Source organism: Motacilla alba, chromosome Z (assembly GCF_015832195.1).
Source record: "Motacilla alba alba isolate MOTALB_02 chromosome Z, Motacilla_alba_V1.0_pri, whole genome shotgun sequence".
NCBI classification, from domain to species: Eukaryota; Metazoa; Chordata; class Aves; order Passeriformes; family Motacillidae; genus Motacilla; species Motacilla alba.
In genome coordinates this window covers 33,060,082-33,121,029 of record NC_052046.1, presented here as the reverse complement: position 1 = coordinate 33,121,029, position 60,948 = coordinate 33,060,082, and the positions used below count along the sequence as shown (strand labels likewise).

General features: G+C 37.1%; 1 protein-coding gene across 3 annotated transcripts; it reads right to left on the bottom strand.

The window, feature by feature from the left end:
• Positions 1–2,601: 2,601 nt before the first annotated feature.
• On the bottom strand, positions 2,602–31,349 carry SNX2 (sorting nexin 2). 3 transcript variants are annotated; one of them, XM_038124316.1, is made up of 16 exons: positions 31,192–31,349; positions 24,189–24,306; positions 17,786–17,949; positions 16,516–16,582; positions 16,263–16,306; positions 16,039–16,180; positions 12,754–12,832; positions 11,466–11,541; positions 10,142–10,255; positions 9,821–9,914; positions 7,874–8,079; positions 6,729–6,872; positions 6,220–6,231; positions 4,056–4,136; positions 3,877–3,948; positions 2,602–3,091 (listed from the first exon to the last, which is right to left on the bottom strand). In XM_038124316.1, the coding sequence occupies exons 1-16, from the start codon at positions 31,300–31,302 to the stop codon at positions 3,041–3,043; spliced, it is 1,575 nt and encodes a 524-aa protein (XP_037980244.1). In that variant the 5' UTR covers positions 31,303–31,349; the 3' UTR covers positions 2,602–3,040. The 3 variants fall into 3 exon arrangements, with proteins under 3 accessions (XP_037980244.1, XP_037980246.1, XP_037980245.1); XM_038124318.1 differs by lacking the exon at positions 31,192–31,349 and adding an exon at positions 30,904–31,091; XM_038124317.1 differs by lacking the exon at positions 6,220–6,231 and having other exon boundaries at positions 2,610–3,091; positions 31,192–31,328.
• Positions 31,350–60,948: the final 29,599 nt, after the last annotated feature.

The window sequence follows — 60,948 nt, the reverse complement described above, 5'->3', positions numbered from 1 at the left end:
TCCTTGAGACAATCATTTCACTGTACACATAATTTTAGTGGATAGTGCCTGTTCTCTTAAATGTACAGGACCTACTAGCCAGCAGCTCATCTCCACAATTTGAAAGAAACTGACATATTTGGGGCATGAACTCCACAGATGCTGAAACAAACTCCCATATGAGGCTTTGAGAGGGAAATAACTTAGGAGAGGTAGAAGAAGGAATAATTGATAGGGAAGCGGAATATTCTGTTTTAAAAGAGACAGTGATGAAAGAATTACAGACTTACTGTACACTGAACATCAGCTTAAGAAAAAAATAACAATGTCTTCTATTTGAGCCACTTTATGTCATTTATATTTAATTTTAAAAGGACCATGGCCATGATGAATAGAAGAATTTGTTGCAAATATCTGCATTCTATTTTAACCTAAAAGGTAAACTAGAATTCAGTAGCACCTTGTCTTTCATACAGTATTCCAAATGCAGTTTATAATTTTGCAAACATTTACATTTTCCTTATGCTAGTGATTCTTCAGCAGTACACTGGCATGTAGTTTTAATGAAATACACACTTAAGTACAATACTGAGTAGTGAGGTCCACAAAGGAAAGAGTTCAGTAATACCTCCATTCCCTTGGGTTGAGAAATTTTTCTACTAATATGGATGTTAATCACACGAGGAAAGACAGTAACCAAATCTCCAATCTTCACAATGCAGGGGAAGAAAAACAAAATAAATTTCCAGATCACAGGACATTCTGAGTTGAAAGGGACCCACAAAGATCTTGAAGTCCAACTCTTAAATGAATCACCCATCTGGGACTTGAACCCAGAGCCTTGACACTCTCAGCCAATTGAGCCAATCTTGGGATCACTTAACGGCTTCTTGAAACACCAAGAGTTTTATGCTAGCCAAATGTAACAGATGATCTGGATATTCTGCTCAAGCTAACCTTGTGATGCAAAAAAACCCCCTAGAATCTTTTGTATTAGCAGCCAACCCTGTGTGACAGTGAACTCCAGAAATGCCATTATCCTTTTGTTCCCCAAAAGGCTTCTGGTTTTGAGAAAATACTTGCACAACTCACTCTTGTTTTCACTTGAGTGGTATGGATGGCCACACTAATCCTTGCTAGCAGACTTTCTCGTTCTTTTGTCACAAGAGAAGAAAAGTGATCCATCATTCAAATGAATTCTAACCCTGATAGAAGCAAAAAGAAATCAAGAGCTAAGAAAGCTGGGCACTTATAGAAAAAAAGCAAAACTAAATAAAGAAAATAGAAAAAAGATTGTGAAAGGATATGTTAACCCATTTTGACCTCGGGATGTCCAAACTGAGTCTTTTAGCTCTGGAAATATCAATTTCAGTGTGAGCAGTATATATCTGAAGTTTAATACTGAGCTGTTGGTCAATTTTAATTAGCAGCAAGTTAGCCAACATTAAGTACCTTGTAACACTTTACAGAGGATTATGCCTAGATCAGTTACTTCATCATAAATCTCCTGCATATTTGAGCTTTTCAAAAGGCAATTTTAACATCAATGACTGAACAAACACTGATGCATACGGTATTATTCACTTAAGGCTTTGGCATTTAACAATTTAAAAAAGAAGCTTGATTTAGGCTTGATAAATTTTGGTGAGGGTTTTTGTGTTCTAGTTTACTTGAAAACTCCTCAAAACACTTAGTTAAGAGAGGTATGTAAAGAAACAATAGCAAACACTAACAAGTTTACACTAACTGTGTAAACCTGTCAAGTTTACACTAACTTTGTCATAGAGTATGACCTTCCAGTTGAATGGAGGTTTCCATTCTGTTCAGAAATGGTATTATGTGCTTTCATATTTGACCCCAAACTATACAAATTCATGGGTTTATCCCTCAGTCTTATGATTAGCTGAAAGCAACAGCTTCTCTTGCTTTTTTATGTCATTAATATTTGCCTAAAATTTGTTAACATTAATACTAATATATGAACAAGCTCAGTATGTCATTAAAATGACAGGACAACACATCTTAGGTGAATATTGTGTATTTCAGAAAAATGTTTACATGCTCTGTTTCTTGCAAAAGGCATAACCAGTCCCTTCAAATATATTTTCTACTGAAGAAAATCCAAACAGAATACGAGCTCTTACAACTATCAAGCACTCAGCTGAATTACTCCCTTTTCTTCCTTAGGTATTACCAGAATTACTGCAAGATTTTTTTTTTTAATTTTTGTATCCTGAGACCACTGAATACAACTGATGCAGTGTGTCAGTCCAGTAACACATCAGTATTTGACCATGCAGGTGATTTTAATTCTGCAGAAGCTTTGTAAAAATTTGAAGAAGATTTCAGTTTACATCTGTCTGTTGCCCAAGCATGTCTTTGACCCTATGAGTACTAACACAGTAGACTTTGCCAAGGCAGCGATAACTTCAAGTGAAAAGTAATGTAGAGATTCAGAATTAAAAAACAGAACAGTTTACCATGGATAACTGTTTGTGCATCTTTAATACCTTCTCCAGCACTCTTTGTGAAATGTTGGGTTTGCCCTGGATACATCTAAATTTTTTCTAGACAGTACTCCTAAGAACACCAGAAAGTATCGAGAGACACCAGCACAGAGTGTTTCATGTTTCACAAGGTAAATCCCTTTATTATTGTAATCACAAAAACATGATTTTGTACAGGAATGTTTAAGTGAACATCAATCAATGCAATTAAATTTGTTTCATAAAGATCAGGTAAACATACTACAGAACATTGTGTTGTAGAGAACAAAAATATCAGCTTTCTGGCCTTGCAGTGCACATTTTAGTGCAAGTATTAAGACACAATAGTGTTCAATTCAGCAATGTATTGCAGAACATCATGCCACAGTCCACTTCAAAGAGGGTCAGGACATGCAGCTTGTTAATAAAATGCTGTGGTATATAAAAAAAAGCCACATGTTAATTCATAAAATATATAGTGGTTTATTTGGATGATTTAAAGTGATTTCACTGTGGAATTTAGTTTTATCCAGGACAAACATCCAGAGTGTCTTGTCATTTGGAATATTCTTCTTTTAGGCAATGGCTTTGGCTTCAGGTAGGAATGCCTCCCAGTATTTTATTAGCTTGAAGAGAAGGGAAAATCACTCATTAGGGACCAAATGTTGAAAACCACAATGCACACCTCTCTCCTCTTGCAGTAAACTTGCCTCCATGAGACAAAGTAAGAATGTAGGTAAAATATTCATTAATATTTTTACATAGTGCAAGAAAAAACACAAGTAATAAATAAACAAATCTGCTCATAACTATAGATATGTTGCCACATGTTGAACACAATGCTATAGAATAAAATGATACAGATTTTTTTTAAAGATCAGTCACTTATTCCTACCACTAAAGATACTGTTTTTTTCAGGTTTTTTAAATTAAACAAAGCTGGAGGGTTCTATTCCTGCCACGAGCAGAAGAAAAAGCCTGGACTTTTTCTAGTAACAAGAACTACTTCTCAGACACTGAAAACTGTTTTAATGCTTTCCAATATTCAATAATATTATTTACTTTTTAAAAAGAGCAATAAACATTTAAGAATCCAAGTCTCTTCAGTAAGTGTAAGTACATACCAATTACAATTCACTCCAATCTCTAAGTAAAAGTACTAATTCAGTTTGAGAAGATAACAAGACCCTCTGCTTGCCCATATCCCTAAGGGAACTTATCCATTGCTTCCTTGAATTACAGTTCTGCATGGACTAGGAAACTGCAATCATCATGTTATTCATCAATACAGTACAGACTAGTAGCTCTTAATGTTTTAGAAACAGCTGTGCTTAAAGCCCATATTTTTCTAACTAACCTAATACAGAATGTATTGTTTATTAACTTGTACAAACCTTAAAATTTATCTTACCTGCTGTTGTGTTTGCACTAATGACTCTAAGTACTCGACAATAACAGTTTTAAAGTCTTTCACTCGTTCCTTCTGTTAATAAACAAATTATGGCATATTAACTTCTTAACAAATTTTATTTGTAATGTCAATATTCTGTACAGTAGAACTGTCATTTACTTGGAAAATATTATACATGCCTCAAATCTTCCCACTTCCTTGCGAATGGTTTTGGAGATCTGTTCAAAATCTTTCTCCCCTTGCTGAACTTTTGTCTCCCACTGGCAAAGGAAAGACATACAGAGGTAAGATTTTGTGTTGTCTATTCAGTCTACCTGTAATTTTTTTAGCACAGTGATAGTCACTTAAGAGCTAAAAGGACCTATTTCATTGTTTTGGCCTATTTAAAAGAAAATCTTAAAATAACAATTTCAGATTTGCATTATAGGATGTCATCAGATCAGTTACAACAAAGGTATCTTTAAGACAATGCTATCTGTAGATAAAATGTAAAAATATCTTAGTACTGCTATTAAGAACATTTAACAACATTTTAAAAAATATTCTTTAGAAAACAAAATTGATCTCAAAGGCTTTACTTACTATTCCCTTTACAAACTTCATACAAAGGAACCTAAACCTGTCCAGTCAAGCTTGGAAGAGTCTCAAGTTAGTTCCCCATACTTCCCTAATTCCAGAAGAGATGAGTAAACCCTCATCTCTGCCTCTGGTCAAGTATTTGATTATCGCTATCATATTTCTGTTGCAAATGACAAGCCTCTGAGGATGTGTTTATCTGCTTTCCAAAGCATAAGCCTTCTTTTTCAGTGGCAACTGTTTTCACAGAAAGCTGGACTAGAAACGTTACCACAAGTAAGGTGATCACTAGAGGAAAATTCAGAGGAAGAGATGTTTCTTATGGGGTTACACAATATTTGGAACATTGCAGTTGTGTAACAGTATATGACACCATATATAATACATGACACCATGTAATATAGGTTTCTCATAGTTTCTGTGAAAAGAATCCAGCTAGACAAGAAGGGATCATCAGCATCTACACGGCCCTGTAACTGCTTTTACACACCTATTACATTGTTAAAATTAAGTTAGTTGTGTAGATAAACGGAGAGCCCCACAGCAGCGAGCAGGTCTTTGAACTGTAACTGTATCTGTTCATCTCAACATATTAACTGAGAACAAATACATTCAGTAACATTTATCTTCATCAGAAAAAAGCAGCAGGGAAGCAACATGCTTCAATGTACCATCTTGTTGTAAGCAATCTCCTGGTGCTACTTATTTCACAAAAGAATTTTGTGATGCAGAGTCAAGTTTCTACTGTGGTATGAGATAAACATCATCTATGTTCCAATAAACACCTCCATATTTATATTTTTAGTATATATCTATTCACAGTTCCCTGACTGCCCTTTTAGATATATATTATGAAGCTTTTTAGCAAGTCATAATAGTATCTTCTTCATGGAAGATACGCCTGAACAGTTATTTTAGTAACTGAAATAGTATAAAACACAGCTACCGAAAAGTAGATTAGGACTGCCCATACCTTCCTATCACATCAAACAGAGGTGCCTGAGATTTCTGTGAAAGCTTCTACAGGCTTAATGAATTCAACATTTCAGTTTCATCATGCCCAGGTCCTATGTGAATTATCATTGGGTAACAGTTTGCAATTTTATAGTGTCTGACAAGGAGAATTTTCTCATTCAATAAGATATCTCTAGGACCGTCCATTGTCCCTTTATCCACAAAAAACAACCAAGTCATGGATGATGCTAAAGCTGCTCAGGCTTCCACTTTGCAATTCCTCTGCCAGGGGTTCCACTATAACAGAATTCAGCAACTCTGAACACGTGGCAGTGAGAATTTTCAACAGGCACACTTAAACTGTGGGTTTACTAAAAATGTTCTCTAGTTATCCAATAATGCAGGAAAAATAATTCCTTGAGAAGAAAGCAATTGCTTTAATATTGGGATTGGGAAAGGACCACTATTTCCCACTACTACCAGTAATCAGGAAATTCATTGTGCATGGCAACATCAGTAGAGGCAATCAACAAGAATGTGGTCACACAAGAGTAATTTTAAGTTTTCTCAGTAAACAAAGGACTCCTTTAAGGAAAAGAAAATCAAGTTAATGTGTACTTTAAATACTGTAGTGAAATATTATCAAAGGGCAAAAAGAACAAAGGAGCATGTGGTTAGTGACCAATGAGGAAGCCAAACAAAGCAACTGTGTAAAAGAGCTTGAAATCTGCGATAACATTCTTCCATTATTTAATGGGAGAGCACTAGAGCATACTCAGAATGCATTAGTGTTAAATAATTAAGTTGTCCTACCTCTTCAATTTCCTTAGTGAAGCATGATAGAAAAAGTGTATAAATTATGACACTTCAACATGTTAGATTTATTTTTACTGAAATCACACCATATATACATGCACATATATATGGGTAGAAAAGCTGCATATTTAAGCAAAACATGGGAATAGCTCTCTATTAGTTGTCTTTGCTGGATTTACCCAAGTCGTCTTAGCTTTAGAAACCAAGAAATGCTCCTCTGCCTATCCAAGTGAGCTGTTAGCAGTTAAAAGCATTAACTTGTCCATGTTCCCTCCCACCCATCTCCCAGACTCTGTAGAGACAGTACTAACTATCTTACAGATCTTACAATTAGTAAAATTGCACACATTTAGTGTTTTAAGTAAACTCCTTTTAAAATTTTCAGTAAATATGGGAAACAGCAAGTAAGTGATTTGTAAACAAAAATGATATAAAGCAGGATTAATGCAGAATGAATGAGCCAATGCAGAAAGTCTGACCTCCAAAATAATGTTTGACAACATTACCTCTTTTATCTCATCTTTAGCTTGCTGTAATTTATCAGGTTTGTTGGCTAGTTGGAGCTTTGCTTCAGCTTCACGTTTTTTTTGTAAAGTGACCTGAGCATCTTGCCACTTCTGCCAGCATTTCATTCGATGGTCAAACACACCCTGTAAGAATAGACAAACTTATTGAACAACTGGAATTGTTAGGCCTATCTAAATTCCCAGTAGGAAAAAAATAATTCTAGGATAAAGCTGAAACAAGTAGTATACTCAAAAAAACCTTAGTGTGTCTGCCATGTATTGCATTTCACTTGACATCATGCTTGCACAGTTCAATACCTTCCACAAATGACAGGTTGTTCAAGAACCCTTTTCAAAGCAGACACTTCAGTGCTCCAAATCATTTTATGCCTCTCATTTTATCAAAGCACTACCAAAACAACCACTATGAAGTGCTCTATCATGCAGACAATTGTCTAACTGCAGATACTAGCAAACTGTTCATGCATATGTATTACATGCATTTTCAGCAACACATTTATGTTAGCAATGGACTAAGGCACCAGAAGTGAAGTACACATACCAGAAAAAAAAAGTCAAAAGAAAAATATGTACTTCCAACAACTTAGTAAGTTCAAAGGTAATTCTGGAAAAAAATCACAGATATCTGTTCTCATGTCTAAACCTAATCATGCTGTACAGCATAGCTTACACTTAAATTGAGTATTTTCTTTAATGAGATATAGATCCACAAATTGAATTTTTTTCTTATTTAAAGACACTACTGGCTATCTACTAAATATAGAATACCAAATTATATTCTTCCATATTTATGTATGCTTTCTGTAACAGTGAGTAATCTGAAATAAACAGGTGCTGTATGCTTAGACACAGAGTACAGTATCCCCAAATACTGTACACAATCAGTACTGCTCAAAGTAGATTTGCATTTTTTTCTGGATCTAACCACTTCATTCATATCTTTGATCACAGCCATTTTTATCATTGGAATAACTCATGAATGCTTTCACTTTACCCTGTGAGAACATCAGGCAAAAACTTAATTGTGTTACAGGAGCAAATGCACACATTCATTTGCCCTAAACCTATAGGCTGAGGAATGGGACTTTAAATGCTAATTCAGTATTTTTCCTAGTAGTACTCACTTTTACTGCAGCAATCAGACGAATGTAATCACCAAGCAGTTCTGAGAACACATAGAAATCAGCAAAAGCTTGTTCTTGATGCAACTGATCTATCTTCTCTTCAACCTCTGCAAGCTGAGACAAAGCTCTAGACAGAGCAGTGTGGTCCTCCGAGTTACCTAACATGGCAGCACTTTTAGCAAAGGCAGCGGTGTTGGCTGAAAGCTCTGAAACACAGGAGTAATGTTCAGCATGATTTAGTTAATTTATTACATTACTCTGCAGCATAAATCAGTGGAGCAGAGGTTTAACTTCACCAACTGAAATGAAGGTAAAGATCTCGTTAAGATTAAGACATTACAATGAAACCACATTTAGGAGAAAGACTCCTGTGTAAAAAAACTCTCAGTAAATGCTTTGCCAAGTCTGTTAATGTCATGCTTAATGTCTGTTCAGCAAAAGATATGAAAAGAAAAAGTCACTCCAGTATTATCCAATTGCCTACTTCAGAGAAAACGCAAACCGACAAAACAAAAGCAAATTCACCTACAGAGCAAATTTTCAGAACAATTTTAACAGGTTTACAGTACTTATTTTCCATTCAGTTCAGCATAGAAACAAAAGGCTTTCACAAAATCACTACTCCCATGAGTGGAATTTATTTCTGTTGGGCTGTTTACTGACTTTAAATAACTTTTATGTGTGCATACTGTAATGTATTGTCACATTCTGATATACCTTAAAATAAAAAACAACCAAAGCTCACATATCATCAGTATCTGTAGAGTGAAGTTTTGAGCTTATTTATTAACAAATACTGGTGCAATTGTCTCAAATCCCATGTAAGTAATCCTGTACAAAGTTTAGTTCCATGAAGGACCTTTGAACAAACGTTTGGTCCAAATTACTTGAGATCAGTTTACAATTTTGCTGCCCCTGCAGAACCATCAGAACACCAGAAGTGATTGCAGAAGGACGCTGTCTTCAGATATTTAAAACCTTTACAATTTGAACACAACTCTTAGAAAAAACCCAATGATCCAACATTTCTTCAAATCTATAAGGTGTCAAATCAACCGTAAATAAAGATTTCCATTTTCCATTACTTCTTAAATACTCCATAGCCTTGAGGATAGGTGGCTAAAGATATTCTTACTGCAGAGAGTAACTCTTGATTGGAATTATGAGAAAGCAACTTACAACATTTTCATTTACTTTTGGAAACACTCCAAGGTGACACCATATTTTAACATATTGTAATATCGTCAGAAAGCACACTTATGGTCTTCTTGAGCTACAAATTCATAATTGTGGTTTGATTAGGGTTTTGTCTGGTTTGGTTTTTATTATGTTTGGTTTTTTTAAATAATCGATAGAAATCCATCTCTGACAAAGAGCAGCACATGTTATTAAAATATAAGCTTACAGGTTTTGCTTCTATCTAAAATCAGCAAACAAAACGCTGATATTCTGTGACTATTTATCTTCCCAGAAAAGTTTACCTTAACAGTAGTTCGAGGGTATATGATTATGCAGACTAAATTAAGAATAAGAAATTCCTGTGTAAGCATTTAAACTCAGTTAACAGACCAATACTGAACTAAAAGATGTTTAAATGGATTTATGTAGCCACTTTTGTTCAGAAAGAAATTACTCTTGCCATGAGACCTAAAGATAAATTTACGGATGTCTACTGTAGGAGAATCAGTTGCTAGGTGTGATACTGAAACTGTGCAAGGAAAAAAAAATATGCTAGATCATTACAGTGACACTAGGAATGACAGATACCCTGGTTAAATTTAAAATTAAAGGCAGGTGTACCAAAATACAAGAGCAGTTTAAAGTAGAAGATACAAGTAGAAAATTTTTGCAGTAAATATGTTGTGTAACTATTTTAGTTAAGAGTTCTGACATGCTGAGCTCTTGTCTCATCTCCATTTCCTAAGGTTCATGTAAAAGTAAAGTTACCTTTTCTGTGGCAGACTAATGCTTCAACACTGGCATGAAGCTTCCTAAGCTGCTGATCCAGATTCTCAAATTGCTGCTGTTTTTCTTCAAACCACTAACAAAAGATGAAAGAGTCAAGCATTACAAATTAGATTACAAAAAACATTTCTGGTTCTAAAGAAGCAAATTATCCAGGTACTTCCAGGGTGGTCAACTGATACAGCTAAGAATTCAAGCCGATAAGGAAATTAATAACCCATTTTCTACTTCTACAGCTTTAAAATGCAATTGTTGAGGCTCATTAATTCATCTCATTATTCAAGCCGAAAAATCAGCTCTTACTGCATCCGATTCATTCATCTTGATTGTCATTTTGTTGACAGCGTCGGCAGCCTTGTTCACCATTCTCAATATTCCTGCTCCACTCAGAGCCTGGGTGTTAACTGCTCTCGGCAGCTGGAATTGAATGACAAATAAGGGCAAAGAGACTGGTTAAAAGGATGGAGGTTTAACTGGGCACAAGGGGGAAAGAAAAGGATATAGTGTTTTCTTTAGTCCTGTGTGTTTCAATATAGTGGAATCTAATTTCTCAAATTTACTACTTCTACATTCTCAAGAGGAAAACTTAAAAATATAGACTATTTACTTTTCTTCTACATCTTTACATTTAAATGGAACAAACAAACCACTTGTCCAAAGCTGTTATGAACTGTTATGAAATGTCCTAAATGGCCACCTATATGCTACAATGAACAAACTGCCACTACAGGAACAGAAAAGCTTAGATTTCTAACAAATTGGACAAATGAAATTGTGTTACAATGCAACACATGCACTGCATGCTGATAATAAAAGGTTAATTATTTTTGCTTTTCAATATATAAGGCTATAAACGTATGTAAGTATCTGCTTAGGTACTAAGAAACACTCAGAGTTAAATTAACAAACTTTAAATTTAATTGATATTATATTCAGGCTAGATTGTGTATGCTATACAAGGTGGCCCCTATGTCAGACCACTTACCCTTCATGTGATGTTTTGTCTGTCAGCAGCATTGACAAACCCAATGTAAGTTATCTATTGATGCTTTTGTCAGTATGGAGGCCTCTGTGACTTATTAGTATAACTAAGATACTGACATTAGGCAAAACACAGTTCAGTATTAGAGTGAAACCACTATGCACATTTATAAAGAGATATGTTGTATCTTTAACAATTTAATCTTGTGAAAGGTACCAGATTAATAGTGCAGGCAACTGAAATCCTAATTCACAAAAGTACCGAGCCTGGTCAGCAGCACAGAAATGCCAGCATTTTCACATTATCCTACCAATATACCTCAAGCTGAATTCCTAGAGGCAAGAGAGCTGACTCCAAGCCAGTTTAATTTTAGATCTTACTTAACAAGCATTAGAACTGAAAAGACTGACTCACTTGAGAAGTCACTATACAGCAACTAGCTTTTTCTCACTAGCACTGTAAGTTTTACCAGAGCCTGAGGCACATCATTACCTAAGTAGCCTCTGCCATTCTAGCCCATGAAGGGCATGGTCCAATTTGATTTCATATTATTTTAGGGGATTAGTCTCAATGCAAAGTGAATATATTGCTTGGTAGGTTACCATATCTAGAAATAAATAAGATAAGTTAAAGGAACATAAATACCTCAGAACTTTCCAAGAATTGTCTCAAATCTGGATCCTGTAGCAGGGTTGGGTGTTTTACTGTTCGTTGTAGATACCTATGATTTTAAAAATTAAAATATCAGGTAACAGAACAGATTTAATGTGCCTGACTGAACATAATACAGTGCCATGCACTCCATACCACAATGTAACATACTAAAGGTTGGGTAGTGTTTCACAACAGAGTTTGTTTACACCAGAAATTTCTTAAGGTGGGGCCTGCCATATCTATGTTGGATAGTGGTAAAATAATATGCTTCTTATTTTAAACAGCTGAGTGAAGACTCCTTTATTAACTTGTTTATGCCAGAAAAAAAAAAAAAAACCAAGAACTTATTTAAACATTTTTGTACACTTCAGTGGACAGGCTTTTTGTTACAGGTAATTCTAGCTGATTTATTTTAGAATTTTAGGAAATCTTGGACAAGTTAGTTGATTCTAGACTGGGTATAAACTATTTATGGGCTGGATAGACAAGAGTCTTCAATCCATTTAGTTCTCATACACGCACAAGTACAATTCAATGTAACTCATTCCTTCTTTATTCTGCACTACTCCTTAGACCTCAAGAGTAATTTTTTTATCCACCCTCCATTAGGTATGTTTACCAGATCCTTATCTGTTTTTTCCTGAAGAAGGTAAGGATCCAGTTAAACTATTTTACACATTAGATTGCTCCACTTTTTTTCCTTGTTCCATACTTAGTATGAAGTACAAGTTAAGGTTAAGGTGGTAGTATACCAGAGACAGGACCCTTCCCTGACAAAGATACTTTGACAGTATCAACTGTGCTATCAGTGGTGGGTGACAGAGATCCAGTATCTCTTATGCCAAAATTCAGCAAGTCACATCAATGTCATCAATGCACATCATCAGTAGCCCATTTTACTTTCAAGCAATTGAAGGCCTCTTCGCCTGCCTTCCTGCCCAACAGCTGATTTGCTATGGAATAAATACATTGCTGTAACTGTCTTAATTCTTTCAACCCAAAATGTCTACAGAATATGGTAATGGTAGTTTTACTTACTGAACCTCTGCAATCTTAATTTTAAGCCTGAAACAAGTTAGCTATCATCATTTTTATGAATAGGACTATTCTTCCTGTTAATGATGGGAATTAATCCATTTCTACTCAAAAATTTGACAGCTGTATACAGTCTCCAGAATTCACTTAAGTACAGATCACCAATGTTGCAATTACAGAACCCATATAGTATACTGCAAGTAATTCTGAGCCTAAATAAATTTTAGTTAGATACACACACTACCTTTCTAGAGCTGCTCTTCTTTTCTCCACAAATTCAGTAGATGAAGAATCTTCTTTGCCTACTTTAACCTTGGTCATGCCTTGAAGGAAACAGCATCATATTGATTTTATCACAGATAAATCACTAGCATAACTGATGTGATTAGAATATAAGGCTCACCTAAGTTTACATATTTAAAGCAAATTACAGTGAAAAACACTACACAGGAACGTAAAAAAAAAAAATCAACTGCATGGTGCATGGTTTTGTGAAAGTAGCTCTGTGAAATACTCAATTTCCTGGGACATATTAATTGTGACTAATGGTTAAGTAAAACTAGGTGAACTTGTGTTTATGAAAATAATGTAAATGTTGATCAGAGTCTTACTGGCAACTCACACCAGAAGAAGAAAACAGTTAGCCATATAAAGCAGAATACAAAAATGTTCTCACATTATAAGCCTATTCACTGGTAAGCTTATTACCATTATTTTACTTGTACTATTTTTTCTTTTAAGTTCTTAAACAAATAGATTTTAATTAACTAATGCAAACTAACAAGTTCTGAAAATTCTGAACGGAACTGCATGGAGAACAGAATCAGCAGAATAAAATGTATGTAGCCTTATAGTGCTTTCTCTGATCAAGACAAGAGTGCCAACTAGTTATTGATGTGTCATGGCACAGGAAATAAATTCAACCTCAGCAACAGAAGAACTCTAAAATAGTCAGACTGAACTCACTATTTGTCATGCTAAGGATATAAACTCAAGAGTTTAGCAATGAGTCCCATCAAAAACACCATGAAACACTGGACATCAATAATTATTCTTATTTCCTGAAAAACAGGAAAGGCATTTTATTATACAATCCAGATGTCTGATTTCTAGCTGTAGTATATTTCTTATCTGTTACTTTTGTGTCTCTTTAGAGACAATCTAAATCAGAATCTTTGAGATTCTGATGATGTACTCACTGATCTGACAGGTCAACAGCTCCCTAAGTTCCTCACCCAATCTCCCTTCTGGAGAGAGAAGTTTCACACAGTAACCCCTGGAGGAGACAAGCAGCAAAGCCTTAAAGGAACAAGACTGAACCCTTAACCTCTCAGCCTTGATTTTTCCCTCCTCTGCAACATGATGAAAATAAATCTGATAAAGATTTTTCCCAAAAGTATTCTACACAGTGTAATGTAAATACATCCATAAAATTGTCAGTAAAATTGAGTATGTCTTCAAACATAAATGATTCAAGTATTCAAGGGAAGTTGAGGTAATTCACATGCCTCACCTTTTTACATTACAGTATTACTATACACTAATATTTTACTGCAGAAAAGAAGGAAATCCTGTGGCTTAATAAAAAAGAGCCTTCATAGATGAACTTTGAACAGAAGTTCATAGGAGAAACTGAATACACAAACAAATGACCCATATGAGGAATTCCTACCCTGTAAAAATGACAGTTATTTCTAAGTATCTTGCCACTTTTCTTTCTCTGCTAATATAAGCCTATTTAAATGCCAGTGCAAAGACTTCTTCTGTAGACCAAACACTCTTCCTTCACAGGAAAAGATCCATGACATAACAGATTATTTTCTTTAAAAATGAAAACATGATTTTCATACACACTTATGTAAATAGTGAGGTACCTTAATGAATGTCCAATTCCAGTTCACAACTGACTGATTTTTATCCTTTTGTTCCACAGTCAGTAATTGATGGACTTGAATTTGTAGCTAAGATCTAAAATTCCAGCCCCTACCGCTCATCAACACAATAAAACTGGAGCTTTAAACTCCAGGTGTTACCAACAGTGTAATAAAATGAACAGACTTCTTTACAGCACACACACTGCATAACATTGAACATATGACATTATGTATTGGGACTTTAAATATAAACATGCATAATGTAAAGACTATAATCTTACTTTCAGCTGCTTTCTCAACTCTCTGCTTTAATATGCATTATTTCAAAACAGACCAGAATCAATTCCTTCTTTTCTCCAGAACTGGAAATGTACTGACTACATGCTCTTGAACAGAACTATGTAACACCTGTGAAGTTCACCTTTAAAGATGGAGTTTCATGTTTTTTAGAAAATATTCTACAGAGTCTGAGTCTTCCCAACCTACCTGTACCTTAAAGTATCTACACAAGGCTTTGAAGCGCCATCCAGTGCTTGCTTGCATCGCAGTATGTCCCACCATTTTACCGTCTTCCATGTATATCAATTTTTATGCTGGTTTTGTTCAAGTGGTAGCTGAAATCCAGTCTAAGCTGAATTTGACTGTGATGCAAGCACTACATTTTCATGTAAATGCACACTGTCATAAATGCCTTAAATGTTGTATTATCAAAAGGACATGATCAGAAACCTCATTCCATTTCCATAAGTCCTGTTGGCATTTGGAATTAAACTTATTTTTATTACAGGAAAAACTGATTACAGAATTACCCATAAATTTTAGGAACTACCAAAAATTCAGGTCAAATTTTCAGTCTCACAGGCTTAATAACACAGTGCTTTTCCACAGAAGTAAAATCATGAATTTTGCAAGCCTCTTGCTGCCTACACCTACTCAATCTGCCTACTCCTACTCACACAAAAAACTGCTGTTCTGATTGTCTTTACGGACTAAACTACTGAAAAGAAGTTCTGCCATTGCCTACATATCAAACAACATTCTAGATTCGAATCACTTACTTATATGAGTAACACAAAAGTCTTTAACAGGCTTTACTGTTTTAAATATTTACCTATTTTGAAAGAACCTCTCCTACTTAGAGATCACAAAACTGAAAATTGTTTTAATGCACCAGGCAGGCTTTTTAGCTCAGGAAGAAAGGATCTGATCCTTTAAGGTATTCAACCCAAAAGTCATTTTTTGCATTAAAACCTTGCAAAATTTATGAGAGGTTTTGCATTCACCATGATCAAAAGAAACAAAAAGAAGTATCAGGGATCTGAAGTTATGTATGAAGCTGTATATACTGCAAGCAATTGATAACAGCTCAACTTAAAAATAAACTTTCTTTTAACATTCTTGTTTTGGTAGACTAATCAGCTCTTGAAGGCCAACAGCAAAGAAAGATTCATAGATAACCACAAGGCCATGCATTAAGAGATTATCTTTCTCATTATCAACACTTGTCTGAGTTTGGAAGAGGCCATTACATATCTTTCCAATTTAACATGAACTTTTAGAAAATACAGGACACTAATAACATTTGGACCACCTGAGAAGAAAGCAGTATTTATGCAGAAGACTTTGTATTCAGTACTTATTGGAACTGCACTTACCTACAATACTTTTTTCTGGAGCTGGAGGCACAATATAACCAATATGCATGTATTTTGTTGCTAATTTGCTGTGCAGACCAAGAAAATCACTGAATCTTCTTTTAACAGAGAATTCATTTTTGTGGAATATTGAAAGTGATGTCTTAAAAAAAATAAAATCGTGAATTACTGATCCATCTCAGCTAAAACACAAAGTATTGACAAATTTCTGTTGTACTACCTACCTTTGTTGTTACTCTGTATGCCATATAAGCATTCATGCCATCTCCTGTAAGAAAATTAAAATACTTATCCCAGGGCAAGGTAGTGTAATCCTGCCATACACTTTTTAGTCAAAGAAATACATTAAATAGATTTCCATTTAGATACTAAAAATTGCCAAAGGAAAACGAAAGAGGAAATCATGCTAAAATCTAGGAATAGTCTTCAAGGAATAAGACAGTCTACAACCTGAATTTTTAGGCTCAAGGAACTTACCAACTTTCTCTGGGTCTGATACATTGATTTCTATATCAAACAAATCTCCATTTGCTTCCTCTTCAATCTAGGAAAAAGATTTACCACATTTAACAAGGTAATGGACATACATATTATTTATGGCTACAAGGATAAGCATATAGAGGAAGGAGGATAAAAAGTCAGTATGTTTGTGTAATTATGAAACATTTCCAGTCTCCAATGTTAATATACTTTCCAACACTGACTGTGACTGCAACCAAAGTTCTTGGGGTAAATTTGGTAATGCTAAGTTTACAGTTGGACTCAAATGATCCTAAGGGTATTTTCCAAACTAAATGGTCCTATGATTTCAGTTTCAAGACCTACTGCAAAAGCTTCCAGTACAGTATGGGAGATTTATGGGTCTGTTCATTGTATCACCTACAATGCTAGCAGACACCGTGGTTCACAACCACTCTCATCTGCAATGCTTCCATGTGCCTGTAATCAAAGAACAGACATTCTTTTTCATTAACAGTAACTGTAGCAGAAGAGCTTGGGAAGGGAAAAGAAACAGATAAGAAATTTTCTGATACTTGTCTGATATCTATTCTTCCAGAATTTTATAATCCTTCATGTATTATACCTAAGTTTGATAAAAAGAGAGATCTTAAATGCCATGGCAGAAGAGACAATACCAGGGCTGAAGCGGGCAAAATCAGAATAAAATGCCACCCTGTGGTGGCATTTTGTGGTAGGCATCATTGTGTCACAGGTAGGTCTTGTATGCAAAGTCACTGTCTGGTAAGAGAACTTTCTAGAATGAATGGCATTCAGCAATGTCCATACTTTGACTGGAACACCAAATGTAAATAGAAATGTTAAGACTACAATTACCCTCAGTTGTTTGTTAGCATGCAGGATAATTCTAAAAACTGCTTGTTCAATTTCCCCATTAGGAACAGCTTCAGAAATACATGTTGAAACTGTAATATGCTAGTTAGAGTAATTTGAATTAATAACATTTCTTATGTATCAAGTTCACAGCTTCCTCCTACACACACTTTTAAAGTATATCTTCTGAAGGAATAGAACTTCTTACTCCTAATACTACATATCTCAAATATGATCCCCTCAGCAGTGAATTCTTACCGTATTTCAATGAGTCAAATTCACACTAAACTTTTTTTGCAAAACAAACAGCGAGGTATAATGCCATGTGCCAATGTTTAGGAACTGGCATTTTAAAACAAGGTAAACCTTAAAAATCCAAATGAAACATTTCCGTAGTTTAGAGTCCACAGCATACCTCTTCTCTGGATCGATCAAAAATCACTGGGGCTGTTACATTTTTCGATTCCATTCTGGGAGCTATTAATGTGGTAGGTGTTACAGGAGTGACTGCCGGAGTAGGTTCTGGTGAAAGTATTGGATCCCTCTCCGGACTGTCCAATGAAACTTCTTCTGTTGCTTCTAGATAAACATATTGAGTTAGCAATAAATTTCCTGTGCAACACAGATGGATATGCATCACAAAGACAAAAAACATGCATGATGACAAAATAAATGGCTCTCACCCCCACCAAAGACAAACAAACAAAACCTTAAGATCTGTCTTATATATTATCTGGTTTTCAGTGTGTAGCCATTGCCTCCTGTTCTGTCAGCGGGCACTACTGAGAAGTCAGGCTCCCTTTTCTCCATTCTCCACCATACAGTATTTAAACCCACTATATGATCCTCCCCACCCCAAGCCCCTACTCCATGATGAACAGCATTAGCTTTCTCAATCTCATCTCTTATGCCATACATTCTATGTCCTCAACCCTGCACTGGACTCACTCCCATCTGTCCATGTCCCCCTCATATTGGATAGCTCAGACCTGGACTCAGCACCCTAGGTGTGGCTTCAGCAGTGCTAAGCCAAGAGGAACGACCAATTCTCCCTGCCTGCTGGCATTACTTTTCCTAATTTCAAATTACGTAGTATTTTCAAACTAAAGTTAAAACCAAGCACCTCATTACATTCTCCATTTTTAATATGAATCAAGAATCTACAGCCTTTCTTTGAAAATAATTACTTTCATAGCATGGCTTTATTCTTACTGCTAAATCTTCACAAATATAAATATCTGCTAATGTTGCCTTTCCTCAAATGCCACAGGAAGGACACAGAGTCTTAAATCAGTAAGGAATTTTAATTCAGAATCTAAGATCAGGTGGGAAGTCATGCTGAGGCAGCTGCAAAAGAGCTTTTAGATTGGCAGAATAACAACATTTCAACAAGAGGCGGCTCTCTCCTTTGCTGGCTAACAGCATTCAACATATATGTTATACAAATGAGTATTTCACAGAAACATTTCTCAGGAAAATATGCACATACATATGTAGCACAGAATACTATATACATGATGAAATGTAAAATACAAAATATTTCTGAAATAAAGCGATTGCACTTCAGTTCTTCCTTTTTTCTATCACTAGCTGTATTCCAGCACATTCAGGAAACAAATCATTAACCACAACTGTCTACTTCTCTATATCTTCAAATTTTAGACAGGTTTATCAAACCAGTCACTAAACGATTCCATCATCAGCTGAGAACACAATGCACTTACTGTGAAGTATAACTTCATGAAAAAACTGAATTTAATGTAAGAAAGCAGCACCGCTTTCAGATGAAACAGAAGCACACTTCTTCTCCAGCACTCCTCTTTTTCATACTTGTGTCCACATACCCATTAGCATCACAAAGAGATCTAGGTTGGGCATCAAATGAATTCCAAGCAGGATTAGCAAATTTTTAAAGCTGCTGCCTGGTGTTTCTTTTTTATTTACCTGAAGGAATTTACCCACAGAAAATAGCACCTGTTTGTTTGATAGCAGTAAGTCAGTTATTTTAGGAAAAATTGGGAATTTAGGCCTTTCTCCCTCTTGTTACCTCTCGCCCCAGCTTTGGCACTCCACCAGACACTATGCAAATCTAAAAGCATGACATGGAAAAGAGATGGAAGCGGATTATAGGACTGAGTTAGACAGGGAGAAAGTTATCACACTTCTGAAAGGAAAAAGAAGCATTAGCTTTATATAAAACAGCAGGCTCTTACTTCTAGCTATTTTTCTCCCTCAGAAAAGCAGTCTTCAAGTAGTACATGAGCTGAAGATCTATTTCTCATGAAATAGAGATGAACTCTGGCACTTATGCTTCTTACATATATCCTTTTACTTTGAGTAATCAGATGACATAGTCTGATTAAAAGGTTTTACTGATAATTCTTCTGCTTTTGTGTGCTTTTTTTCTCCATGGAAACATTAATATAGTAGGCTTCACAGTAGAAACTATAGCAGTTCCAGAAACACTTGCTTAATCTATTAATTTTGGATCTTCACCCGAAAACTTAGTATGAAGTTGTGGTATTGTGGTGTAACTTATTGTTGGTTTTGGGTTTGAGAGGTTTTGTGCACTTGTGTGGGTTTTGTTTGGTTTTTAAAATATTCAGTATCTTTATTAGCATGAAAAATGAAATCTAGATGTCTTCTTTTCCAGGATAGTTCTCAAGAGCTTAAGTTCTCACTTAGAGAGGCAAGCAACTACTCTGTCCAGCTTTTGGGAGGAAAATACTGAGATCCAACACTTCATATCGGTTATGGTAGTTACCGAACATACTAAGAACTCCCACCTAATAGTGTAGACTGCTAGACATAAATACATAGTTTCCAACCTATAAACAGTCTTTGTTAGGGATCACTGTCAAGTTGCTTAGCTATAAAAGAACATGAAGACATGTCATTCTGCTGTAGGAGACAACTATATATGCTTAATTAACGTTCTACAGCCAACCACAACAAGTCTCTATCAACACTCAAGCACAGGCTTAATCTCAGCATTACACAGAGCTTGTTTCTTTATTTTTCACCAGCAGTTTTTGTGAAATATCATCTTAGAAAATGCAAGGTTGCAATTCTTCACTAGCAGCTCACTTTGGCCACACGTTATTTTTACTAGTCACACTTTCAAATGTCAGCCCTTTAACATTCTGATATAGCTTGAATGATTAAATTGGCTTATTATCTTTGAAAGTTTGTCCATGTAAATGTATAAATTTGGAAGTAAACTTAAGCAAAGCTGTTATGTAGAACAGAGGACAAGCTGTTAAAAAGGCTTCTCTGAGCACTGTAATATTTCAGAGACTTTATTAAACTGAACTGACTGTAAGAACTACTACACCTAACTCATTATGTATGTAAGCTTACAGTCAAAACTGTATGTAAACTTACAGTCAAAACTGTAAGTTTACATACTTTTGTGCATTTACTTCTTGCAAAATAACTGAACAAGCAGATTCTAAAAAGCAGAAAGGCATTTGCACAAACTCTTCATATCATACACATCACATGACAACTGTCTGACAGACACCATCATCTAGAAGCTCTTATGTTCAGATGCACTTGAAGAACGTATCTCGTCTGGATCAGAGAATTATCCCCTACTTTTCTGTCTCAAATCCCAAGAAAAAAGCTGAAAGGGAAAAAAAACCACAAAACCAAACAACACAAAACCCCACTAAACAAAAAAACAACCCCATGAAAACAAACATCACCCCAGCCCCCAACACAGTGACTTTTCCTCAGGACACAACAGCTAGACACTTCCATAACATGATCCATTCCCAAAGACATTTCAGAGCTGAAAAAACAAAATAGCAGTAATCTTTTACCCTACACAGGAGAGGAAAAATTATAGTTTGCCACTTTTTTGAAGGTGACAGAACACTGATAAAACTTCACAGATGAGTTCACCATTTAGTGTTCTTCTATGAGCACCAGAGGTAGAAGGCGCAGACAACTGCGCCCTTCATGGGCAGTCCACGGCACATTTGTGCAGCTATACATTGAATTTTGGGTCAACATTTTGGAAGACTAGTTCAATATGCAGCTCTTCACTGTACAATAGCAGGTTATTGACAACCAAGCTTTAAGACATATCTCCAAATTCCTTAAAATACACCTAATACTGCCTCATTTGAAGCACTGACCATTAAGATCTTTGCATGTAAGAGCTCTACAAGGCAAGATAAAGTAATTCTTCTGGCCAAACAATCAACATAGTGAGTTTTATTCTAAGGCTGAAAGTTTTTAAGTCAGATTAGCAAGACAGTTTCTTTGTTACAGAATGAAGAACCACAACAAAGCAGAAAATTTACTCATCTCCAATGACAGCAGGAAAACTTATTTCTTCAATTTTTGAGACTCTGTTTTAATAGTTCAGTTATAAGTACCCAGAGAAAAGGTAATGAATATCTATATTGCACGTATTATTTTGTAGCTGCCACAGAAACATAATAGCAAAGAGGTTTTAAGCCTAATAAAAAAAGCCTAAACCATTTCCCACGTTCTGTCCTGCATTAAAGCCATAGAGAAAATTTGTACTGCTTCACCTTCTTTTCCATTAGGCTGCAATATGAGGTGGAACAATGGAAAAGTTTTATTAAGTCTACAATAGCTACAGCAGCATACCATCACAATTTTGACAAGTCTGAAAAACTACAATTATTTCTGACCCTGAAGAATGGCAATCACTCCTCTCAGGAGCCACAAACATGATTTCGTTTACCTGGATTTTAAAGTGTCTAGTAATTCAATATGAAGGAACAACAGAAGTTACAAAGCTGTGGAGCTTCATTTTTTCCTCCTCTCCACTTAAGTGCTCCTATAAGATGTGCCAAGTTAAGATTCTTTGGAATTTCAATTTGTCAAAGAAAAACCCAGTCACAATCACTTTTAAATTAAATTCTGCTTTTCTAGAAAGCCAGCCTTTTGCAATCATGCTGGAAGCAAGAAATTAGGTATCTCATCATGCCTTTCTCATGCTGTTTCTATACCGTCTAGCAAAACAGTCCTAAGAAAGAAAAAAATAGTTATACTTGTGAGTGCACAGCACTGAAACACAAACTCAACACAGTTTTTCACAATGTCATTTCAGAATGGCAGTGACACAAACACTGAAGCTCATGACTTGGGTTCAACAGCTTCATACAAACTTTTTGCTTAGAACAGGAAACTGTGAAAAACATCGTACTTTATCTCACGCTCCATAAATCACATTTGTTTTTTCCTCTATTTGAGAGTATTAGTCTTACTCTGTACTATAAATTGAACTTCAAAAGACCAGTCTCAGCTGAGGTAGATGGGCAGTGTTAGATGCCTTCAGTTCAGTGCTGCAAGTGCTTATGAGAATGTCCTATATGGCAAAACCCAAACCCATTAAATCAATTCCTTATGTCATTCTCTCAGCATTCATTTCAGTTGAAACAATCTGGCTGCAAACATTTGTTCCTTCTGTCTGACTCCCCTCAATATTTACTCCAGTCTCCTTTTTCTTTTCTTAATATTATCCAAAGGAGAATTGGCTTTCTTAAAATACCCACTCCAGATGGCTCTATGGTTATAAAAAGCTGGCTTTATATACTGAAGCTAAATAACCAAATTGCTGACTAGTACTAGAAAGCTACATTGCTGAAGTGCTTACAGTCTTTGTAAGTTATAAGGCAAAACAAATGCAGAAAAAGAGTGAGATTACCCCACTATCCTTTATTCCTTTTTTCTCTTAAAACACTTTCAGAGAGGTACTAAACTTGTCAATACATTCTAACAGTGTCATGAACAAACAAGTTCAAATACATGGAAATACAAATTATGGAAGTTGAGAACAAATGTAATGGGCATGTGTATATATGCATTTATACAAGATAACCCAGAACTAAAGGTTATAAAGCTTCTTTTGGAATGATTACATCAGGTAATCAATGAGGATGAGATGACTGCATTCAAAGCAGACTGTCAGCTGACTAACTCAATATGAAGCAATAGGGAAAATTATAGTATTGACATGTAACATTCAGAACCATCTTATGCACATAATATATTCCAAATATTCCAGCTCCTTTCTTGAATAGTTAATGTTCCTACAACTGTAATTGACAGCAACATTAACCCATGTTAGGATAGTTGAAAACTGACACTGAAGTAGCAACTGATTTATGAACCTTTAGAAACATTCTGTCTATTAACAGATCACTTATCACAACTTTCACATCTTTTTCTAAAGCATGCAATACTGTCAACTGTCAGGGACACAACCATGCACTAGTAAAGTGAAAGGACTGGTCCCATGTGCCAGTTTGTTATCTTTCCATTGAAACAAGAGTATTAAGAAGGAAATACTTGCAACACAATCTGAATTATCTCTCTCTTTGTAACTGGAAAAAAAGACTGGGACAGCTTATGCATGACTATTGAGTAGAAAACAAAGTAACTTAACTCCTGCATTTCCCCACAAACAGATTTGAACATTTTGAATCACAAAATTATAAAGACTATTCTTACTGTCAGCAGAACATGTTAATGACCAGCTTAATGCTCCCACACTACACACTGACAGTACACATCACAGAGAAACTTATAAACAAACTCAACTAACAACATTTTTCACAAGACCTGTACAACACTTTATTTATAACATTTATAAGGTTTTAATTTTCCCTCTCAGAAAATTTTATAATTTTAATATAATTATAAAATATAATTTTATAATTATAATTTTAATTTATAACATTTATAAGGTTTTAATTTTCCCTCTCAGAAAAACAGATTTCTTTCAGTCCAAGGGTGAAAGGGTTTGTGCAGACATGCTAGAAGAAGACAGTCATTACCAGCAAAGAGGTCTTCTCTGTCACAATCCAGCATGATTTCTGCTGGCTTTGGACCATTGGAGTTTGTGCTGAGGTCTTCTGCAGGAAGACTTGCTGGCTCTGGAGAGGAAGGACTTGACTATGTTTAAAAAAAAAAAAAAAGTGAAATGATTATAAGAGAACAAGTTGCCATGTATCAGTACATAAGAATTATTGCAACATTGTTTCATTGCAAAGAAACAAAAGAATATTTACAGAAAGGGAACTCTGTCAGCTATTTCCATTTCCCATTCCTAACACAGCAACAATGAGTAAAAGATATGAGCTAGTCAACAGCTCTTAATTTCTTTGTTTGAGAGAAAAAACAGTTAACAGTTTCTTCAGGTTTAATTAATGTGAAACAAAAGCCACTACAGAATCATCTAGAATAAGTTTTTAGTAATGCCAAATGTAACTTGATTATTAGGTTCCTCCTGGAAAGACTTGGATTTAAATCTGGATTTGTACATAGCAAAAAAATCAATAAAGAAATCTCCAAGTGCTCTGAGATTGAAAAGAACATATTAATGCCATCCAAATAATTAAAGGCTGCTAGGAACTGTAAGAAATTTTGTTAGCTTTGCAATAGGATTACTGCCACAGAGGATCAGAGGATAACACTGTATTGTACATGGAAACTGGGCTTGCCATAGATACAATTTTCCAATTCACCGAAGACGAGAACTTGCCCTGTTAAAGACACTAAGGAAAACTAAAGCAATATTGAAACTGGGTCACAAATGAGTATGTATTACACCTAATAACTGAAGGTTTTAAGCAATTTCACAACTCAGAAGCAGCATATTTCAGAAGAAATGGTCTGTCTCTCCAGCCAGTGCTGTGTAGAAGTGCAAGTTCAAAACCTTGTATTCCAACTAGAACAGAAAATCATGGAAATGCTTGATTTCTCAATGCTTGATGTTCAAAAAGGTTAAATTTTTATCAGCAAAAGCAGTTCTTTACTGAAACATCATAGGTACTCATTCCAAACCAGTTTTGCTGGTATTTAGCTTTGAACAGCAATCCATTTACATTTTGACAGACCAGAGTTTTAGGACACAGTGGGAGTCCCACACTGCCACAGATGCAGAAGGTTTGTGCTTGTCAAGTCACTGCCACGAAAAACAGCCATAGGGAAGAAAAGCCTTCCTGAACCTTTACAGCACATCAGCAGAGAGCTTTCTGCTTTACCACTTAATTATACTCTTGCTTAATGAATGGTGGAAGAGCGCCCTTGGAGAATGCTTATACCTTCAAGCAATTCCCTCAGTTTTATTGGAAATAGCTATTTCAGTTACTAATTGTTATTTTTGACTATACCTGGCTTCTAGTCACAAAATCAGACAAAATTCATGTTGAACACTTAAATCTGATCAACCCAAGGAAAATATCTGCATGCCTAGAGTTACAAATTAACCAAAGGTCAATACAGTGGTATTCCCACTTTAAAGAAAGATATACATTCCTCTAAGAATAGCTATAAATACATGCCACCAAGTCTCTTTCTGTTACTCAGCCAGGAAAGATCCTGTCCAATGGCACAGTTAAAGCAAATATTTCTGCACTGGATACCAGGCTTTATAGCTGCAGTTAGCAGAGCAGTTACAGGCAGCTCTCTCCAAACTCCATATGAGACTATTTGCAAACCCAAACAGACCTTATGGGCACTTCAGAAATCTGAAGAGCAAAGCTGACCAAATGGATATCCTACACTTTGTAAAACCATGCTCAGCAAAGCTATGGTGAAGAAGGAGAACAGAGAGGATATCTGGAGTTAGAACACTTGTCTAAGTCACCATTACACTTCTCTCTTCCTGGAGACGGCTAAGCACAGGCCCACCCATGGAAGAGGTGAATAAATGCAACTTTTATTCTACCCATCAAATTCTCTTCATCTATGTCCACTGGTCTTCTCATTTTTATCCTTCCAATTCTTCTCTTCCATGCCAGGGGGAGTCATGAATGCCAGACAGAAATAAACTTCAACAAGCTGACAGATGAATAAGGTCCCCACTGTTTTATTAATCTTTCTGTGACTCTTTGGTATTTTTAAACAGTTGTATTCTCAGACAAGATGAATTAAGAATGGGATTAAATATATTCACTGAAAGTTGTAACTATATATGAAAAAAATGTGTAGAAGCATGTTAAAAATTATTCATGGTCTGAGCACTGCATCAGCTTGTTTAAGAGTTTTGCAATGAAGCATAGTTTTTTCTCTTCAAAATGGGCAGAGTTCTCAGGGAACTACAAAAACACAGCAAGTTTTTTTATGTATCAAAAACTGAGTCAATAATCTCTAATAACCTGATTATTATGCACAGCCAGTAGGTCAGAAAGTGCTTCTTGAAAACCAAAGAAGCACCCATGCTGCGAACAATATATTAAGCTGTTTCAGTTACAGTCTTCTTCGGATGAGAGCTAGAAGACAGGACCCCAGCTTTGTTTTATCTCTACAAAATACAGCTAAAATGGCCAATGAAAAATGCCTGTCAAAGGAGTCAGTAGTCAGTGCAGTGAAAATCTCTTTATCAGACAAGACATGCAGATGAGACTAACAAAAACCTCATGGCTCAGACAAATAGATTAGCTGTTTAGAAACTCTAAATTTACTTGATGCCAAGGATTCACAAAATGTCACAAACACATCCATTTCCTGAAATGTAGACAGCTGTGAAATTTCTGAACAAGTCCTGAGCTGAAGGTTTGGCAAAGCTTCCAATACCCAAGACGCTCAATGGCCAGGACATCCAGGTATGCAGGACAGTTAGGATCCTGCCACGTTTTTCTTAAAAACAAGTTTCTGGTAAGATGCCCATGGGCCCATTCCAATTTACAATGTCAGTAACAAGCTCTATCTGTTCATTACATCTGGAGGCAATAACCAAGTATTTTACAGCTCTGACTTATGAAGAAACAAGAACAAGATCTTGCATTTTCTGCTGGTTGAAATTATAGCTCTAGACATTTGGACATCATCCTTTCTCTTAATAGCAGGGTACCCCTCAAACTGATTCTGCTTGCATGAGCCCCTCCTAGCTTCCCTCAGACAAAACACAGAAGGCTGACAGAAGGTGGCCATCGTAATATTCTAGTTGTTCAGGTTAACCCAGCTCACTGTCTGAAACAGGGTTTCAGGAGCTCACAAATCACAGCATGGCCAGAGACAACACACTCAATGGCAGGACAGCATCATTTGCAGCAGAAAGGAAGATGACACAAGCAGTCACATTGGAATGAACTTCCACATACTTCCATTACAGCCTGGATTTAACTCAAGCAACAAGACACACATTTCCAGTAGAATTACACCAATTAATCCTGGATATAGACTTAGCTTTCTACAAAGGTATAGTACAGTATTGAAGGACTTAGTGCTTTTCTCTCTGATATTCCAATGGAAGCTTTACTGCTTCCTCAGTAATGGCCACTGTTAAACTGAATGGATATTATTAAAGCCATCTTGACCTCTGTGGCTATTTAGCATTTTGCCTCATGTAGACAAACCAAACAGATACTGCAGATCTTTGACATAAACTGATCAATTGGCAATGAGATTATTACACACCCTGCCTACATTACAGTCCTTGATAAATTACCATATCTACTGCTTACTGATTATTTTCAAGTTTCTCCATGTATTTTTCCATTAAAAAAATCAAACCAACAAACAGGCGTATGGGAATGTAAATGTATGTTTGAATGAGTAGATGGCAGCCTAGGTTCCTGTGTTCACATAGCACCTTCAAGAAAGACAGACTGCCAATACAGAGATAAGCGAGAAGTTTAGGGGAAACGAAATAAGAAATGGTGTAACATATAAACAAGATAACAAAGACACAGATTGGGGCATGAAGGAGGAAGAAGGTAGAAATGGTGAAAAGAGAGTAACAGTGACCATTTTTTTCAGAAATTCTAACATATATCTTACATATATGTCACCAAATTTGACTTTCATGCAGTTGTTTGTGGACCCTTCTAATGGGAGCAGAGTACACAGACAGCAAATTAGCAGTCTGTTGATTAAACTTGTAATATTCTTCTCATAATGCACAACTAACTTCCAGAACTTCTGGCTGTGCAAGTCACGAACACCCTTCAAAAAAAAAATCGAAACCCAACAACAGCCAAAAAACTAAACAGAACCAAAAACAAAACCAAAAGCAAACCTCAAAAAAAAAAAAAAAAACAAACCACCCACATCACAAAATACCCAAAAACACCCAAACAAAAACAAAACAAACCCCCACCAAAACCCATGCACTTGAAATTTTATCAAGTAGATAAGTCTACCTAGACCTCAGGAAGACATTGAGCTACAAAAACCTGATACCTAGGAGAGCACTGCAGATGCTAACCAGCACATATAAAATAACCAGCAAAATTATTCACGTGGAACTTACCATTGATCACCACTGTAAATGCAGTTTTGGCTTAGGCCATTTACATGATTCATCCTGGCAGTTTTCACCAATGAAAGCTACTCTGGCAGCTAAAGGGAAACCTCTAAGTAACCTTGAATGTAAGAGAGGCAGTTGTCCAGACTCACAATACAGCTGGCACAATAAAAACAAAATAATCATTCTCATTCTACTACTCATAGGCACTGTGGATAGTTGACAGTAAAATGAGCATCCCATCAGCTCTGACAAGTTGCTGCCCAGCCTGGTTCCCAGTTCATTGGTGTCTGAAGACCAAAGGAAGGAAGAGTTCTCATTCTCTGCCATACAGCAAATTTTGAAGCCCTAAAATGTGTTTCCACCACACCCCAGAAATCCCAGGTGTTACAGTTCAGTGAGACCTTTCCAATGTTTTATTTTCTACAACTGAGCGAGTTCAATTCAAGACGTTAACTTTTTACAACATGCACAGAGAAAATATTCTCCATATGAAGCCACTGAAGTAACTAAGCCTCTCTGTACTTAAATGCTACATATTTGCCATTCATAATGTACATTGGATGCCTATTTTGTCAAAAGCAACTTAGCTCGCGTTTTCGAAATGCAGACTTTGCTAATATGGAAGCCATTTGAAAGATGTATTAGAAAACAGACAGCTTTTCCACTGCACAATCAAATAATAGACAGGAAGGGCGCAGCACACATTTTGTGAACTGCAAAGAGAATGAAAGCAAGATAAAATAGGAAGGAACTGAAATTAATCATGCTAAAAGCAAACAGACAGCTCCAAGATAAAGCAGTTGGGAACCCTTTCAATGTACCGAAGCCCTCATGTAAGTTGGGTTTGGACCTCAGTGTCCCTTGCCACACTCTCACTTCTGGTATCAGCAACCAAACACACAATTAACTACAAAAAGCATGACACCACTCTGCTGTTACTATACAACTCCCACTGTCATTTACAATCAGTTTGTCCATGAATATTTACCAGATTAAAGTAACACTCAAGACAAAAGTTTAACTAGGCCTACATCATCAGACAATCATTCTTATCTGCACTATGGTACTCTATACACTGAATCCACCAATTTATGTTCAAGCCAGAAAGAAGTCCAAAGTCAATTTTCATTACCTCTTCCTTCCAAATCTGCAGGAAAATCACAAGATTAAGGCAGTGCCCTAAATGCTGATGTCAGAAAAAGCTTACTGACACAGCTTTTAAAAGCTTCTCTTTAAGCAACAAGGCTTCCTCTTTCTTCTTAGAGACTCTATCCCAAACAGACTGTGTACACAAAGCAGCAGAGTGGAACTGTCAGCAATTGATACAAAGCCCATTTCTTTGCCAACGTTAGCAGTTAGAGGAGTTTCAGTAACTTTTTTATCTCATGGTAACTGTGATTTGGACACTAAATCTATCTTATCTCCTGCAGCTTTAGTTCCAGACCACATCAATAAAAACATTGTTTGTGTTACACTGCAGTCTTTCTCCGTGCACTGAAAAAGACTCAAGTAATACACACTGTGTCACACAGAGATGCACAGAAGTCTACTCATGCAACTCTTGTCTACTGCAGATTCACATCATTTCTTATTCCTTCAGTGCATTTTTTCCGCAGATCTTTTTCTACCAATGCATAGATTATGCATCTATAAAAAGAAAGAAAGAAAGTAGCTTGAGAAAAGGCAAGTGACATTAAAACACATTTAAAACCCTCCTTGTATACTGCGGGGGTTTTTGTTAAGGACAGACAACAGCCAGAGCAAAACCAAAGAAACACGCACCAATCCTACTTCTGCAAAGGTCAGGGACAGAAAACTCTTCAGGAAAAGAGGAACAGAACAATTTTCTTTTTAAATGGGCATCTATGCACAGGAAGAATAAAGTTCTGCCAGAAGATACTGGCAAGACACGAAGGTAGAACGTGACCACAACAATGTGCTAAAAAGGCTCCCGCTATAGCGAATGAACACAGAAGCATTTCTCATGTCTCCCTGTGGTTCTTTCCCGGCAGGTCACAGCAGCCGCCGCAGCCCAGCACTGCGTCGGCTCCCTTGGAAGAAACCTGAGAGACAAACAAGATTCTACAAGGTTTGCAAACTGAAATGGAGTGAAGCCTCGGAAAGAGGCCAAACAAAGAAAATGGGTCGTTATTAATCCACTCAAAGTCTAAGGCGGAGACACACACACCCACACTCACACCCACACACACATACACCAAAGAAACTGGAAAGAGGTAGGGTGAGAATATTCCCCTGGCAGCACAAGAAGAGGGTAAAAGAAGGGAAAACGGCGGTACTTGGAGAAAAGAGTTTTAAGCTTCTCTTGGCAGCAGAAGCCCCCTTCTCTCCGCGAGGGAAGCACCGAGGAGACGAAGCAGAGGTGGGCGGTGAGGCCGCGACCTGGTGGAGGCCAGGTCGGCAGGGCAGCGGCGGGGCGGAGGCCCGAGCAGGAGTGAGGGGGGCCGGGGCAGGAGCGAAGTACCGGCGGCCTGACGGGGAGGGGGGGGTACGGGAGGGGAGGGCCCGGCGGGCGCCGGGTCGGCCACAAGGCTCAGGGCCTGCAGCGGAGGGCGAGCTCTCCTCACCTCCAGGGTGGACACGGTGCTGGTGAAGAGGTCCTCGCCGTCCTCCAGCTCCTCGAGGTCGGCGGGCCGCGTCTCTCCCAGCAGCGGCGGCGGCTCCCGCTCCGACGCCATCTTCGCCTCCAGCCCGGCCCCCGCGCTCACGTGACCGCCCCGCCGCCCCGCCGGCACGTGACCGCGGCGGCCCGGCCGGGGCGGGGCGGGACCGTGACCGCAGGGCTTGCCTTGGGCACAGCCCCTGCCCCGAATCCCTGCATCGAATGACTGCCTCAGCCACAGCCCGTGCCAGAAATCCCTGCCTCGAATCCCTGCCGCATCCACAGCCCGTGCCACGAGTCCCTGCCTCAAATCCCTGCCACGTCCACAGCCCGTGCCACGCGTCCCTTCCACATCCCCAGCCCGTGCCACAAATCTCTGCCTCATCCACAGCCCCTGCCACATCCTCAGCCCCTCCTTAAACCCCTGCCGCAAACCGTGCCACATCCACAGCCCCTGCCACATGCACAGCCCCTTACCCTTCCCAAGAAGAGGTAAAGATGCAGAATTCCCTAAGTTAGCTTGGTTGTTTTTGGGCACTCATTAGAAAAGGTGTGTGAGAAGTTTAGCTTCTTAGATTCCAAGTAGCATTGTAATTATAGTCGGGCTAAAGAAGTCTGTGGCCACAGGAACCTGTTATAGGTGTTTTTTTTTTAATGTCAGAGGGGTCAAGAAATAACCTGAAGATAACTATAGAACCTGGATTTTTAACTAATTGAGGTTCAAGGCTGAAAAACTGGATTAGTAAATATGTGTGGGAAAAGAACTAAAATTAGAGAAAAGCATTCAAGGAAATAAATTGGAAAACAATGCTGCAGAAAAATTTAGAGGGGCTGCAAAAAGCCAATCACATGTGAGATTGTGATATGTTACTGCAAAAAGCAAACCCCCCAAAACCCAATACTTATCCTTGTCAGTGTGGGTGTTAATATGTATGTCATTTGACAAATACATAAGAGCTGTCAGCTCTACCTCATGCTACTAAGTCAAAATCTAAGAGGAAGGTACTCATGGATCCTAATGGAAACTACAGCCACCCCTTCCTGTGCAGCCAATAAATCCACCTCTGTAATGCTGTGTGAGATGGATATGAATAAAGCTCCAAAGCTGCTGAACAGTAGAAGTAGAAATATCAAAGCTAAATTTACATGTGCAGCTTGTGTATATGCCTTGTGCCTGCTTTAATTACCTGGTTATGTGATAAGATTTTACAGGAGCCCTCTTCCCAAGGAGCATTTACTACAGTCACAGTTTTTCCTTGTTTCTTAATAGCTCTGTATTCATTTATTATATGCAGTCTCAAGGCTACATTGAAGAAAAAAGGATTTGTCTTTTCACATCCATTTCTCTGCGGTCTGTCACTGCCTGTTTCACAGGCACTGATGAACTTTATCTTCATGGTATAATACCGATTACACAGGAACTGATCAGAGGTGGAAAAATTTAAACTTAAACTGGTTACTTACCTGGATGCCCTAATTGAGATCACTAGGATTTTGCTTTTTGGTGTTTTTTGTTTGGGTTTTTTGGTTTTTTTGGTTTTGTTTTTTTTTTTTTTTTGTGGTTTTTTTTTTTTGTGTGTTTTTTTTTTTGCTAGAATACCTGACATTTCAACAGTTTTGTCACCTAGGCAGGAAGCCCCAGTATCACCGTACTAGCCTTACCCCCACCCATTTTTAGGAGTAGGCTTTTATTTCTTTCCTTCTCTATTGTGTAACTTTCTTCCCTTTATTGGCCCTTGTCAGGTCCCAAACCTTCTTGATTAGCTTTGGGAGCCATTTAGAACCCTCCAGAAACTGGTAACTTCTGGTTTTGGCCCACCAGCCAACAGTTCCTCCGAATCAGTACACCTGCTGCATGAAACTGTCACTGTACCACTTCTGCCTCTGCCCCCAGCATCTGTGGGCTGTGCAAGCCTTTGTAGTCCTGCACTTGAGAGGATATGTAGAAATCAAAAATGTGCTCTGCATAAACTCTCTTGGGAGCTCTTACACAATAAAAATCTTCCTTTTTTTTCCCCTGCAGAATCGGGTTTCACTTAGGAGTATAATTGCCTTGATTTTAAATTGCTTTTAAAATGAACAGTATAACAGCATTACAGCTCCGTGTCATTTCCCTGGTTCAGCTCACAGAGGTGCTGAAGCCTTGAAATAGTTACAAGAAGTTATCTGGGTTTGGGCACTATACCGTTTACTACCTTCTGCCCATCTGTCAAAAACTATTAAGTTAGATGCAAAATAAAGATGGATATACTCTAAGCAATGTGAATCAAAGTTTACAATCAAATATGTCAGATTATCAGAGTCTTACTTCACTGCCTCTATTTTAGGATTGTACTAGTACAATAGCCACTGTAATATTGTGTTATTTTAGTAACTGAAATATCAATGGAACTGAAAGAAAATCATGACTCATGACTTAGAAATAGCTGTTTTGGAAGTGAGAGTGATAGGGAATTATTCAAGTTCAAGGTCAGCCTGTGTGGTTTGGATCTGGAGGGAGCCACTGCAGATCACCTAGTCTGTTTGCTGGAGAATGTATGTAACCTTTTCTTCAACAACTCCATTGATGAAGACCCCAAAACTTCTGCATAAAACCTGCTTTAATGCTTTGCTTTCTAGGATCAGAAAAGAAATTCCATCACTATTCTACCAGTCAAACATCTTCAAACACATATGAAGTATTTGCAGCAGCATGACACTGGCATTGTTCAGTTTGTGACCATATTCAGGACAGGTATTGGCCTTACTTTGTAAGTAGGAAGTGATATTCAGACTGGATAAAATCTCTCCCTCTTGAATTTTGTATTTTTACCAACATTTATTCCAGTTTGGGTTTTTTTAAAAATTATTATTTTGAATTCTTTAACTAAGCTACAGCTGTTTGGTGTCACTCATAAATACAGTATGCATTCTCTGCTTTCTATTTCTGGTGAGAATATTAAATTGTATCAGGCCTATGGTAGATCACTTCATTCATCTTTCATTCCATTCATCCTTCCATAAGAATTGTAATCACTGAAAAATAGCTTTTGACTTTGTTTTCTACACCAGTTTTGTACCTACTCTATAATAGATTAACATACATTGTTTCATTAGCTTTCTTATGAAACAGTCAGAAAAGATAAGTGTTCAAGAAGTACCAAAGGAATGTTTCCTCACTAAGAGATTTTTCAAGAAAATGGCTAAATACAGTGGGGGAACAACAAGCACCAGAGTGCTTAGAATTAGAGGAAATGCATTTCTGAGATTTTATTTTCCCCTTACATAAAATATGTAAAAATAGGAAAAGCGTGCTCTTGTATAGTGACTGCACTTGCTCACAGCAGTAGAGACTTTCAGTGAGTCAGCCCTCCAAAGAAAAATTACAAAGCACAAGTATTTACCAAATCTGTTTACTTGGTTTTTGTGCTCACTCAACCTTTCAAACAAATAAACTTTATGCTTCAGATCATGATGACTGTTCTTTTGTTCTGTCTTTCTGTCTGAGTATTTAATTACATATCTTATAAAAAAACCCCTTTTTTCTGTCACCTTCTTTTGCCAGTGAGTGGTCAGTGTTCCCATATATTACAGAAAAATATTTTTAATGTATGTGAAAGAAACCAGTTCTTCTATCAGTTAGATATTTCATTTGCCGTTGGAGTAGTGGCAGGTCCTGCCCTCTAACAAATAATGGAACAAGAATTTCTATTCCTTAGTTCATGTAATGTTCCAGTACACTTATCTATAGACCTCTACTGGCATTAGCTGGGTGTGTTTACCCTGTTAAAATAGTGAGATGATGTAGAAGTACGTTTTTTGAAGATTCTTAAGCACTAACAGCAGGTGAGAACTAAGCACTGTGATATATGCTGACCTGCAATTTAGATTTTCCTCTACTGTTTATGATTTACAAAGAGAGACCAAAGCTTTGATTTTATTTTGCACTGCTAATCTTCGATAATCCAGGTCATTGCAACTTGATAAAAGACACAGTGTCTTCTGAGATCCTGATTTGCTTTGGGCTTCAGACACTTGGTCCTTGACAACTGTCTGTCAAATCTCATGGATTGTGTTCTGATGCAGGAGTCATGCCGGAGACAAATATCAGGATGTTGTTAGCAGATGGCAAACCTGAGACATCTCTTGCCAAAGTAGAAAACGTTTCTAGAAAGACGCAGAATGGATGCAGATGGGACAATACTTGTAAAAAGCTTCATATGCACTTGTCTGAAGTTAACATTTCTTCAGTGATCATTTTTTGTCCACAGAGAGAAGCATAGTCTTAATCACATTAAAGGGAACTGAGGGCTCCTAAGTGGAAAGTAATTTGGGCATATTCTGAGTTGGAAAAGACCCACAAGGATCAGCAAGTGCAACTCCTAAGTAAATGGCCTGTGTGGGTATTAAACCCACAACTTGGTGTTATTAGCACCATGCTCTGCCCAACTCTTAATCTCATCTCCCTGACCTAGTTTGTTCAGTTACAGCCCAGTTAATTTTTTTGTACCATGTAATTTCAAACCTGTGGTGCATGACTAAGTCAATTTCATGCATTTCTATAACTATAAACTGTCTATAACTGTCTTGACCTGCTTTCCTGCTTTCAGAGAACATAGCAAAATCCTGTAAAATGTGCAGCTTGTCCCATGTAGGGCATAATCATTTGCAGCATTGTATTAATCAGTTTTAACTAATTTTATCAGGGATAAATTGTTACAAGTTTTTTATGTCAAATTACTGAAGTCAACATACATTTTATACCATTCTCTGACTTGCCAGGACTTTCAGTTAGATATAAGAACATTAGAAGCCTTCAAAGATTCATGTGCAATCTTACCTGTTGTCCAAATGATATTTGTATCAATTAATTCCAGTGGCTATTCTTTGACACTTTTTTTTTTGAGCTATCTGTTCGTATTTATGTTGTGAGTTGTCTTAATTCTTTAGTCCAAAACTGGATGACACAAGAAAAAGAAAACAGTGAGGAAAGGAGGCTGGATCTTCCATGCAGTGTCAGAGACAACTCAGTGCCCAGTATCAGTTGGTGCTATACCTGGGTGGCACATCAAAAGTTACCATTGGAAAATTCCTCCAGTTAGAGAAGAGGTTTCATGTGAGAGAAGCCTTGATCTGAGCAATTTTTCTTGATCTTTGGAATTTTTCTGTAATGCATTCCATGTTTCTTAAACTGTGGAACATTTTCTTTTCCTCAAATGGGAGACAGGGTCAGAGGTGATCCTCTTTTCTGCAGCTAGTTTCTGGTACTACACTAGGAAATGCCCAGTGCCTCCTAACTCTTACCATCTCCACTTCACCAGTGATGAATGTAACATTGCCATTCAATTCCATCTAATTTGTCCAGGGAAAATTTAATCTACTGAGAACTTTGAGGTCAGAGCCATAATGAAAACAGTTTCAAGGGGAAAAAACCAAATCAAAACAAAACCACCAACTACAAAGAAACCAACAATTCATTTCTAAGTGTCTATTGGTAGAAGAATTTTTTTAAAAAAACACCTGCTGAAAGCATACACTTTGAAAAAAATTCCTGTAACCAGATCTCATTGTATCTCTATCAGCCAGCAGTACTATCTCCATCTAGTGCAGGACTTACTGAGATGAGAGTTTAAAATGATTTTGTGTTATCATTTGATAAATGGAGAAAGTCTATATTGTCTTTCTCTTTCAAAGTGTTGCGATTCCTGCACTGATCTTAGTTTACAAGATTTGAGGAGGGAGTAAGTGAAGTGGAAGATTTTTGCATATTTTTTCTTAATTGAACAATCCTGGAAGAAGTCTAAGGGTAGAGAAAGCAGCAGCATGGAAGAAAATGAAAGTGATATGCAGCAAAAGCCATTATAATAACCACTCCAGCTCACCACTATAAACCTTGGGAGAACCGCATTGTTCCATTAAGTCTGCAGCCTGTGGGTAGAGGGTTTGTTTCCCTGCTTGCTTGGCACAAAGTAGAAGCTGCTATAAACACGTACACCAGCCTACTTCTGTGCTATGGGATTGTAGTAAGGGGAGCCTTGATCCATCACAAGGCGACTGAGAGTTTTCAGATGTTACCATCTGAATATATGCAAGTTTTACTGATTACAGTATTTTTCTAAAAGATCTGCATTCTCAAAAAATTAAACTATAGCGCTGTTAGTTAATTAGTTAATTAACTAATTAATTAATTAATTAAATTTGTGTGGAAGGCAAAGGTGACATTGCAACTATGTCTTTGGGATATATAAGGAACAATATTTGTTATTTATATTCTAGGCAGTGTACACAATGTATTTTTTATGTTCTCAAGACTTCGAAGTCATTGCTAGGGAGTTGCCAAGAGAGTCTCCAAAGAGATTGTGGAAGGTCAGCTTTTCGGCTTCCAGCTGTTCCCTTGCTGCAATTACCCATGTAAATAATGAGGGAGTGATCAGGTCTTATATAGGTGTTTAGTGCTCTTAAATAGTTTGTCCCTCTCAGCTTGCTGAGTGTGGTTTATTTGAGGTAATTCACCTAGATTCTAAAGCAGAAAGTAAGAGAATGGAAATCTGCTCTCTGAAACCACGGTTGGAATTTTATGAACATGCATATCCAACACTTCCTTCCAAAATCCTGCACTTCAGTTCTCCCGTAGGTTTTTTATATGCATTTGGGTACAGTTTACATCTATTAACTTCAGCTGGCTAATAGGCAGCAATGTAATGAAAGCTATTCTGCTTAGTTTGGGCTGTGGCAGGAGATGATAAAAATAAATAAATGATTTCTCGGGCGTCCTATCCATCTTTAACTCTTACACTATGAGCAATTTTATGATGAGTGCTTATTTCCATTGCCAAGAGAGGAAGTTTATACTTAGGAAGATGCTTGACTTTAGACCGACTGTGATTAGGTGAGAAAATCTCATTCTGCAAAACATACACACATAATCTAAATTATACACTCTCCAAGTTAATGAGCCTTAATCTTAAATATAGCTTTCTGGCTGATTATAGTATTTATCACAATAAAAATTATAAAGTGACTGCAGAATTAACTTGAGACAAAATACTATTAATAATACTCAGTCCAAAATTAGCCTGAGAAAAAATTTCTTTGCTCCCTCCAGACATACTGGTACATGTCTGCTGCTGCTTTAAAAGAACCAGAGCCCTAAAATAAAGGAAAACAAAAAACACACTCCAACTTACAAATATCTCTCAAAATGTTTGCATTTGCATGGATTATGAGAGCTAGGCACATTAAAGATTTGTTTCAAATACCTCCAGTCTTTTTTTTCAGAGTATAGCCTCCAATCCACAGAGACTTTTTTTGCACTTTGTGGACATACAAGATAAAGGCATATGAAAACAATTTTTCATTGAAGATTGCACAAATTTGCTTTATTTCAAGTTTCACAGCCCAAATGCAGCTGTAATTTGCATCATTTACAATTTTGCGGCAAACTGACTTGCGGCATCTGTCTACATTACAGCCAAATCAGGCAAAAGATAAGTAGGAAAAATGGAAAACTTCTAACATAATTGATTTCCACCCAATAGCACTGTCTCTGGCTGTTATAACAATTAGTTTATCAATTTAATGTTGATTATGGTTTTCCCATTGAGGAATAGGAAAGCTTGCAAAACAGCAATGCAAAAGAATCAGGCACTGTTGCCACTAGAGCTGATACAGTATCTAATACATATATTTACTTTTCTTTAAGATATTTTCAGACATGTTAAGCAAAAATCTGGCTTTGCAACATAATTCTCCTTTGATAAATTTTAATTCTCTCTTCTATGGCTAATTTTATCCTCTGGAGGCATAAATTTGGGCTTTGAAAAATCCATTTCCTTCAAGCTTTTAACTCAAGTGATAATACATGCTAAAGACAGACTAAGAAAAAAAAAAGATTAATCTCTCAAGAGTGTTGAGAAAGTGATCAACATAGTTTCTAAATAAGTTAATAAACACATTTTCAAATTTCTTCATAAGAAAACAGCTTCAAGAGCTCAGTGAAGTAATAAATTAGGAGGAATTCATTGATGAATAGATGGGAACTTAAGTAACAAACCATTGAAATTAAATGGATATCTTAGAAAGCATTTTTTTTAATGGTGGTCCTGCATAAACTACAAATTTAACTACAGAGAGGGCATGTGGCTTTCTAATCATGTATTTATCTATTTTACATTGCATCCTACAGTATATTTTATTTGCCTTGATTAATTTCTAATAATTTATATGTTGCATATATCAAAAAACAGGCCATCAAGCATCTCATTTCAATAATAGAAATTACAAATATGATTTGGCAGTAGGATAATGAAATCACTGAATCTGCTTAGAAATAATTTTTGTGTAAACTGAAAGTGATGCTAATAAGATTCATCATGACTATTCCAGAGTAGCACATAGGGATTGTTTTAACTTTAACCCTTAAAAAACCCAACACCACCACAAGGAAGCTCATTCTATCTCAGGTTTATTTTCACTTTCAGATAAAAACAGATAGTAAAGAGCTTTTGCTTACCTGTTTGTAAGCATGGTATTGAATTTCCTTTAATGTAAGTATCCTCATTTTGATGTTCCCCTTTTAGTTAGTAGATACACACCTTCAAAGAGGAATCCCAATTTACTCTAGATCACCCCCCCACAATCTCTTGCACCTCTTTTAAATGACCATACAGGAAACTTACAGAAAGTCTCACCTTACCTTTAGTAAGGTACCTTACCTTTAATATATATTCTCTCATTTGAGTACTATATATGTACACACTCTCTAAATATCTATGTACACTTTTGGTGTACAAAATATAATTATGTCTATCCATGTATATCTATCACTGTGTATTTTATATATATATATATGTGTATATATATATATATATATATATATATATATATATAAAGATAATTAAATTAAATAATTATTAATTAAAACAAAAAAAGCTTGTCCTGGAGATCACCAAGTTATCTTCCAGTCATTGCTAGTGTACTGGCACAATAATATAAAGATAGTGGACTGATGTCTCAGTTCCTCCTTTTTGTGCATTTCAGGATTAAAATGGAAAAAGGAAGAGCAGCCTCTGACTTCCTGCCTGATTCAAGGAATATAGATCTGAAATAGCTGACATGCTGATTTCTCCAGAACAGCAAACATAACCAGTCCATGGAACTAATTATTTTAATGCATTTGAAATCCTTGAAGATTTGGAATACTTTCTTCCAAGAAACATGTGCATCTTCCTCTTCACAGACCAACTGAGTTTCTATGAAATATGTGCTGTTTTGAAGCCTTTTTTCTTCAAGAGATGTTGAGATCTGTGGTGTCACAAAGGTGTTTCCCCAGCTGCTCACCTGGGAGCTGCCTCTGGCCATTCACCTCAGTGGACCTGCCTGCTGTGCCAGTGGGAGTGATCACTTTTGGAAGCCACCAGGCGAATGATCAAAAAAATAAGATCCACATGCTGGCAATCACTTGGTGGCAACCAGCAGTTCAAGGCATGAGTTGGAAGCAGTACCTGCTCTGAGCAAATATGTCACCTGGCTCAAATTAAGTTTGGCCCAGTTTCTTCTGTGTTAGCAGAGGATGTGCTTGTGCTCTGGATTTTTTTGTCCTCTCCTATGGGAGGTTATTGCTGGCTGAACCAGCTGAGAGGCACAGTTAGAAATTATTTTGGCAGGCCAGGCAGGATCCAGCTGGGTTTGCATTCCATAAAGCCTGACTGATTTTGTCTCAGGTGGTCTGAAAACAACTCCCACTTGCACTTGGTGACAGTGACACAGGACTAAAAGTATCATATAGTTCTTGTATAGCACATAAGTAATGAATAGCACATGTGCGTAGACATGAAGAAAACATGATAGTTTTGGAACAATTTTTAAGAATCAAGATTCATATTTAGAGAATATTTATTATGTCATACCTAGTGATTGAACTATTTTTCAGTTGCAGCACCTTTAGATCTTTAAGAATTAAATACATATGGCTCACTACTAAAATCTGGATCTAGACATAATCGTTGAAATTTTCAGAAAGGCTTGGACATTCATGTGGTATAGTGTCACCTGCCGGAAAACCAACTTAAATATTTATAAGGTTAATTAGTCTTCAAGTTTTAAAATATAAATGATCCAATTGTTGAAATTTGGAAGATTTACCCTATATTAATTTTGAAGTACAATACCCTATATTAATTTTGAAGTACAATTTTTTAGTGGTTGGGAAAGACCATAACTTTGTTTGTATTAGCTGTTGCTCTGATCCTATATTTGGCAAAATGTCAGGAGCCTACATAGAAAGGCAACGTATACAACTCTGATTTGCATAGACATGTAGTGACATCATGCCATTTTTATCTAAAAACTTACTTAACATACCCAAGGTCTTCCACGTACCTGTTTTCTAATGACATCAAAAGGATTGTATGTGCACACCTGTGTGGATTGAACTTTAGTTTCTTCAACTTTTACCGAAACACTCCAGAGTTCATAAAAGTACATACCGCCATGCTGGCAGCAGGCACCTGCTGGAAAGGGGTCTGCCTCCATCAAGGTAAAGTTCCTCTTGGGGCTCTCAGTGTAGCAGGAGCCACAAGCAGAGCAAGCAGTGCCTTCTCTGTGTTATCTGGAGTCCTGTCTCCTGCCCAGAAAGGCTGGTTACATAGGGCAGAAGAGGATGAAGCACAGCCCATGGAGGCACAGGACATGGTCTGCCCCTTCAGGAGACAGTGCTGGTTCCTGTGGAAGAGAACCAGTGCTGGTTCCCAGGACGAGACTTCAGGACAGTCTGTGTGCTCCTCACCATCACTGCTGTACCTCACAACACATTACCAGGGGTATATATCTGGTAGGTACTATTACTTCATTTTCAGATGTGCCCCAGCATTTACTGTCATCCATCCAGTCCATGGGCCAGGGTGACTTCTCTGTGCCTATTTATTAAGGAAGAGCTGAAAAAGCAATTCTGGCACATACTTCTCTTGCAGCAGGCTGCTGCTGTATCAGGCCTTGTCTAGAGGTAACACTGTCTATAGAAATGGTGTTGACTAGGTGGTCTGGAAGAAATGCAAGTGCACTTCTGGCACCAGTGCTTTTGCATAGGTGTGCAGGCAGCAGAAACCTGTGAAGACAGATTGTTGTGGTGTGTGGTTTCATTCATATGAGTTGAAATTGGTATGTTCTGTTTCCCCCTGATTTGTGGTTCTGCCCTGGTTCCTCCTCCCTGCTGTCAATCTCCCTGCCTCCTCCCTAATTGTCACATTATTGTGTACTCACTGTTATGACCCCTCCCTGGGTTCCCATCCATCACTTGGAGGCCCCACCTCTTGTTCTGGAAGTTTCTATCAGATCCATCGAGTGATTGGATCGGGAGCTGAGGTCCCGCCTTCCAATTGATTCTGTTGGCTAGCCATGCAATCTATCATTTGTAACCCTCCGCCCCCTTGCTTCCCCATTGGACATTGAGTTGTCTCCGCCCATGGTTCCACCCCTGTTCATATACCCGTGTCAATCCCTCCTCAGCATCTTTGTTTAGCTGGCCCCCTGGAATTGCAATAAACCGGACTTCGCCCCTGAACAGAGTCCCTCTTTTCCTTTCGCCTTGTCTCCACTGCCTCGCTAGCGAACTCCAGCTAGGCGCCCTCCAACGCCCCTGGCGCATCTGGAGAGTGCCCCCCGCTGCTAGCTGTGTGTCGAGCTAGCCGGAGCCAGATCTCCTCCCCTGCCCAGAGAGTAGAGAAGACGCAGCGCAGCAACAGATGTTTGCTGTGCTCTGCAACCTGACACAGGTTGTCAGGTCCAGACACTGACTGTTCATGGAGAAAAGATGAGGAAGGCTGAGTGTCTCACAAAGAACTGGATCCTACCCCTGCTCAGCACTCGCTCCCGCCCAAGCTCCACAACAAGATGTAGCAGGGCCCCTTCCATCCTCTCACTGGGCACAGATGAGTGGATTGGGATTGAAGAGGAATGATGCATCTTGAGGTCCTGTGAATTTTTACGCCTGTATTGATGGCATACTGAGGATACAGCTGGAACATTCAGGAGGTGCCTTGAAAGCTGCCAATAAGAACACAGGGAGGTCTGTAAAGATATGATTATTTGCTTGGTTTTTTGCATATACAATGTGGGATTCAGGGTAGAATTAAAAATATATATCTTTCTATATGATCTAAACAACCTATGTATGCTGAGCAAAGATCATTATCAGTGTAACCTGCTTGAATATTACATGGACTAATTCAATTTTTTAGAGGGTCATGCATTTTTACTTAAGTTTTTTAAAATATAGGAAATTATAGTCATCTCTGATGTTCTGATGGATTGAGTACTTAAATACTGACATTGTGCTACTTATTAAATCCAAGTATCAGAATATTCAAATAAAATTGAATGAAAAATGTTAGTGGATTTGTAATTATGACATCAGAATGATGAGAATGCATTATGGGTTTTCTGGTTTAGAGAGTAAATGTTGTTTTAAAATCACTTCTCCTACAAGATCCTGAACATAAACCATCAGCATTAGGAAATTCCCATACTATGTTTTAAACAGAGTATAAAAAAATGAAGAAAATGCTATCTTGGACTAGTGACCTTTTTGTTTTCTTACAACAGCTCTAAGCTATTGCCCACAATATATTTCTTTTTGCCAAGTCTGTATGTTGACGTGGAACCTATCATTTTAGATGAGAATGTTATTTCTGGAAAAATTCATTGATCTCAGTCAAAGGATTTTATATTGTTCTTTCTTGAAGAAAAATAATTTGTTGGCTTTCATTTTTATCAGACATTTATGTCAAAGCTGGTATAAGCAGCAGGTTACTTCATTAATTCAGTAATTTAAGATGCATTAACTTGCTTTTCTATCAGAAGTATTTACACTACACTTGGTAACACAGTTTATATTCAGAACATACTTCAAGGTTGCCACTCATGTTATTATATTTTGTATTCTCAGACTTCCCTGTAAAATCTATGGTGAGAAATTGTGAAATCAGAGCATATTTTGTCCTATGTGTGGCACTAGGTAGACTCCCTGTGCTGGTAAATTCCACCCTCAATTGAACAGGGTTTACCATTTCTCTATATTGATCAAAGAGCTGCACTGGCAGAGAACTATGTGTACTAAAACTTGCTGTGAAAATAATGTGACCAGAGCCTGTATTTGACGTTCTTTACAAAGTGGGTAACAAAAGTCGCAAAGATGTACTACAGAAAAACATAATAAAATCTGTGCACCCCTTAGACAGGTGAAAAATACTTTTCACATTGTCTGTCCCAGAAGATGAGGAATATACGAATGAAAAAAGTAGTAAAAATAACATGCAATATTGAAAAAATACAAATCTTCTGAATCAAAGCCATTGCATGTTGCTGAACCAAAACTCTAAGTAGTTTCTGTCTTTAGAAAAACCACTTCACTTGATAGCTATGACTAATTACCATAGTATGCATTCTCAAAGACTCAACTGCTTCCCAGAAAATCTGTTTGAAACTGGTGGGAAGTGATCATCCCATCCATCTACCACAACAGAGAGTCAACAAGCCATATCAAAAAGGAATAGTCAACACTTCACAGCCAAAATACGAAGATTATATAAAGCTGATAGCACATGTCTTGGCCAGTCCTTCAAATGTGATTTAGTTGATGAAACAGGTTCAGGCTTAATAATTTTACACTTACTCTACAGACAAGTGAAAAACTGAAAAATGATTAAATTCTTAAATGTAAGAACTTTAAAATGGTCGCTAGAATTTTAAAAAAAGTATCAGTCAGTAAGAAAATACAAAACACATAAATGCAAAACAAGAACTAACCCATAAGAAAACAAAATGTGATCTGCACTTTCATTATGGGTTTATTAACAGCAGCATTTTACATAAGGCATGAGAAAGATAATTTTCTTTTAAATTTAATATTTAAGCCCCAGGCAAAGAATACTTTGTTTCTGCTGAGGGCAGCAAAAAATATCTACATTAACTAAAACTACTTCCAAGGAACAGCAACAAAAAGGCTAAAAAAATTAAATTACATAATCTCTGAGGAAAAACTGAGGAAGCAATGAAAGATGTGATACTAATGTAATACATGAGAAGTTTTAAAGAATGGTGTAAAGAAAAGTGATGGTGAAAAAGACTATATTTCCCTCACAATGTCGCAAGAAGTCTTATTGGCATATTGGAAAGTTTTGAGCAGATAATAAGAAAACTTCCTAGTATGTGCAGTTTTGATGAAATGTGAATCAAGTCTTTCAAGAGACACTGTGCAGTATTTTGGACATGTTTTTCATGAATGATCTATGTATATGTGGCCTTAGAATGAGGAGCGGAATCGGTCACTTTCTTCATTTTAGGTGGCAAGGTGCCATGTCTTAATGCTAAACCTATACAAACAGAGTACCTTCCTGCAGGGTATGCTCAATTTTAGACTGCAGCTCTAAATGCAAGAGCATTTGATTTCTTTCATTACGTTGGAGATAACATTTTATGGATTGTTGAAAAGTGCTTATCAAGAGACACAGAATTAAACTGTCTTTTTTTTTTTCTTGCCTCAGAGTTTTCATGAGAAAGGTGACTATTTGGTAATGCTTCTTGTAAAACTTACTTGTTATGTTTGGCATCTTCTGCCACTGAATGGTACCAGGGAGTCTGGATCTGTTGTTTTTCCTCCTTCATCCACACTCGACATATTTTTTTCAATTTTATTTATATCTGAAAAAGAAGCCACAGGGGATTTGTTTAAACGGGAAGCATCCAACAGAAATAAGTGTTCCAGTTCACGTGAAGCAAATAGTAATCCTGAAACATAAACCAAAACCACTTAGATCATTCTGTCACAATATAAATCCTGCACAGTATTTTCTTAAGAATTCTTTAAAGAATGTTCTTGCCTCTCACATTTGTTCAGCATGATCAGTTACTTTTCTCAGTTTGGTATCTGTCTCTGATAACATTCTGCCTTATCCTGGGATTGTAGGAGATGGAGTTTGAATGGACCTCAAGAAACTTCTGGTTCATCACACTGCCTTATGTTCATCTGTCTCCTATCTGAAAATATGCACAGATCAATTTTTAAAACTTACATTTTTTTTTTATTCTGATTTTGGAGAACACTAATATGAAAATTTAAAGGTAGAGAGAAAGGCCTTAATGGCACCTGGGACACTATGGTGACCCTCCCTGCCTGCCTTCCAGCATTCTGCTCTGTTGAATGTGTATTTTATTTTCCTTTTACGCCTTATGCTATTTTACAGATTATTTTCCTAGAATTGTCATTTTCTATCTTCTGTCTTTCCTTTGCCCTTATTTTCTGTTATTTTCACAGATGATGGTACAAAGAGAACTCAATGAAATGACTGTCTATAGAAGAGCTGTCAGAAGTACGGTATATTTCCACTGAAGAAAATAGAAATGTAATAAGCACAGAAATGATGCTGGTAATTGTTGATAATCATCTTGAGACATTCCCAGTCCATTTTTCCCTATTCTGATTGAATTTATGTTGTGGTCTGGGCATGCTGCATAAGGACACAATGATTATCCAGTGTTGTGTACAAGCAGTTCATTTCCTCCCTTGCTTCTTTGGCAGCTGCTTGTGGTTTCCTCTGACATCAGATTCACTTCTCTACTCTTTTGGGATGAATCTGATGCCAGTAGCATGACTGAAAGCCAGGCCAAAAGTGATGGCTGACCTCCCACCCTTGTACTTACAGGAATCTAATGTGTTGAAAAAAAAACTCTAGGGAAAAATCCAGCCTCTTTCTTGGAAGATTCTTATATGCAATGTAAACCTGAAGGTAGGAAATAACTTTGCAAAAGAGAATAGTTATTAAAATTATTGAAAAATGCCTGGAGAGTAGCCAATACAGGCTACTCATGATTTATCAGAACTGTTTGGTTATGCTGAATTTGGATTTCAATATTATAAATTTTTGCAGAGTTTTTTTTCAATCAGTTTTCAACGTTTTTTCCTCCTTCCTTTCTTTCTTCCAGTAACTATTGCTATATCTGCATTGTTCTGCAGCCAGTGCCGTTGTCAGGTTTGTGGCCAGCTGGAAAAACCAGTGACATCCTCTGCTACAGCTGGACTGCTGTTCATTCGAGTGCTGCTCTGGAATGGATACCCAATGCTAGCAGCTGGATTGTGAACCTCCAGTTTATAAATTATGATTAAAATGAAAAAGAACCAAAAAAAATTGTGCACGGAGGGAATGTTAAGCATGGTTTTTTTAATAACGTAACTCAATAGGCCTGGACCTTTTTGTTGAGTCTTACGTTCTGTTTTCATGAAAAAGAATTTAAAAAGTTGAAAAGCCTGTTGAATTTCTGAATTTTTTTACCTGATAGCAAAGATCCTTTTGCCCTTAAAATAGGGAAGAAAAGAGATCTTAATGCACATGCAGTACTATAATGCACCTGTCTTGTAATATGACATTTTCTTGTAGAAATAGAAGAATTATGTTGATTTGCAGTTGTTGCTCTTGACTGATCAGTTTTTTGGGTGGGGACGGTCCATTTCAGTATGGAATCTGGAAAACATCCACAAAATATTGGGAATTATGCAAAGTACATTTATTCTCTGTAGCAAGAAAAATGAGCTGCAGCAAAAGGAAAGTCCAATAGTACCAGCGAGAAAGCACATAGATCCTTGAAGATGACAAACTTTAAAAAAAAATATATTTCTGTGATTAAAAAATTCATAGGAATTACATTTTTTGAGAGCTGTTAGCCAGCTTTGATGCTGGAAAAGGATTCTTTCTTACCAGCTTTATATGTCTTCACAGAATACATTACAGAAGGTCTACTATGTATGAGCTGAAACAGAGAGGTGCTAGAGCCTAAGGCTTCGCTGATGAAACTGGTAAGGTGGTTCACCAGAAAAAAACTAGAAATTGAATTTTTAGTGAGTTTTTCTCTAAGATGCACTCTAAGAGTTGACATGGACTATACTTCAGGACATTTACACCCGCAGTAAATTCAGTAGTGAATTTAGTTTGTTGATAATAAAGTTCAGTTTGGAGATCAGCTCTATCATTTTCTTATTTGCCACTATAGGAAAGTAGATAAACTCGATACACTTTATGTTGTGCAAATAGTAAAAATCTTAAAGACTTCCTTAACTGATGGCCTAGAAGCTACAAAAAAAATTCTTACATTATAATTCCCAGAATAACAGGAAGTCAAAAAACTAATGTTAGATCTTGGTTTCATGAGCTGATTTTCCCCAGCTATATTACACCAATTTGAATTTGTTTTTCCCACTCCTTGAGCATGATATCTCTTTGTGCAACTTTAGATGTTATGAAATACAGAAGGGATTCAGGAGAAACCTATAGACTCAGTTCTGCCTTGAGATTTGATGATGTGAGAACCCTTTCTTATAGTGGCTGGATCCCAGCTCAGTAGGAATTCAGAAGGGCTTGAATGGCTCTACTAGCACTGAAGATTGTCTCCTTTGGGTCTTGTAAAAACATCATAAGGTGTTATTGTTTAACAGGATCCCAAGTGCCTGGGATAAATGTTACAAATACTGGGGGTGTACATAACATTTTTCTTACCTTGTATGCCTTTGCCTTTCGAGGTTGTATCCAGGACTTCTAGTACTCTCTATAGTCTTTTTTCTTTTTTTTCATCAGAGAGAATCCTAAACCCTTCTTCTACCCTTTGACTTATAAAAGTAGTACAGAGGTGAATATTTTGCTTTCATTTCATTTAAGAGGAAAAATTCTTGGTCTGCATTTGCACTATGAAATTTTTTGACCTCGAGGCAAGAGATCAGGCAAGCACATGTAAAACATATTGATGCTCTATAAAACACAAAGAGAAAAGCTCCAGCTGAAAAAGCTGGAGAAGAGCTGATTAGCCAAAATGAAATAATGTGTGATTTTCCTGGGAAAATAATAGTGAGCACTGTCTGTATATTAATTAGGAGAAATAAAGAAAAAAATTACAGTATAGCTGGAACAAAGGTATATTTGCCACAGGAGTACTTTGTACCTACTGATTAAATACACATTCTGATCCTCAGCAACTACATGCATTAAAATTTAGTGACTTTCTGCAAATAAACCCCTTGACAAAATAAATCCAGGTTTACTACCTACCGTATATCTATTTCATATGAACAGATCTCTTAACTGTCCCATTTGTGCAATGTGTGCTATGGATTAAAAAAAGGGCAGTGCATACCGGCATGCTGGTTTATGGCACACGGCTTGAAAGCAGCACATTTATCATGTCGCTAGATGGTCACCTGCCAAAATTTGCCCACATCCTCTTATCTACTTATGTGTCAACAATATGCTTATCCTGGTTGTCTAGAGTTCAATGAAATCAGTCAAGTTTCCAGGGAGTATTGTACAGTTTGTATGCTATGAGAAGACTGAAAGGGAATTTGGGTGCAGTGAAAGGAGGTGAATGTGTACTTTTAAACTTTCTAAGACATTCAAGCCTTCGAGCCTTTTAATGTCAACAAAATACCCTAATTACTTAAACAAAAGGACCTGGAGATAAGAGAAGAACTCAGACACTGGGTAGCATCTAAAACATGGAGCTGCCTAACAAGGTTAATATTTTTTGTGTGCGCTCCATCTTACACTGTATAAATATCTTATCTACAGTAATATTGTTTGTCAAAAACTAATGAACCTGTTAAAACTCAGGAAAACCATATGATACATGGAGCTGCACAGACGTATTTAATAAAGCCTGCATATTCTAATAATGAGAAACTCAGACTGATGCACTAAGATGTTCCCAAAATGCTGTCTGAAAAAAACCTCAACACTATTTTTGTGCCAGACCAGGCTGATAAATGCTATGATGCATCATGCAAGGACAAGCAGTATTTGGAACAGCTCTGGGAGATGTCCTGGTGGCCTTCCACTCTGGGCAAGCACAGGCAAGATCAGCAAGGTCCCTGTGGTGTCTGGAAACCACTGACATGCTGGATAGCGCTCTGGACAGATTCGGCAAGGAGCAGTTGAGTTGGGTCAGTGTGAACACCTGCACTCTATCTGACCTGCTAACTTCTGAAGAGGAATTTTCCTAATTGGTCTCTATAAAGAAAATTAATGTTTGGCGGGGGAAAAAGCACGTATTGGTCATATAGAGGGTAAGAACCTCAGTCTGACCCAGCTGTGTCTTGTCTGTGACAAAGAAAAGTGAAATGAATTGCAAGGTCATTGCACCCTGCCTGTATCAGACTGTCTTTCATACTCAATAAATGATGTGTGATTACAGTAAGCAGTTACCTTTGAGGGAGTATAATTTGGCAAAGCCTCTCCCCTCTCTCTTCAGCACTGGTACTATGGCTTTGTGCCATGGTTTCCTCCTACCTGTCAAAATACCTCAGTCTGAATGCACCGACTGCTACCAAGTGAGGAGTAAGCCTGGTGTAAGGCAGCCACTGCCAGAATGCTCACAGTGGTGAAGTCTCTGGGCAGAGAGGTCGTTCCACCCATACTCACAGGAGTCATTCTGATATCTTTAGGACATCCTTCTCAAACACAGGGAACGGTGGTTTAGGAACGAACAGGTTATTTTGTTTAGATGTCTGGTTCAAAGAGAATACAGCAAAGCAATTGTCTCCTTTATTTATTTTCCATTTTTCCCACTGCAAAATGAGTCAGTCAAGGTGTGGAGGGTGGTTTTTTTTCATTTATTTTGGTTCTCTTTTTTTAGGTTTTGGGTTTTGTCTGTTTTCATGCGGGTGATTTTTTGTTATGTTTTAATTTAGGTTTTTTGTATCTAAGAGTTGATTTTTTCTCATTGCTTTCCCTCAAAAGCTCAACACTTGAATTTCTTTTATGAGTAGCATAAACTGAAGACAGATTTTGTTTGCTTCCCTTTGCTAAACTTCTCTTGTTAAAAATGACTGATGATTGTTTATCCTTTCTTTTGTGCTTTGAACAGATATGAAATCCCATGCTTTGAGAAGGGAATATAGAAGGGATCATGGATTCATCATCATTTATCATGCACTTCATTGTGCATGTGTGTGCCTGCACTGCAAACTGAGACTGCAGATAAATTCATTTGTCTCTTTGCAGTGAGCTTAATTTGAGCTTTGCAGTAATTAGAATTTTGACTGGCTGGAAAGTGACTATTCATTACGCTGCAAAACTACAGAGCTAGATTAACTTTTTCTGGAGGTTTTTCAAAAACACCATTTTTACTTTCTGGCATGCACTGAATAATAATGACATAGCACAATAGCTTCTTAATACTTTGTAACGCAATAGCAAATATGAGCCCATGTCATCCACTGGGAGCCCACTGGGTTAGGTCATGTATAAACACCATTTGTTTCGGCTCCATCTAAAAGATGTTATGATCAAGTGAGAAAGACTAAGCTTGAGAGAACATGTGTCCTATACAGTCTTTATTGCTTTACCCCAGAACAGATGGCTTCCTAAAGGCACAGGCGGAGTGCCCCAGCATAAGCAGCATCTGGCAGCACAGAGACAGTGGAGTAACTCTGGTGCTGGCCTCTCTTTGGTAGATGGCACACAAGGAAAGACACTGTGCCCACAATCTTTGGCTATCATCTCCATCCCTTAGATATGCTAAAAGTTGACTCAAAAGATACCAGAAGAGAAAATAGTTAAGAGCCTGATCCAATACCCCAAAATGTATGACTTAAATGAGAGAAGCCAGTTCCTTTGAAATGCAAAGGTGTTCTTAAGACACAGAGACAAGGATTTAGAACTTTCTATCTAGTCCTTGAAAAAATATGGATAACCTTCCAAGCCTCTTCTGTATATAGCAGATACAAATTTCTGTTCCCTTGCCTGTGAACCTCTTGAAGAAGGAATTCTTCTAGGTCAAAACAAATTACTTAGCAGCCTTTAATTTGAGGTGTGTTTTTCCCTGTAACAATGTCATATTCTTATCTTTTAGGCTGAAATATGCTGTTATTTTATGAGTAGTTAGTTTTTCTTTAAAATTTGAACAAAATCAAGGCATGCTTTTAAAGGAGAATAAAAGAAAATTGCATGTCTGCTGCTAAAGGAAAAAGAAAAACACAGGAGTATTCTTTCTTACTATCTTTAATACTGAAGCCTAAAAACATAGAAAATGTGCATCTAGATTAGGAATAACTTTGGAATTCCAGTAATAACTTTTAATGCTCAGATAAAATTCTGTTTTGATCAATAGGGGTGTCATGTTAAATAGTTCTGTGTATATGTGAAATACAGCTGCTAGGGACTATTATTAAATTCTGTTTTCCTTGTGGTGCTTGTTTGTATAGATACATTGAATGAGTTTTGAATCATACTAAAAATCAATACAGGGAAGTTTTGGTTCTCAATGTGTAAGAACTTGTGTCTATGAATAAAGGACTGAAGGGATGCGAAGTATAAATCAGGATATTTAGCAGAATGGAAGATGGAGAGTGTTGCTACAATACCTTGAACAAAGATTTAGGTTTAATAAATTCTGATCTTTCTCTCTTTACCTTTCTCCCTTTACCCTTTTTTTGACCATGAATTCTGTATACTACAGCACTGGCCCCTTGATACCATCCAGAGGTGTTCTTTGATGTCACCAAGTCCTTTGGAAAAACATATTTTTAATGTTTCCATTACTGTTTTAATGTTTCATGTGTACCAGGCCTACTGTACCATTTTGTTAGCCTCTTCCATTTGTTTATCTTGCCTGTTGTTTTTGTCCTGAACTGTAGATGTCTAAAGGCAGTGGATGTCCTTCTGTGCTGTACTCATCAAAGGCCAAAAGAGCCCTTGTTCCCTGTGACTGGGCACCCAAAGTACTGAAACACCTCTATGGAAGATACCGGGTTGTTGCAGAAGCTGCTATCAGAAGGATTGCTGTGCTACGCTGTGGGAATGACTCATTCCATCTTGAAAATTCTTAAAAGGATCATCAAAACTAATCTGCCACCAACTTTAAAACTTGAAAAATGGAGCTTGAAACTCTGCAAGAAAACTCGCACAGATGCTGTGATTTCTGCTGGAGGAGAGGAACTTACCGTGCTATATTTGCATTCTATTTGAGTGTTAAGATTAAAACAGTTTAGCAATTAAAATAAAATAAAATATAATACAAATTCTAATGATAGTAGTAGTAGTAAAGAAAAGGAAAGAGAAAGAGGAATAAAAGTCAAGAGAAAGAAGTGATGCACAATACAATGCTCACCACATGCTGACCGATGTCCAGGCTGTTCCTGAGCCATAGAATCACAGAATCAGCTAGGTTGGAAAAGACCTTTGAGATCATCAAGTCCAACCTATGACCTAAAACACCCTTATCAAGTAAACCATGGCACTGAGTGCCATATCCATTCTTTTTTTAAACACCTCCAGGGACAGTGACTCTATCACCTTCCTGGGCAGCCCATTCCAGTGCTTAACCATGCTTTCTGCTGAAATGTCTAGCCTAAAGGTCTAGCCTAAATTTCTCCTGGCACAGCTTAAGACTGCTGAGCTTAAAATCAGCAGCTCCTGGCCGACTTCCCCCCAGTTTAAATACTGGACAAGACATTCTATGATATGGAATATCCTTCTGGCCATCTCAGATCAGGTGTCCTGGTTATGCTCCCTCCCAGCTTCTTAGGCTCAGTGCCAAAGCAGGGGACACTAAAAGGTCCTTAATTTAGGGTAAGCGCTACTTACCAATAACTGAAACATTATTGACACCATTGTCACACTAAATCCAAAACACAGCACTGTACCAGCTACTAGGAAGAAAGTTAACTGAATCCCAGCCAAAACAATGACACACTCCTTGGTGGTGCAATGCACATAATGCATAAAAATCTGTTTATGATTAAAAAATTAAAAAACTCACTCAAGTAGGAAATTCAGTGTTAAAGGTGCCACAAATGGAGCAAGCGATTCCTCAAATACTACTAATGTAAAGAATTTCTATGTCACTGACTGATTCTTGTCATAGACTAGTAGCAATTAGGCCTAAATTTTATTTGCAGATGACAGAGATAGGAGGAATTAAAACATCTTTATTTCCCTTGTTATGGTAGGAAAACCAGCGAAATCTAAACATTCAAAGTTCAGTAGCTTTGCTGGTTTTCCACTGAGCCTAATTAGAATGAGTTCCTCATTCTTAATTTTGCTAGTTTTAGTGACTTGCTCTGTAGTTGGACTTCACATGTGGCATCGCATAATGTTACTTTGTGCCAACTCTGCAGTAGAGGTAGCGTTCATTCCTGTCCCTCAAGGACAATGCCAGCTGTGCAGCTGCAACACAAGCTCAAGCACAGTCCCATGAAATATGCTTAGCTGTTAAATCACTGCGTTTGGCAGTGGTTTAAACTGACCCCCTTGCCCTGAAGCAGGGTCCTAACACTAAGATAGTAAGGCACTGTTTAAGGAGAGCTCAGGCAGCCCTTTTTACCGCTTCTGAACTTCCAGGGGCCTGTGCAAAGGATTGCAACCCGCTGTAATTGCAGCCCCAACCTGTTTGCACTCCCACAGTCAGAGCTGTAGGCTTGGTTTCACAAAGAGCTCTAATCTTAGCCTCTTTTTGGGCAGCTTTATTACAGCTTAACTACCGCTCGCACACATGCGGTATATATTAAATACTAGACCACGTTGACTGATCAGCTGTAGCCTTAGCAGATCAAGTAGCCAACATTACTTTAAATAAACTTACTATGTCATTGAGTTGTACTGCTGTTTAAGTTTTTCAGTGAATATGCCCTTCTTATTACTATTGCAATTCAGCAGTCACAGAGAAATCTTCTACTTTCAGGGAGAAATATTATATAGACTTCACCAAATAGAAAATTGAATCAATTCACTCATAGTTGATTAAGTTTTTTAAAATTATTTCTTCAGTGTGTTTTATTGTGTTTCACATTATCCTCATCAACATAAGTACAAATTCTGGAGAAGGCACATCTAACATGAAGTGCTTGGGGCAGCACACAAAATATGACATAAATGTGAGTAACAGGTCTGTCATCTGTATATTTTTACAAAAATGTTTTCATTTTTTTTTACTCTCACAAGACTTTGAAAAGCGTTGTAGGAAATTCCTTAGATATTGAATATCCTTTCCATAAATAGCCACAAATAAGCATGAAAAAGCAGTTCTGAGCCACAAGAACTGGCTTTGGATTCAAAATACATCTTGAACACACTGAGAGCTTAAATTTTTGTGTGGCTTCTAGACAGGCTTGTGCTAAAAGATAAGATTAACCTGCTTTAGATCTAAATGTGACAGTTTGCTGGGCATTCTATATTTGATTTTGGAATATTTAGTTTTTTGAAATATCAACTGATCCAAAGGAAAAAGATAAGATTTTAAGGCCCGATGTTAAAATTTTGATGTATTAAGCATGAATATATTCATAACTCTACACTGAATTTAGGCATTTAGATTATTCCAGTTGCAGGTTAATTCAAGAATTCTCATCCCGTCTTCCATAACTCAAATTTTAAAAATCCTAAAGTTCTTCCTGCCCCTGACTTTCACAGCCCAAAATGGGGTTTTTTCAACTTAATTTAAATAATGATCTATTTCTCAAAGACCTTATTCTGTTCAGGTACAACTGCACAATCAAATGAAGGTATGGCTGTAATTTGTGGTAGTTTTTCCACACCAACCTCATAGAACAAGCACTGATAACAATAACAGTCATGGCATCAGGGCAGTTTTCAGATTTATCAGAAAAGAAGCTCTCCAGGGATCCTTAGTTAAATTAAAAGCAGTATACTAGGATATGGTGCAGCTGCACTTTAAGAGGCAGGCATATCTTTCCTTTCTCATCAAAACCACCAAGAAGGTTAGGAGCACAAATCTTTATTGACCAGCAGTAAAATTCGTTATACTAACTCATTGAGGCACTTCATACGTCTTCCTCTAACTTATCTTCACAGGTTATACATACCAAAAATATTATTCTTCTGTCCATCTATCAATCTATCTATCAATCAGCAAATGAGGTTGTTTGAGCTAATAGTGAACTAGCAGTATACTAATGCTTCTCTCTGGAAGAATAAAGCATGTTTCAGCTTTGTAAAATAATTGTTCTTTTGCTCTGAATTTGATAAGTTGCTAAAATATACTACATGATATGCTCTAAAAAAATACCATTGACTACTTCTGTATTGGTAGGGGTGGTTGTCAACAAGAATTTTCTGCAGTCATCTTTCTTGCTGCATTTCGTTCTGCTGCTATAAAAGCCAGTAAATAAGTGTGTGGCATTTACAGCAGTACAGCACTTAGTGTGGATCTCTGCTGTTACACATTATAGTCCATAGCCATTGTTTTTTAATCTAAGGGGAGCTTGGATCTGTATATATGCATGTATACTGTATTAGTCTCACAATAGCTTCTCTAAACCAGCCCAGCTTGCCTTTTTTACTTACATGTTCTTTATGACCCTGAGTTCTGTTTTGTGCTGGTTCAAGATATAATAATAGTATGTTAATTTCTCTTCCTTCTGAAGACTTGCAACAGCTTTCAAAGCCTGACATAAAAGCATTTATTTTAAAAACACTCAGATACTGCTGATCTAAGGTCCAGGGAGGTTGAGAGGCATACCTGTAGGAATCCTCTGTTGCAAAGGAATAGTAATGTAGAAAATCATGACAAAAACAGTATTTTGTGCCTTAAAAATATCTCTAGGTATAAAACATAGGCTGCAGACATGCAGAATAATTCTTAGAGGAACTAGCAAATAATATTTTACACTATACGCCTAAATGAAATAGGATTTCACATTTTATTTAAGACCTGATGTTTTTGTCTAGAACATGCAGAAAAATCAATTTGAATTAACTTTTAAAATAGATTGGCTAAACCACTTTAAGTTTCTGTGTAGCCAACTCTCATTTAGAATGTATTAATTTACTTTGGAAGTAAATGTAGTTAGATTGAATTAGGGCCACTTTAATTTTGAATGAGAATGTGCACATAATGCAGTTAAAGTAATTACAACTTTAAATTCACACATTTAGTTAATTTGTATTAGTTTTCTTGAGTGCTCCCAGACATATAAACTCTAAATCTCACTGAAGTCAATAAACATTTCTTCAGATGTGCATTGTTACGTATCCAGATAGAACAGAGCAAGCAAGACAGCCTAAAGGAACAGGTCCTGACAGCCAATAACGCTGCAGGCACGAGGTGAAGGTAGAGTTTCCTATCTAGTAACAACTATGGTGAAAGCAACTGTGTCTTGTGAGTGGTATGATCCAGTACCTGAATGCTGAAAACATTAAATCACCTACTGTCAACATTTCATTATAGCTGTGATAGCCAAATTTTTGATAGGGAAATAATGTTATCAAAATTGACTGTAGTGGGTTGCTCCCCCTTGTCAGGCAACATCACCTACAACAACTGAGAGGCATTTAATGAACCGTGGGTGTTGATTGCACATGCCAAATTTCCTTCTTTCCTTGCAAACTGCAGGTCTTAATGACCTGGTTTGCTGTGGACCTGATGGCCACCCGCTGGCGGCTGTGTCTGCACTACATACAGCTTGCTTCTTTCAGGAGCTGCAAATGGAAAAGTCTGAAAGAGCATTTATTTGAGCTACTGAAAAAGCAGTGGGAGATGTGAAGGAAGAAGACAGGGACAATACAGTCTCTAATAGGCCCCATTTTTACTCTTACAGTGCAGATTAAAACTTACATGACAACAATCCACGTGTCAAGTGAACTACAGGATTTCTGCCCAGAATCCTTGTTCAGAGGTAACAAAACGCAATGGCTGCATGACTGAGAAATGCCAAGGTATGAACATGAAGCAAATCACTTGGCAGTAGCTGCATATGGATAACAGACTGTTTTGAGAAGTGAGAGAAAGCAGATGTCTGGCCATCATGGCTTGGTTGATTGAAATTTGCTTTTACACATGCAAATTGAAAATATGGTAGCACTGTGAATCTCAAAATTTAAACATTAAAACTGGATGTCTTGCAGTGAAATTAACTATGGTTGCTATTTCAAAAGAGGAAAAGTTCTCAAAATACTGTTAAAAATTACTGAGTTGCAAACACTGCTATTACTGATTTTTTTGGAAGAAGTTGGAGGTATAAGCAATTCTTATTAAAATATTTTTAGCACAGCTAATCTGCTTCAGTTTGGCTTCATTTTACTTTTAAAGGTTGTCATTTAAAAAAGCTGCATGGAAATAGTAAAACTAAATTCCTCTTTCTAACACATGCATCAGATTTGTAATGAGGAGAGATTTTTTAATATTAACTTTTTTCCTAATCTTGCATAATATGAAACAAAAATCCTAACATTTATATTTTTAACACATACAAACCACCTGAAAATTTCATCTTAACATGAAACTGTGCGCCTACAATTAAATGAAAATTCATAGCAGGTTACCATATAAATAAAACATAACATTCTAAATCCACACTTAGACATTTAACTATAAAACAGTCTTCTTTTAGAAAAGCAACATTATTATATTTGTAAATTAAAAATCACAATATTTGGTATTCATGGGCCTATGGATAATTTGTTTAAGTACATCAAGCTTGCTCATACACATAAGTTATTAGTGAGAGACAGAAAAAGAAAGAAAATTCAGCTGATAGAAAGAAGAGTGTATATACAGAATGCAATGCATGACAGATTACTTTTTTTGCACTTGCAAAATTTTTCAATTTCCACTAAGGTGTCATTTTAATTATGCTTGGAAACTATCAAATGTGAAACCAATAACAAATTTCTCTCAGTAGCAAGAAACAGATTAGGGACATGGGCTGCAGAGAGCTTGCTCTTGAGTTTTTCAAATCTGTGCTCCTATTTCATAGCTCTAGCTTGGTTAAAAGTGTCTAATAAGTCGTCAGAAGTTTTGTGTGTATAGGGGTATGAGCTCCAGGCAGCACTGAGCCCATGGCACCCTTTCACAGGTATGCCTCCCATTCTCTTCCATGAAAGCTGGCTGATAGAATTTATCCTCCTGGGTTTCAGTTCAGCAGTGGAAATGAAATAGGTTATTGCAAAGATTTCCTCTCATTTGACTAAATGTTGTTTATACCTCTTCTTGTGAGCAGTTTATTAAAAGAAAATGTTCAGCAATCTTTTAATTCAAAAGCTGCATCTCAATGTGGAGGAAACTTCATGTACTCCAGGGCAAATCATAATGAAAATTTGAGGTTTAGAACCATCATTTTAATGGCAAAATACTTATTTTATCCTTCCCTATTTCATTTAAGCCATGAGCTTTCTATTATGATTATTTATGGTTATCATTTTGGCTGCTCTGAGCAGCAGTGTCTTGGCTTACTTGTCTTCTCTGCTCAGGATGAAAAATGAAGTTTGAAGGAATGTTCATTACCTTCACGGCATGTGTTGACTGCACTGATTCTTCATCTGCCAAACTGCATATGCTGGCTTCTGGCTCATCTGGAGACCTCTGGATCTAAAAGTAATTGATCAAATTAATTCTAATATAATCCCACACAAATCCTGCTACCACTGCAGCTTGTTAACCTTATATGCAAACTGTTTATTTAAACTATATGGATGACATCATGAAAACTACCTTCAATACATTAAAAAAGTATGAAATTAAGGCCCATTTTAACATTTTTTTCAAAGATATGACTTGTGTTATGCTACATTTTTTCTAAAAACAGAATTTGCAACCTTAGTGCTTACACAATTAGTTTCAATTCAGTTGGCCCTACTTCCCAAATAATTGGATTTTCACCAACTCTTTGAAAAACTAACCACAACTTTCAAATTATCAAGTTTATCACAGTAGCTTTGTACATAGTGTGAAGTAGCAGTTGAAGGATCCAGAGAGCAGTTTTCTGAACTGTGCACTTCCTTTTATACCATATAATCACAGAATGGCCTGGGCTCAAAGGTACCTGAAAGATCATCTAGTTCCAACCCTGGTGCCGTGAGAAGGACAGTGATTCTCATTCTTGGATTTCATGGATTTTTACATCTAAGTCAACTCCCAGATAGGTCTATATCACACCTTACGAACTCCAGTCCACTCATTACCTTTCTACAGCAGCTACAAATTCTGCTTATGCAAAACATTAAAGCAGTTCTAATAAACACCTTTGCAATTGTTTCCACCACCCTATGTACTTCCTACTTTCATACTGGCTGCTGGAGGCAGGGCGCTGTTGACACCAGTAATAAATGGTGCCTTTTGCAATGACCTGGCATCATGTGTGAAAGACAAAACGTGTCTGATGACTCTGTCACAGCACAACATATAATTCAGTATAAAAGTAACTGTTCATAAACCATCAGAAATGCCAAGGGTACCTAAGACAACAGAAAATTATTCTCATAACAAAACCAGAGTGAGGATGTAAGTGTGCACATGATTGGTAGTGATTTATACAGAATCAGTGGGTTACAGAATGTTCCCCACTGATTTGGGATCTCAGCTTCAACTAGACACAACATGGTGAATTAAAGGTAGCATAGCAGTCTCAGTTTTAAGATTTCCTATCATTTATCACTTTGGCCCAAGTACTAAGCCATGATGAAGTCATGTATACACACACACACACACACACACACACACACACACACACATACATATAAAATTACTTTGTGTAATATTGAAAAAACCCAAAAAAAAAGCCCAAAATCAAGATTAAAATGCCATAAATGTATTAAGATGATCATCAAAGTATAAAGTAGGGTCTTTCAATCATTTGCCTTCAGCACTAGTGCTTAGTGGGGTAGCCGCTAAGAACCTGTTAGATCTCACAGTACTACCTCAGAGTAAATATTTAACGCTTACTAAACATGGTTTCTGAATGGGCAGGATGAAG

Excerpts from the sequence above, each read along its gene's own strand:
- SNX2 (XM_038124316.1), bottom strand. The coding sequence starts at position 31,302 with ATGGCGTCGGAGCGGGAGCCGCCGCCGCTGCTGGGAGAGACGCGGCCC. Across the intron at positions 8,080-9,820 it reads ATTAGTCTGCCACAGAAAAG|AGCTTTCAGCCAACACCGCT; the intron begins GTAACTTTACTT and ends CCTGTGTTTCAG. Across the intron at positions 3,949-4,055 it reads AGGAAGTGGGAAGATTTGAG|AAGGAACGAGTGAAAGACTT; the intron begins GCATGTATAATA and ends GTTTATTAACAG.